This window comes from Furipterus horrens, unplaced genomic scaffold (assembly GCF_987537825.1).
Source record: "Furipterus horrens unplaced genomic scaffold, mFurHor1.1.pri manual_scaffold_8, whole genome shotgun sequence".
Taxonomy (NCBI): Eukaryota; Metazoa; Chordata; class Mammalia; order Chiroptera; family Furipteridae; genus Furipterus; species Furipterus horrens.
In genome coordinates this window covers 43,567,470-43,639,558 of record NW_028327178.1, presented here as the reverse complement: position 1 = coordinate 43,639,558, position 72,089 = coordinate 43,567,470, and the positions used below count along the sequence as shown (strand labels likewise).

Here is a 72,089-nt window from a genome sequence, read left to right as displayed (position 1 = left end):
TTTCGTATATTCTTCTTCTTTTTTTAAAAAATAATTAATTAATTAGTTAAATATTTTAACAATAAAAAATAACAATCCCTCCCTCTCAGACTTAAGACCCTTTACAATCTTATAAAGGACAATGGACGAAGGTCTCGAGCTCCTCTAGCTGCTTCAAGCTGGACATGGTCATCATCCTACCTACCCGCGGGTCAAGAAATCCCTAATAAGAGTGGGGGTGTGGAGGGGAGGGTGGCCTTCCCAGATGGGGAAGGATCGTGCAGACTCCAGGTTGGTTGGCTGTCTCTGGACAACGGCATGCTTGGTTTAACAGGCTGGCATCCTTGTTGTATTCTGGGGGCAACAGGGTTAAAGGACATCATTCAATCCGTAACCACTAGATGACAAAAGACAGGTATTAATTTTTCAATGTCCCACATTAGGGAAAAGAAGGGCTTCTTTGGAGGAAGGTATGCCAGGTACATCTCACCTGTCCAAAACCCTTTTGCCCATTATACTTATTTTGGGCTGAGGGAAATATTTTAGGTTTCCCCCCTCTCAGGCCTCTGGGCTCTTTCTGTCCAAGCCATCAGGATAGAAAAGAGAAACCAGTTTTAAAGTGAAGCCCACAGAACATCCCGTTCTTCACCAACCCAGCCACTTAGTTCAGCCAAACCATTGAGTCTCAGGAGGCAGCAATGCAGACAGGATTAAGTGAGGCCTATACGTACAGACAATCACTCAGTTAATGAGAGCGTAGGCTTATGCCCTTTGAAAACAGAAAACACATGTTAATTTATGTAACATAACCCACATACAAGTCTCTAAATGTGTAGGACTGTCTTATCGGAAAGACATCCAGTTGCAAGGCATTTGACATTCTTCTTGCCTGTAAATTAAACATCTTTGATAATGCCACAGACATAGTTTAACTTTCAAATGAAAACAAATTTTAAATGAAAAGAAACTTTGAAGATGGTTAGCTGCACTACTTTATATTCTACCACTGGGCATTGTGATCTTCCTTGAATCTTGATTTTTCTCCCTAAGATTACCCTCCTTGTCATTAAAGGGACTGCATTAAGTTCATTTTTAATTTATCCTGTTCATTTGCATAAACACAACAAGAGCAGCAAATGATCACTTATGATCTTTAGTTCTGCTTTGCTGGAACTTACGCAAGGAACATTTAGGGTGACCTTCAGTCTGCCCTTCAGGGCACAGAAGCTGAGCCACATACCTGGCATTCAGCCTTGCCTGTAAATACCTGTCTTTTCCAGGTCCTCTTGGTTTTCCATTGTGCCTTAAGGTCCCTTCTAGCCATCTTTCAGGAAAACAACCTTCATTCCTTCCCTGGAAAGATTGCTATGGACCGCTCATCCATCCAAGGTACCAGGCCTTTTATCTCGTGGACTTGTATTACCTTTGAAAGTCAGTCCCAGTTGCTCAGGGCTTTTTGGTAACAACCAAAGCCCAAGCATGTCTCCTTTAGGCATGACATTCCAGTCAAAGTGTTAGTTAAAAAAAAAAAACAACAAAAAAAAACCTCTATTAATAACTAGTCTTATTAGTTTTATGCAAAGAAACTTAGGTCATTACTTACTGCTTTAGAATGCCAAATTCTGGAGGGATCAGATAGGGAGAAAATATATACAGTGTGAAGGAAAATCCTTGTCCTTCTAATATTCACTGAACTTGCATTTCTATTCTTGTATTTTTATTTTTTCCCCCCACTAAAAATTTTTCTGTTTGTTTGTTTTTCCATTACAGTTGTCTCACTTTTTTCCCCCTCTTGCTTCCCTGCACCCTGCCCCCCCTTCTTCCACATTCAGTCTCCACCCAGTTGTCCATGTCCATGGGTCATTTATACATGTTCTTTGACTAGACCCTTCCCCTTCTTACCACTTCTCTCCCTCCCATCTCCGCCTTTGTTACTGTTAGTTTATTCCTTGTTTACATACCTCTGGTTCAATTTTGCTCATTTGTTTGTGTTGTTCATTAGTTTCCTGTAACAGGTGATAGCATAAGGTAATTTTCTTTTGTTGCCTGGCTTATTTCGCTAAGCATAATTCTCTCTAGTTCCAATCATGTTGTTGCAAATGGTAAAAGTTCCTTCTTTCTTTCAGTACTTATTCATTGTCATTTTCCCCCTTTGTACTCATGTTCCTCTCTGTCTCTCTCTGTTTCTTCATCTTAAAGCAGACCCTTTAGCATCTCTTGCAATGCTGGTTTGGTGGAGATGTATTCTTTTAGCCTTCTTTTGTCTTGGAAACTTCTTATTTCACCTTCCATTTTGAATGAGAGCCTTGCTGGGTAGAGTATTCTTGGTTGTAGACCTTTGTTTTTCATTGCTTGGAATATATTTTGCCATTCCCTTCTGGCTTGTAGTGTTTCTGCTGAGAAATCTGATGATAGCCTTATTGGAGCTCCCTTGTATGTTATTAGTTGTTTTTCTCTTGCTGTTTTTAGGATTCTCTCTTTGTCTTTGAATGTTGGCATTTTAATTATGATGTGTCTTGAAGTGGGCCTGTTGGGGTTCATCTTCATTGGGACCCTCTGTGCTTCCTGGACTTGCATGATTCTTTCTCTCTTCATGTTAGGGAAGTTTTCTGTCATTAGTTTTTCAAAGAGGTTTTCTATTCCTTGCTCTTCTTCTTCTCCTTCTGGAATTCCTATGATACGGGTATTATTACGTTTCATGTTGTCCTGCAGCTGTCTTAGAGCCTCTTCAGTCTTGTTCAGTCTTTTTTCATTTCGTTGCACTGTCTGTGAGTTTTTGTCTACATTGTCCTCCAGCTCGCTGATCCGATCTTCTGCTTCCTCTAGCCTGTTTTTAATTCCTTCTACTGTGTTCTTCAATTCAGAGATCGTATTCTTCATTTCCTCCTGGCTCTTATTGATAGCTTCCATGTCCTTTTTGATGCTGGTATAAGTCTCAGTAAGTTCCTTATAGTTCTTCTAGAGTTCACTGTAGTTTTTCTGGGGTTCTTTGTAGTTTCTGCTGAGTTCATTGAGCTTCTCCATAATCCATGCTTTCAATTCCATATCTGATAGTTGGCTCCCCTCTATTTCATTTAGCACTCTTTCTGGGAACTCTACCTTTCCTTTTGATGGGGGGTTGTTTCTCTGTCTCCCCATTTTTGTGACTCCTATTGTTTGTTGGTGCTTCTTAGAATGATCTGCGCTTCCTGGATCTGCCCCTGGTGGCGTCAGATCCTGTACCAGTCTGGGCCTAGGCAGCCTGTTGGAGTCTTCCAGGGATCTACTGCCTTTGTCTGACTCCTTTAGTTGTTAATCTATTCAATCTGTGATTACCTGTCAGGCTTAAGGACCGTGGGTGTGGCAGCTTAATTCCTGTAGGCAGGGCTTTTGCTTCCCCTCAGGCTGATGCCACTTGGCCGGGAATGGTCTGCCTGCAGCACTGGGGATGAGTCAGCACTGGGACCCAGCCGGCCGGTTCCCCAGCTCTCCCCTCAAAGCCACCACACCAAACTCTCCCCAAGCATTTGCTGTCCTCTCTGTCTTCCCTCTGCTTGTGCCCAGGGTAAGTGGGGGCAGAATATTTTCACATGTGATCCTCTTAAGAGCTCTTTTTCTCCAACTGTTTCTCTCCGGCTAGCAAGAAACCTTGTGGCTTTTTGCTTTTCTCAGCTGGATACTATTTTACTTTCCACTGTGTTGCTGTAGGCTGGGAAGCTCAGCTGGGGGTTTAGACCCTGCCCTTCTCAGGGGGAATCCCTGGCTGCTGAGCTGTTTCTCAGTCCCTTCAGCTGCTACCCGTGTGACGCCAGCCAGCCCCTTCCGCGTCTCCGCACTCCCTACCGGTCATGTTGTGATGTAGCGGCCTTTTCTGTCTCTCCGTGGTTATAAGACTTCTCTCCAGCTGGTGTTCGGTTGGTTATTCCAGATGATTTCTCCAAAATTACGTTGTAAATCCAGACTAGTTCTGGGAGGAAGTTAGTGTAGCTTCCACTTATTCCTCCGCCATCTTGTTTCTCCTGAAAAATAAATTTCTGTTGTTCATAAGCCACTTTGTAGTATTTTGTTATAGCAGCTCCAGGGCTAAGATACTAACATTTGAGAGTATTGTTCTCGAAATGACTAAAGACAAATTTTTCAACACTCTGGAGGAAAGATTCTTTCAGAAGGGGCAATGACACCAGAGATTCCTTGTTGCATCTTTGAGTTTTTGTCATCTCCTTGATGTTTCTTAAAGATATCCAATCCTAAAGTAGTGAATGAAGGAAACTCAGTAGAACGATGGAGTAAAATTTCCCACAAGAAAGCAGAAAATCTGGCCTTTAGCATAGTAGAGAAGAGTTTGGAAGCAGAGTTGTGCCTTTGTTAAATAAGTCAAGCTTATGACAGATATGTTTACAAATAAAAATTCATGTTCTTCAACTTATAAACATTCTTTTTTTTGCATTTATAGGGATGTCCTAATGAGAAAGCAGGTAGGAAATTATGTTCAAGGAAAGCTGCCTAGAGCTCCACCTTCAACTGTGTTTAGAAAAGTTTTGAGTGGTATAGAATTAAAAAGTGATATTCACCTTTATTGTTATTCCAAGTAGATGTGAATTTAATTTTGATTTCTGGTATTTTAGTGTTACATGGTCAACATAATTGGATAACAGATTACCTTCAGATGCCCTGGTGTTTCTTAGTAAGAAGTTTTGTATATAAGTGAGTGAATGAAGGGAAAAAAAGACTCAGAGAGGAGAAGTAAACAGATCTTTTTATAACTTATACAGAGCTAAAAATATAAATTATATATCAATTATACATATAGTGGAACACATTTATTTTTGAGAGGAAGAATCCCAAAGCCTTCTGAAAATGTAATTTTTAATTAACAGAATAAAACTTATTTTCCTCTGCTTTTAAAAAATAATTACAATAAAGGCATTGCTTCCAAATGTATTTTCTTTTGAGTATGTTGTTTTTACTTGGAAATATAGGTCTTTAAAGCATTTCTGTCCTAACTGTACTTATAACTAATGGTTGTAAGTGGCACTCATGGTACTCCACTCAGTGAATCAGTACAAGACACGATGAATGGGTGTACTGAGGGTTCCATTTTCCTACCTGATGAGTAAGAATGCTGCTAAACTACTAGGCTAATTTTACAGAGCAGTTTAATGGGATCTCTGAAAGGAAACTCACAAATAAATGGTCCCAAAATAAAGAAACAAATGAATAGTACACATTATAGATTGTTTCTTGTAATCCTCAAGCATAGCATTTTCATTATTCAAAACACTGGGGAACCAGACAATGAATTTTCCCCATTTGTTTTAGAGTCTATGCATTTGGGAAGAAGAACAAAACAGTATATTTTTGAGAGTTAGAACACTAATCCAATCCTGCTTTGTCTAACTCAGTAGGCACCTTCCTGAATAATAGTATCTAAGTCAAATCACATAAAATGTGCTAAATTTAGTTCTTTACAGGTGTTGAGTACATAAGTGTTTATTAGTTATTCTCTGTACTTTTCTGAATTTAAAATATTTCAAATTCAAAACAGGGGTAAATGCTCCAGAAAAGCTCATTATTTAATTACATCATAATTTATACTTTTTGTTAATTAGCCTGTTCATCCAAGTCCTTCCAGAAGCAGAAGCAGATGCCAAGATAGAATTAATTATGTAGAGATTTTATAGAATAGTGCCCATGTGAAAGGGAGTAGATAGGGAGCAGGGGAAGGTTGGAAGAGTAGTCAGACAATGCAAAAGTTTTAGAAAACCTGGCTACACGGAAGTGGCCCAGCACCAAGTCTCCAGACTTGTGAGTGGTATCATCTTGGATCTGGCAGGTGCTCCTGCTGCCATCTGACTACAGCTGCAAGAGTGACATAGGTTAGGCAAGGAGACCATCCAGTCAACCCATAAAATTGTGAGAAATAGTAAATCATTGTTCCCTTAAGCCATAAAGTTTTAGGTGGTTGTGTTGTTGTTGTGACGTGGTAGATAGAGTCAAGGTGAGATGGACAAGAGTTCTTGTTTTATTTGTTGTGAGCGCTCATTTTTCTAGTGCACCTCTCATCGAGGGTGTTGCTCTTTGTGCTAGAACCTTGTAGGAAATGCATATTTGTAAATGAATTAACTTGTATTTTTAGAAAGAGTAGCAAACTAATTTTGTTTAATAGTAGTGCAATTTTAAAATGGGGCATGTAAATTAAATAATTTAAAAATTCAAATAAGTTAGAATAATACATTTTTTACTTGAATCCTACAGTGAAGAGATTTGAAAAATAAATAAGATTTCCCTAATTTATAAATTTTGTAGTGTACTTTTTCCTTTTTTTAAATATAATTTATTGATTATGCTAGTACAGTTGTTCCAATTTTTTCTCTTTGCCCTTCTCCACCCAGCAACCACACTCCCTCAGGCAATCCATGGGTCATGCGTATAAGTTCTTTGGCTACCCCATTTCCTGTACTGTACTGTTTTAATGCCCTCAATAGTTAGCCTGAAATTGTTCAACAACAAATGTGAAGGGTTGGCATGTTTGACAGAGGAAGAAATCCTAAAGTGATTTTAATTATGAGTAATGAGAAATGTGTCCTTGAGGTCTCACTTTAGCTCAGAAATTGTTGATTCTTGTCAGGTGTGGTAGGAGTGGTGTTCCTTAAAATCATCTGCAGTAAGAGCAGTTTGGGGCTTGGGGAGGGGGGCCCATGTTGTTACGAGCAGTTGAATAAAGGCTGTAACGGTTGAAAAATTTATGAATCTGAACTTTGGGAAATTTCAGACAGGAAAAAATCAATCACTTTGATGAAAGGAAGTGAACAGTGTAGATAGAACATGGTTCTGTGTGCCTGAAAAAGAGGATATGTAAATTATATACATTGGATAAGGAAAGGAAGAAGGATTTGTACGAAGCCAGAACAGGCATGGTTCCCTCAGCTACTTTTGGCTAACACTTTTGAGGTACTGGTGGTGAACACTGGGATGACTTATATTAGTGGCATGATGTCTATGCATGCTGTGTCTTGTCTCTATAAATTCCTATATATATTTTTGTAATACACTCTATTAGGTGTGTTCACTCACTTTCAGCATTGTTTTTAGTTGTAGTTTTAAGTGCTGAGCCTACCAACTGATCAATTAACCAACCAACAATCAAAGATTTCAAGACCTTCTGATATTCAGGAGAGATATTAGAATTGCATCAACTCCTCTGGTTGACATTTGTGGTTCTCCAGGTAGTCAGACCAGGTATGCAGCCCCCTTCAGAGAGGTCTCTGCTTAGACTTATTTCCATCTTGTGTGCCATGTAGTTTTGCTTGAATCAGCAATACAGGTATTTCAATAACAACCACAATACAAGTGACTTGAATACAAAGCACTTTAACTGCTGATAGGGCTCTACTTTAGGCAGCCCATCTTCTGTTTAAAATCTGCTCTGGACAACTACCACTTGAATGCTTAGTAGGAAAAGAGTGACAGGCTTATCTCAAGCAATCATCCCCTTGGAAGGGATAAGAAAAGATGATCCTCAGTGTGGTTACTCCAGCTCAAAAAATACCTAAACTGTCTGTCTTTCTCTGCATTATACTTATTTCCTCTTTGGTCTCCCATGTTGTGTTATCCCCCTGGACAGATTGTAACAAGGCATGGAAAAGAGAGGCATTTCTGATAGGGAGGGTATAAAAGGCTTCATAGTCTCTTTCCTTTCTTCTCTCTCCCAGCAGTGGCCATCGTGCCTCCTATTCTAAGCAGTGAGATCTTTCTTGTCACCAACTACCCAGAAGTCAGTCATAGTTAACTCTTTCTTCTCTTCTCAGAAATTATTGATTGTGGTTGTGAAGTTGCTTCTTGACAGAAGTAAATGCCCTAGGACATGTAGCATGTTAGCTAGAAGTTGGAGGGTCACCTATTTTATATGACAGTTATTGTTACATGTAAATCTTACCATTTAAAGATGGATAGTGATGGTTTGACTTCCTTTACATATTTAGTGGTCCCAAACTGTGACTGATTCCTATTTTAAAGTCAAAATAAAAAGAAAAATGTGGAGTCAGTAACTTAGATAAAGCCTAAAGGGCTTGATTTCATATCATGTATATATGATAGAAATCTGCTACTAGAAAAAATAGTCATATTTCAATTTATAATTATTTGCAAAAAAAGACACAAAGTTCCTGCCCTTTTGTGTTTCATGTATCTGTTGTTAAAATTTTATTTGAACATTTGTGTATATTAATAATATAACAGAAAAATATGTTTGCATTCATATGTTATGACCAGATGGGATGAGAAAAAAATTAATGTGACAAATGGAGTGTTTTTCAATTTATTGTTTAATATATGAATGTGAAACTTTTGTCTATTGCCTCCTGCTTAGGTTCTCTTATTGAAAAAATAGAAAGCAGAAATGACATAATATTCTACTTGATGACTAAAGAGAAAATGAGTAGTATATGGTTTAAACTATTTTTTGCATTAAAAGTAATTCAATCTTTCACTTTGTAGCACTGAATGTTGTTTGACTATTACTCCTGAACCAGTTGTTATGAAGACCTAGACTCTTTAGTATTTTCCAAGTAAAGTTTGTAATGAACATTTACTATTTTTTTGATATGTATGTGTTAAAATTCCTCCTTCCATAGTCAACTTCTCTCCCCCTCTTCAAGACACACCTCCTTCAGCTTCAAACTTTACTACTCCCTACCATCTTTACATCTTCACACTAAGAAAATAAAACAATCAGAAGAGAACTTTGAAGCACTCCCCATCAAAACAGTCCACTTACCTTCAGATGTACCCATATATCCTATCTTCCTTTCTGTTATAGAGGATGAGATCTCCCATATGTCTAATTCCATCCTCTCTTCATTAGATTCCACCACCTCTTTCCTACTACAGAACATTGTTCTTGCAATTGCCCCACCCTGTCTTGATTCATCCGTTTTCCCTTTCTAAAAGAAATATATGTGCACTTGTTCATAATTCCTCAATTTAGGCTGGGCTCAGGTGGGCAGTCCTGAAGTGTCCACCTATGAGGTCACTCATGTGGCTACAGTCACCTCGCAGGTCAGCTAGAACTAGAGGTCTAGCATAATCTCACTCCTCTGTCTAGTGATTTGCTAGTGCTGTTGGCTGGGGTGTCTCAGTTCTCTTCCACATGGTCTTTCCAGCAGGGTGGCTGGTTTCTGGAATCATGATAGAGCATTCCAAGAGAAAATGAGCAGAAACTACAAGATATCTTAAGACCTTGCTGAGAAGTCACACATCACTTCCACTGTATAATATTGCCCCAGTCCTTGTCAGTAACAGGAAATAAGGCACTCAGAAGCTCTAGGCCCCACATCCCACAGCTTTCCCACTCCACTGAGACTATAGGGGATTTTATCACTGGCCCACATGGGTAAGATGTTCACCCCTAGACCAACTGTTGGAAGCCCAAAAGATGATAGCTTCCATTGTATGACAGTGGAGGTGCTGGCCTAAAAAAACAGGAAGGAGGAATTTTAACACATACACATAAAAAAACAAAACAAAACAAAACAAAAAAAAAAACCAGTAAATGTTCATTACAAACTTTACTTGGGAAATACTAAAGAGTCTAAGTTAGTGTATCTACACTTAACTGAGACCTGGTAACTGTGTGTTTTTTCTTCAGACATACTCAGATGCTTAAGTTCAGGTCTGGAATAGGTAGAAAGTTGCATTTAATTATGGTTGAGGGTTAGAGTATGACAGAGTGAGTGAGGGTCAAGATAATTGAGCATATGTGCAAGGGAGTGGTTATAATGATGCCTGTGTAATACAGCTAAAAAAGGAGAGAAGTGAGGGCATGAGATAGGTTAGAGTTTTGGAAAGGGGTAACTAAATGGACTGAATACAACCATATGAGGGCAGGGACCCACTGTGTTATCATCATTTAGCGCTTGATTCTAGTGTGCCTTATGATCTTGGAAAAATTATTTTATTTTACTGATTTCTACAGTCAGTGGTTGTACTAGAATAAATAAAGATTTCTTTGCAACTCTGTCTGTAGTTCTATGGTTACACATAAAAATATTATAATATAGACACTAGTCAGGAATAAATTCAGCTTTATAAAAAATAATGGACTTACAGCCAAGATGGAGGCTTAGACAGACATGCTCGGTCTCCCTCTACAACTAGAAAGGAATACACTACCTCAAAACAAAAGATAACCAGAAATTCCAGAAAATAAAACTACATGGAAGCCCAATGTATGAAGTTATAAAATACCAGTGCTTGTCTGGATGGGTAGGAGGGTCGAAATCGGAACCCGAATGGAAAGGTCGGGTGGCGCTGTTTGTGGTAGCAGCAGGGATAGTGGCAGGGGGAGCAACCCTGGCTGCAGTCGAGTCCCGGCAGCTCGCGATCCCAACGCTGGGGAAGGCAGCCCCTCTATTGCCTCGAACAGAGAGGCCCAGAGGGTGGAGGGATGGATCCCGGTCTCCCAGCGGAGAATAATGGCAGGAATTCATCTTGGACCCCCGCCCCCACAGAAAGTGCCACAGCGCAGCGAAAAAGGTTTCGGACCACCGCCAGTCACCGGGTAGTGATGAGTACACGCCCCCCCCCCCCCCCCAGCCTGTCCAGGAAGCAAAGCAAAACACAAATCTGTCAAGATGAAGCAGACAACTATTGAAATCCCGGTGACGCAGCTCACCAGGCAGCAGATGAGGAACCTGACAGACGAACAAATAGGGAACCTTTCTGAGGCTCAGTTCAGAGCTATAGTTATAAGGTGACTTACAGAATTAATGAAAGATTTGGAACAGGACAGGGAAGGAAAGAAAGCCACTCATACTGAAATGAACGAAAACACATACGAGACAAGTGGTGAGGAAATAAAATCCAGAGATCAAATCAACAAACTGGAACACAGGGAAGGAACAAACAGTCAACCAGTGCAGAAAGAGGAAACAAAGAGTAAGAAAAGTGAGGAGAGGATGAGAAACCTCTGGGACAGTATAAGAGACCAAACATTTGGATTATAGGATTGCCAGAGGGTGAAGAAGAAAAACTAGATATTGAAAAATTATGTGAAAAAATAATGAAGCAGAACTTCTTGAACTTGGGGAAGGAAATAGACTTACAGGTCCAGGAAGCACAGAGAGTTCCAGAAAATGTGGACCCAGGGAGAACAACTCCAAGACACATTATAATCAAATTGTCAAAAATTAAAGATAAAGAGAGAATCTTAAAAGTAGCAAGAGAGAAGAAAAGAATCATGTACAAAGGGGTCCCAGTTAGACTATCAGCTGATTTCTCAAGGGAGACCCTGCAGGCACGAAGAGACTGGCAAGAAATATTCAAAGTAATGAAAATCCAAAACCTACAGCCACTAATACTCTATCCAGCGAAACTGTCATTCAGAATAGAAGGGCAGAGAAAGTGCTTCCAGGACAAAATAGAACTGAAGGAGTTCATTAGATCCAAACCAGTATTATATTAGATGTTAAAGGAACTGGTTTGGAAGAGGGAGGATCAAAACTATGAACATTAAAATGAAAACTGCATCACAAGAACCAACAATAGAAGCTAGGGAATTGAAACAAAGGCAAACTAAATAGGCAACAAGAGTGGAAAAAGAACTATAGGTATGGGGAACACATTGGAGGGAGGTCAGCAGGGAGGGGGAAGGGGGAGATGGAGGAAGATGGTACAGGAAGTAAGCATAGTAGTAGGGAATGGAATAGACAGGAAGAGGTTGAGAAGAACTATATGCACAACCAATGGACATGGACTAAAAGGGGGGGACAACTGGAGGGATGGGGGCCACCGGGTGGAGGGGAGCAGAGGGAAGGGAAATTGGAACAACTGTAACAGCAAAATCAATAAAACGTATTTAAAAAAAATAATGGCAAACTTCTGCTAAAATGCCTCATGACACCTTAAGATTAATTAGCCACATCACACATTTGTTGTATTCTTTTTGGATGGCTGCTGCACAGATAAGGATTTTTGGAATAAAGATATAGCAGAACATCTGGAATCACTGGAAGTTTGGGCTAGAGGACAGAACTACACTTTGGGAAGTAGGAATGATGGGCTTCTGTCTTGGTTTTAGTTCTGTTTTGTTTTGTGTAAGTCATATTCATTGCTTTTACTATGGCTTATTAAAAGTTCTGAGAGACTGATTTGTGCTTTATTTTAGTACTTGACCAAATCTGAGCTGGACATAGAAGTCCTGGACTAGAAGAGGTATGATTGTGTTCTTTTCACTTGTCCATCAGAATCTGGACTAGATAATGGCAGTCATGATGACATTTGAGGAGATGTGAAAGTGAATAAAGCTTTTTAACAGCCCACTCAAAGGCTTTCATAAAAAAGAAGAAGAAGAAGAAGAAGAAGAAGAAGAAGAAGAAGAAGAAGAAGAAGAAGAAGAAGAAGAAGAAGAAGAAGAAGAAAATAAAGAAAAGAAGCTTTGACACCCATGCCATTGCTTTTGTGGCAATTATGACTGCTACTATATTTGACTTTGGCCATTACAACTCTGGCCATTGCAGTTTTCTTAAATTTGTCTATTTTCTTCCCTTGTATCATGCTATAGTATGTTCTCCATATAGAAGCCAGGAATGATCATTAAAAAAAATGTCAGGTAATTTTATTCTCCTCTTCGAAGCCTTCCATTGACTTTCCATTAAATTTAGAATAAAATATAGATTCCTTATTTCCATCTTCAAGATGTTATAGGAACTGGCCCATAATTTTCTCTCTGACCTTATCCTGAACCAATTTCCTCTTCATATACTGTGCTCTAGGTACACTGGCCTTTTACTGTTCCAAAAATGTGTAGAATTCTTCCTTATCTCAGGATTTGGCACTGGTGGGTCCATTTACTTGGCAAGTTCTCTTAGACCTTCAGGGCTGAATTTATCTTTGTTTACCTTTTGGTTTTCTGTCTCTCTTTGAACTAGATAGAAATATATGCTATGCACTTGTATATCTCATTGGCTGGTATAACTCTGGTGCCTAAAAGACTACTGGGTAAGTCTCAACAAACACTTTAATGAAAAAATAAAGACCTCAAAAGTAAATGGAGTAGAATATAGTTCGTCTAAGGCTAGTTGGGAGGGCATGAGGCTGGGCAAGTGTATTCCAAATTACTGACTATATTATCTTTTTCATGAATAAAGCTTTACTTCTTTGAATCTTGAAAGATTTGTAGCCTTCAAGATTTCCTTCTTAAAATGCAAATAGTCTTGTAAGTTCATTTAGCAAATCAACTCATATTTTGGTTCTTAGTGACCACCTAGGGAGAAATAGGATATAGGATGTGCAAGTGCCAGAGTTCCAGGAGTGAGGGTTAAAAAAACAAACAGAACCAAAAGGCAAAGGGCAACAGGGAGAAAAAATAAGGACAAAAAAGATGAAAAGGTGGTGGGAGGGGAATTACATTAGAATTTGGTCTAGAGTGGGAATACTTTTTTGTTTCTCAATCTACAGGACCAGTGACATTGTTGACAACTTGTACTTTATATTTCCAAATATCAGAACGTTTTTTAAAAGAAGATTCTTTTTTTTTTTTTTTTTTTAAAAAGAAGATTCTTTAAATGCATATTTTTTTATGGTTACAAATATATTAAGAAACAAGGGAAACCTATGCATTTTAAGTTAAGAAAATAAAAGGTGGAAGCAACGATTACATAAAACAATGCATGCTGCTCAGCATGAGTAGTAGAAGGAAAAATTTGGTGTCTTATAATGTTGCAGTTACTATGGTGACAATGCATTTTTAATGGCACCATTAAATGGTAGTATAGCTACTTGTAACTAAGGAGTTCTGAATAGTCACAGCTGTGTTGTTTGGAGCTTACATTTCTTTTCTTAAGGATGGTCTATAAAGACTTCAAAATAAAAGTGTTATATAACAGAACACCAATTTGCTATATAATATATGTGCTTTTTAGAAATAGAGAGGACTTTAGAGAATGTTAGTTCTCCCATTACACCTCACACAAACACACACAGTGAAAACCCATGTGTGTACATGCTCTGCAGATAAAAACCTGGAGAAAAAGATTAAGTAGCTTTTTCAGCTTGTTTAGCTAGTGACAGAATTAGGTTGAGAGCTTAGGTTTTCTGACTCCTAAAATAGTTTCTTCCTACCTTTTCACACTGCCTTTCCCCAACACAATAGTACACACAATATACTTAAAATTTTCACATATCAAAATTGATAAGAAATGGCAGTGAGTTTATATCATCCTATTGGGTTTATAAGGTAGTTAGGACCCATATGAAAGGGAAATGAATGAGTAATGTAATTTAAAGAGTCTAGATCAAATTCAAGAGGTCCATAAACCTTTTAAAATTGTTTGCAAATATGTCTTTGCGTATGTTCATTTTTCTAATGATAGTTTCATCACATTCTCAAGGAGTTTGTGACTTCTCCCCAAATAAGGTTTTTCCCCATTTAGGATATCAAAATATTGTAAAAAAAGAAAAGTGGATGACATACTGAGAGCAATATTTATGGGATAAAAGAACAATATCCTCAATTTATAAAAAGCACATATGCATCAAGCAAAACATCAAGACCCAGTTGAAATTAGAGTAAAAGAAGTGAATGGAAAATATGCACACACAAAGTACAAATAGCTAATAGAAATGAAATTTATCTATTTTCATTATTCAGCAATAAAATGCAGATTGAAACAATAAAATTTTTTATCATTTTCACCCAAGTTAGCACAGATTAAAAGCAACTATGATAATATCCTATGGGGTGAAGAGATGGTGAAATAAACAGGTTCTTCTACTAGTACTAGAATTATAAATTTGGGCAAAGGTTTTGTAAATCAAATTAGTAATTTGATTTAAGAGCCTTAAAAATGTTCATAACCACTAATTCAAATTCTAAGGACATAGTTCCATTCTAAGGCAATAATAAATGCTCACTAAAATTTGTGTATAAAAATTACTTCTAGTGTCATTCAAAAAGAAAAAACATATGGAAGAGCACATATACTGAACACAGGGTAAGAACCTAATAAATTGTCTTATAAATTTTAATAATGATATGAAAAAATCTCGTGATATATTTAAAACACTGAGACTTAAAATATGCTTGTACAATATAATTTTCACTATATAAAAAGTTAAAAAATATCCTAAAACCCTAATTCAAAGGAACTTATGCACCCCTATGTTCATAGCAGCACTGTTTACAATAGCTAAGTGCTGGAAACAGCCTAAGTGCCCATTTGTAGATGAGTGGATCAAAAAACTGTGGTGCATTTACACAATGGAACACTATGCAGCAGAGAGAAAGAAGGAACTCCTGCCACTTGCGACAACATGGATGGAACTAGAGAGAATTATGCTGAGTGAAATAAGCCAGGCAAAGAAAGAAAAATACCATATGATATCACCTAATACAGGAAACTAAAGAACAACATAAACAAATGAACTAAATAGGGCAAGGGGCAGAATAACAGTCAATAGGGAAAAAAAAGTTACAAAATAGTAGAAGGAGGCATACTAAAATGTAAAATGGTTATCATCTAGTTATGGAGTTATTTAGTTTTGTTTTCATTTTTGTATTAGTATGTTTTCTCAAATTTCTATAGTAAATTTATGTATTATCAGAAATCAAATGAAAGTTTTTTAAAGTTTTGCTGAACTTTGTTCTTATATTACCTCAGTTATTCTGACTTGGCAAAAAAAAGTGTTGTCCTAAAAAATGGTAGAAACTAGAAAGACATCTTTGAAAAAATTCTTAATAAAATGAAATAAAATTAGACTTTGTTTCTTTATTTAAAAATTATCTATGTATTCTATTATTTGGGCCAGATGCTTGGGAAACACAGATGAAAAACATTGTTCATGCCATCACAATTTATGGTCTTTCCAAGAAAGATAGATATGTATTAACCATACTAAAATAGCTCATGAGTACCTTGTAATATGGAAACATGAAGGAAGAAATGATGCAGTCTTACTGAGGAAGTAGAGGGAGTGGGTGATATTTGACTCCAGTCTTGAGTAATGGGTCATAATGTGGGCAGAAGTGAAAGAAACTTCCCCACAAAGGGAAGGGGATGTGTTAGCATGGAACATGAGAGGGCAGTAGTATTTAAAAAACAGGTCTCTTCAGTTTGGCTAGAAAGATAAAGGCCAGCTATTGAAGGGCTTTGGTAAGATATCTGGACCTTATTTTGTATGATAAGTATAATACAAAGGGGTCATGAAAGTCACTGAATGAGTCATTAAGTCAATGATCAAATTTCATCAGCTAATGAATGTGTAAAGGAATAATTTTGACCACACAATAGAAATAATGATTCAGGTACTCTGTCCCTTACTCGCCGTCAATGGCCTACCTCGCCACTCTCACGCCCCGCTGCCGCCTCGCAGAAATGCTTCGATTACACAAAGTCCTTCGAAAGATTCGGCCAGTGTCCAAGGCACTGGCTCCTCATCTCACTTGGGCTTATGCCAAAGATGTAAAATTTGGTGCAGATGCCCGAGCCTTAATGCTTCAAGGTGTAGACCTTTTAGCTGATGCTGTAGCCGTTACTATGGGGCCAAAGGGAAGAACAGTAATTATCGAACAGAGCTGGGGAAGTTCCAAAGTAACAAAAGATGGTGTGACTGTTGCAAAGTCCATTGACTTAAAAGATGGATATAAAAATATTGGCGTTAAACTTGTTCAGGATGTTGCCAATAATACAAATGAAGAGGCTGGTGATGGCACCACCACTGCTACTGTCCTGGCGCGCTCTATTGCCAAAGGAGGCTTTGAGAAGATTAGTAAAGGTGCTAATCCAGTGGAAATCAGGAGAGGTGTGATGTTAGCTGTCGATGCTGTAATTTCTGAACTTAAGAAGCAGTCTAAACCTGTGACAACCCCTGAAGAAATAGCTCAGGTTGCTACAATTTCTGCAAATGGAGACAAAGAAATGGCAACATAATTTCTGATGCAATGAAAAAGGTTGGAAGAAAGGGCGTCATCACAGTAAAGGATGGGAAAACACTGAATGATGAATTAGAAATTATTGAAGACATGAAATTTGACCAGGGTTATATTTCTCCATACTTTATTAATACAGCAAAAGGTCAGAAATGTGAATTCCAAGATGCCTATGTTCTATTAAGCGAAAAGAAAATTTCTAGTATTCAGTCCATTCTACCTGCTCTTGAAATTGCCAGTTCTCACCGCAAGCCCTTGGTCATAATTGCTGAAGATGTTGATGGAGAAGCTCTAAGTACACTTGTTTTGAATAGGCTAAAAGTTGGTCTTCAGGTTGTAGCTGTCAAAGCTCCAGGTTTTGGTGACAACAGAAAGAACCAGCTTAAAGACATGGCTATTGCTACTGGTGGTGCAGTGTTTGGAGAAGAAGGATTGACTAAATCTTGAAGATGTTCAGCCTCATGACTTAGGAAAAGTTGGAGAGGTCATTGTGACCAAAGATGATGCCATGCTCTTGAAAGGAAAAGGTGACAAGGCTCAAATTGAAAAACGTATTCAAGAAATCATTGAGCAGTTAGATATCACAACTAGTGAATATGAAAAGGAAAAACTAAACGAACGTCTAGCAAAACTCTCAGATGGAGTAGCTGTGCTGAAGTTTGGTGGGACAAGTGACGTTGAAGTGAATGAAAAGAAAGACAGAGTAACAGATGCCCTCAATGCTACACGAGCTGCTGTTGAGGAAGGCATTGTTCTGGGAGGGGGCTGTGCCCTGCTTTGGTTCATTCCAGCTTTGGACTCATTAAGTCCAGCTAATGAAGATCAAGAAATTGGTATAGAAATTATTAAGAAAGCACTCAGAATTCCTGCAGTGACTGTTGCTAAGAATGCAGGTGTTGAGGGATCGTTGATAGTTGAGAATATTATGCAAAGTTCCTCAGAAGTTGGTTATGATGCTATGCTTGGAGATTTTGTGAACATGGTAGAAAAGGAATCATTGATCCAACTAAGGTTGTAAGAACTGCATTATTGGATGCTGCTGGAGTGGCCTCTCTGTTAACAACTGCAGAAGTTGTAGTCACAGAAATTCCTGAAGAAGAGAAAGACCCTGGGATGGCTGGGATGGGTGGAATGGGAGGTGGTATGTTCTAATCCTGGAACAGTGCTTTACCATCATTAGTGAGAACTTTCAGAGGAAGTTCAAGGTGGTGCTCCTTACCTAGAACTTCAGAGAAGTCAGTTGAAGGACATGACTGAAGAAAAGGCTGGCTGGTGTTTAAGAAAATCACTATAACCATCAGTTACTGGTTTCAGTTGACAAACATAAAATGGTTTACTGCTGCCATTGTCCATGCCTACAGATAATTTATTTTTTTTTAAAGTATATTTTATTGATTATGCTGTTACAGTAGTTCCAATTTTTTCCCCTTTACTCCCCTCCACCCAGTATCTCCCTCCCCCAGCATCCCCCCCCAAGTCCATACCCATGGTTCGTAAAAAATAACTATCCCTCCCTCTCAGATATTAAGACCCTTTGTAATCTTGTAAAGGACAATGGGCGAAGGTCTCAAGCTCCTCTAGCTGCTTCAAGCTGGACATGGTCGTCGTCCTACCTACCCTTGGGTCCAGAAATCCCTAATAAGAGTGGGGGTGTGGAGGGGAGGGTGGCCTTCCCACATGGGGAAGGATCATGCAGACTCCAGGTCAGTTGGCTGTCTCCGGACAACGGCGTGCTTGGTTTAGCAGGCTGGCATCCTTGTTGTGTTCTGGGGGCAACAGATTTGGCAAAAAGGGTTAAAAAGCATCATTCAATCCATAACTACTAGGTGGCAAAAGGCAGGGATTAATTTTTCAATGTTCCACATTAGGAGAAAAAAAAAAAAAAAAAAAAAAGGGCTTCTTTGGAGGAAGGTGTGCTAGGCACATCTCTCCTGTCCAAAACCCTTTTGCCCATTTTATTTAGTTTGGGCTGAGGGAAATAGTTTATGTTTCCCCCCTCTCAGACCTCTGGGCCCTTTCTGTCCAAGCCATTAGGATAGAAAAGAGAATTCAGTTTTAAAGTGAAGCCCACAGACCACCCCATTCTTCACCAACTCAGCCATTTAGTTCAGCCAAACTGTTGAGTCTCCGGAGGCAGCGCTGCAGAGAGGATTAAGTGAGGCTTATGCGTACAGACAATCACTCAGGTAATGCGGTCATAGGCTTATGCCCTTTGAAAACAGAAAACACATGTTAATTTATGTAACATAACCAACAAAAAAGTCTCTAAATCTGTAAGACTGTCTTATTGGGAAGACATACAGTTGCAAGGCACTTGACATTCTACTTGCCTGCAACTTGAATCTCTTTGGTGATATCACAGATATGGTTTAATTTTCAAGTGAAACCATTTTTTAAATGAGAAGAAACTTTTAAGACGGTTAGCTGCCCTACTTTACAGTCTGCCACTGATCATTGTGATTTTCCCTGAATACTGATTTTTCTCCCTAAGATTACTCTCCTTGTCTTTAAAGGGACTACATTAAGTCCATTTTTAATTTATCCTGTTCATTTGCATAAGCATAACAAGAGCAGCAAATGATCACTTATGATCTTTAGTTCTGTTTTGCTGGAACTTACCCAAGGAACATTTAGGGTGGCCCTCAGTCTGCTCTTCAGTGCACAGAAGCTGGGCCACATACCTGGCATTCATCCTTGCCTGTACACACCTGTCCTTTCCAAGTCTTTCTGGTTTTCCATTGTGCCTTAAGGTCCCTTCTAGCCATCTTTCAGGAAAACAACCTTCGTTCCTTCCCTGGAGAGATTGCTGTGGACCGCACAACCAACCATGGCAGCAGGCCTTTTATCTCGCGGGCTTTTATTACCTTTGAAAGTCATTCCCAGTTCCTTAGGGCTTTTTGGTAACAACATGAGCCCAAGCATGTCTCCTTTAGGCTTGACATTCCAGTCAAAGGCTTGTTCAGAAAAAGGAACCTCTATTAACAACTGGTCTTATTAGGTCTATGCAAAGAAACTTAAGTCATTACTTACTTGTTTAGAATGCCAAACTCTGGAGAGATCAAATAGGGAGAAAAATATACAACGTGAAGGAAAATCTTTGTCCTAATATTCACTGAACTGGCATTTCCATTCTTCATATTTTCATTTTCCCCCACTAAAAAAATTTTTTTTTGTTTGTTTTTCCATTACAGTTGTCTCACTTTTTTTTTTTTTCCCCTCTTGCTTCCCTGTATCCTGCCCCTCCCTTCCCCCACATTCAGTCCCCACTCAGTTGCCCATGTCTGTGGGTCATTTATACATGTTCTTTGATTTTACACTTCCCCTTCTTACCCCCTTTTCTCCCTCCCCCCTCCCCCCTTGTTACTGTTAGTCTACTCCTTGTTTACATACCTCTGGTTCAATTTTGCTCGTTTGTTTGTGTTGTTCATTAGTTTCCTGTAATAGGTGACAGCATAACGTATTTTTCTTTCGTTGCCTGGCTTATTTCGCTAAGCATAATTCTCTCTAGTTCCATCCATGTTGTTGCAAATGGTAGAAGTTCCTTCTTTCTTTCTGCTACATAGAACTCCATTGTGTAAATGTACCACAGTTTTTTGATCCACTCATCTACAGATGGGCATTTAGGTTGTTTCCAGCACTTGGCTATTGTAAATAGTGCTGCTATGAACATTGGAGTGCATAGGTTCTTTTGAATTGGTGTTTCAGGATTTTTCGGATATAATCCCAGTAATGGAATTGCTGGTTCAAAAGGCAGTTCCATTTTTAGTTTTTTGAGGAAATTCCAAACTGTTTTCCATAGTGGCTGCACCAGTCTGCATTCCCACCAGCAATGCACCAGGGTTCCCGTTTCTCCGCATCCTCTCCAGCACAAGTTGTTTGTTGATTTGTTGATTATGGCCATTCTGACTGGTGTGAGGTGGTATCTCATTGTGGTTTTTATTTGCATCTCTCTGATGGCTAGTGATGTTGAGCATATTTTCATATGTCTATGGGCCCTCTGTATGTCTTCTTTGGAGAAGTGTTTGTTCAGGTCCTTTGCCCATTTTTTAATTGGGTTGTCTGTCTTCTTGGTGTTGAGTCGTATGAGTTCTTTATATATTTTGGAGATCAATCCCTTGTCTGAGATGTCATTGGCGAATATATTTTCCCATATGGTTGGTTTCCTTTTCATCTTGCTGATGTTTTCTTTAGCTGAGCAGAAACTTTTTAGTTTGATGTAGTCCCATTTGTTTATTCTTTCCTTTATTTCCCTTGCCTTAGGAGATATATCAGTGAAAATGTTGCTACGTGGGATATCTGAAATTTTCCTGCCTATTTTTTCCTCTAGGACTTTTATGGTGTCACGGCTTACATTTAAGTCTTTGATCCATTTTGAGTTTATTCTGGTGTATGGTGTGAGCTGGTGGTCTAGTTTCATTTTTTTGCATGTCCCTGTCCAGTTCTCCCAACACCATTTGTTGAAGAGGCTCTTTTCACTCCATTTGATGTTCTTTCCCCCTTTGTCAAATATTAGTTGACCATATGAACCTGGGTTTATTTCTGGGCTCTCTATTCTGTTCCATTGATCCATATGTCTGTTTTTATGCCAGTACCAGACTGTTTTGATTACCGTGGCCTTGTAGTATAGTTTGATATCAGGTATTGTGATTCCTCCTACTGTGTTCTTCTTCCTCAAAATTGCTGTGGCTATTCGGGCTCTTTTTTGGTTCCATATAAATTTTTGAAGTATTTGTTCTAGGTCTGTGAAATATGTTGCTGGTATTTTAATAGGGATTGCATTGAATCTATAAATTGCTTTGGGTAGTATGGACATTTTAATGATGTTGATTCTTCCCATCCATGAGCATGGTATATACTTCCATTTATTTGTATCTTCTTTAATTTCTTTCTTCAATGTTATGTAGTTTTCTGAGTACAGGTCTTTTACCTCCTTGGTTAAGTTTATTCCTAGGTATTTTATTTTTCTTGTTGCTATGGTAAATTGAATTTTTCTTTCAGTTTCTATCTCTGAGTTTTTATTGTTGGTGTATAAAAATGCCTTTGATTTCTTAATATTGACTTTGTATCCTGCTATTTTGCCGAATTCACTTATTAGGTCGAATAGTTTTTTTGTGGAGTCTCTAGGGTTTTCTATGTACACTATCATGTCATCTGCAAATAATGACAGTTTTACTTCCTCTTTTCCAATTTGGATGCCTTTTATTTCTCTTTCTTGTCTGATTGCGGTGGCTAGAACTTCCAAGACTATGTTGAATAGGAGTGGGGAGAGCGGACATCCTTGTCTTGTTCCTGATCTCAGGGGGAATGCTCTCAGTTTTTGCCCATTGAGTATGATGTTGGCTTCAGGTTTCTCATATATGGCCTTTATTATGTTGAGGTATGCTCCCTCTATTCCCATTTTGCTGAGAGTTTTTATCATAAATGGGTGTTGTACTTTATGAAATGCTTTTTCTGCATCTATTGATATTATCATGTGGTTTTTGTCTTTCATTTTGTTTATGTGGTGTATTACGTTTATTGATTTACGAATGTTAAACCATCCTTGCATCCCTGGGATGAATCCTACTTGATCGTGGTGTATGATCTTTCTAATGTGTTGCTGGATCCGGTTTGCCAATATTTTGTTGAGGATTTTAGCATCTATGTTCATCAGCGATATTGGCCTGTAGTTTTCTTTCTTTGTTGTGTCTTGACCTGGTTTTGGAATTAGGGTTATACTGGCTTCATAGAATGAGTTTGGCAGTCTTCCCTCTTCTTGTATCTTTTGGAATAGTCTGAGAAGGATAGGAGTTAGTTCTTTCCTAAATGTTTTGTAGAATTCACTTGTGAAGCCATCCGGTCCAGGGCTTTTGTGTGCTGGGAGTTTTTTGATTACTGCTTCAATTTCACTAGCTGTTATTGGTCTATTCAGACTTTCTGCTTCTTCTTGATTTAGTTTGGGAAGACTATAGGTTTCCAGGAATCTGTCCATTTCCTCTAGGTTGTCAAATTTCTTGCCATACAGTTGTTCATAATAATTTCTTATAATCCTTTGTATTTCTGTGGTATCAGTTGTGATTTCTCCTCTTTCATTTCTGATTTTATTTATTTGGGTCCTCTCTCTTTTTTTCTTGATGAGCCTGCTTAAAGGCTTGTCAATTTTGTTTATTTTTTCAAAGAACCAGCTCCTACTTTTGTTGATCTTTTGAATTGTTAGTTTAGACTCTATGTCATTTAATTCTGCTCTGATCTTGATGATTTCCTTCCTTCTACTTGATCTGGGCTTTGCTTGTTGTTCTTCCTCTAGATCTTGTAGCTGTAGGGTTAAATTTTTTATTAGATATTCTTCTAGCTTTTTTAGGTAGGCCTGTATTGCTATGAACTTTCCTCTTAGGACTGCTTTCGCTGTATCCCATAGGTTTTGGGTTGTTGTGTGTTCATTATCATTAGTTTCCAGAAACTTTTTGATTTCTTCCTTGATGTCATTGTTAACCCATTCATTATTTAATAGCATGTTATTCATTCTCCATGAGTTTGAATGTTTTTGAGTTTTTTCCTTGAGGTTGATTTCCAATTTTAAGCCATTGTGATCTGAGAAGATGCTTGATATAATTTCAATTTTCTTGAATTTGTTAAGGCTTGTTTTGTGTCCTACCATGTGGTCTATCTTTGAAAATGTTCCATGTGCACTTGAGAAGTATGTATATTTTGCTTCTTTGGGGTGAAAACTTCTATATATATCGACTAAGTCCATTTGATCTAGGGTGTTGTTCAGTGCCTCCATATCTTTGGTGTTTCTTTGCTTCGAAGATCTGTCCATTGTTGACAATGGGGTGTTAAAGTCCCCTACTATGAGTGTGTTGTTGTCTATATCTTTCTTGGAGTCTTTCAAAAGTTTCCTTACATATTTGGGTGCTCCTAAGTTTGGTGCATATATATTTATAAGGGTTATATCTTCTTGATGGATTTTTCCCTTAAGTATTATGAAATGCCCTTCTTTGTCTCTTTTTATGGACTTTGCTGTGAAATCTGTTTTGTCTGATATAAGTATTGCTACCCCGGCTTTTTTTTCATGTCCATTTGCTTGGAATACATTTTTCCATCCCTTTACTTTCAGTCTGTGTAGATCTTTTGTTCTAAGGTGGGTCTCTTGTAGACAGCATATATGTGGGTCATTCTTTCTAATCCATTCAGCTACCCTATGTCTTTTAATTGGAGCGTTTAATCCATTTACATTTAAGGTTATTACCGATAAGTACTTATTCATTGTCATTTTTCCCCTTTGTACTCGTGTTCTTCTCTGTCTCTCTCTGTTTCTTTATCTTCTTAGAGCAGACCTTTTAGCATCTCTTGCATTGCTGGTTTGGTGGAGATGTATTCTTTTAGCCTTCTTTTGTCTTGGAAGCTCCTTATTTCACCCTCCATTTTGAATGAGAGCTTTGCTGGGTATAGTATTCTAGGTTGTAGGCCTTTGTTTTTCATTGCTTGGAATACTTTTTGCCATTCCCTTCTGGCTTGTAGTGTTTCTGCTGAGAAATCTGATGATAGCCTTATTGGAGCTCCCTTGTATGTTATTAGTTGTTTTTCTCTTGCTGCTTTTAGGATCCTCTCTTTGTCTTTGAATGTTGCCATTTTAATTATGATGTGTCTTGAGGTGGGCCTGTTGGGGTTCATCTTCATTGGGACCCTCTGTGCTTCCTGGACTTGCGTGACTCTTTCTCTCGTCATGTTAGGAAAGTTTTCTGTCATTAGTTTTTCAAAGAGGTTTTCTATCCCTTGCTCTTCTTCTTCTCCTTCTGGAATTCCTATGATACGGATATTATTACGTTTCATGTTGTCCTGCAGCTGTCTTAGAACCTCTTCAGTCTTGTTCAGTCTTTTTTCATTTTGTTGCATTGTCTGGGAGTTTTTGTGTAGGTTGTCCTCCAGCTCGCTGATCCGATCTTCTGCTTCCTCTACCCTGCTTTTAATTCCTTCTACTGTGTTCTTCAATTCAGAGATCGTATTTTTCATTTCCTCCTGGCTCTTATTAATAGCTTCTATGTCCTTTTTCATGCTCATGTAATTTTCTGTGAGTTCCTTGTAGTTTTTCTGGAGTTCTTTGAAGTTTCCACTGAGCTCATTCAGCTTCTCCATAATCCATGTTTTGAATTCCATATCTGATAGTTCGCTCCCCTCTATTTCATTTAGCACTCTTTCTGGGGATTCTACCTTTCCTTTTGATGGGAGGTTGTTTCTCTGTCTCCCCATTTTTTTGACTCCTATTGTTTGTTGGTGCTTCTTGGAATGATCTGCACTTCCTGGATCTGCCTCTGGTGGCGTCAGATCATGTACCAGTCTGGCCCTAGGCAGCCTGTTGGAGACTTCCAGGGATCTACTGTTGTTGTCTGTCTTCTTTGATTGTTAATCTATTCAATCTGTGATTAGCTGTCAGGCTTAAGGACTGTGGGTGTGGCAGCCTAATTCCTGCAGGCAGGGCTTTTGCTTCCCCTCAGGCTGACGCCACTTGGAGGGGAATGGTCTACCCGCAGTACTGGGGATGAGTCAGCACTGGGACCCAGTCAGCTGCTCCTCCAGTTCTCCCCTCAAAGCCACCGTGCCAAATTCTCCCCAAGTGTCTCCAGTCCTCTCTGCCTTCCCTCCGCTTGAGCCCAGGGTAAGTGGTGGCCAAAATATTTTCGTATGTGATCCACTTAAGAGCTCTTTTTCTCCTGCTGTTTCTCTCTGGCTAGCAAGAAAGCCTGTGGCTTTTCGCTTTTCACAGCTGATACTATTTTACTTTCCACTCTGTCGCTGTAGGCTGGGAAGCCCAGCTGGGGGTTTAGACCCTGCCCTTCTCAGGGGGAATCCCCGGCTGCTGAGCTGTTTCTCAGTCCCTTCAGCAGCCACCCGTGTGAGCCCAGCCAGCCCTTCCGCGTCTCCGCACTCCCTACCGGTCACGTTGTGATGTAGCGGCCTTTTCTGTCTCTCCGTGGTTATAAGACTTCTTTCCAGCTAGTGTTCCGTTGGTTATTCCAGATGATTTCTCCAAAATTAAGTTGTAAATCCAGACTGGTCCTGGGAGGAGGTTAGTGTAGCTTCCACTTACTCCTCCGCCATCTTGGATCTCTCTTTATTTTGTATTTTTGAATAAAAATACATTTGTACATTCCTGATAACTAAGTGCAAGAGCCATGTACCAATATACTGCTTTCAACTTAAATCACTGAGGTATTTTTACTACTATTCTGTTAAAATCAGGATTTTAGTGCTTGCCACCACCTGATGAGAAGTTAAGCAGCCTTTCTGTGGAGAGTAAGAATAACTGTGTACAGAGCAGAGAAATATCCAATTATATGACCTTTGTGTAATAAAAATTTGTTTAAAGTTTAAAAAAATGGTTCAATAATGCTTTGGGTATTTTTATGGAAACAATAATCAAATGATAAAACAAAAAAAATTTCAAGTTCTGTCAAAGTGCTATTTTATTTTTTAAAATATGCTTTATTGTCTATGTTATTACAGTTGTCCCAATTTATTTTCCATTTGTTCCCCTCCACCCAGTGACCCTCCTCCCTCCAGTTGTCCCCCCCCCCAGTCCATGCCCATTGGTTGTACATGTAGTTCTTCTCAACATCTTCTTATCTACTCCACCCCCTCCTACTATGCTTTTTAACTCCTGTACCATCTCCCTCCCTTTCCCCTTTTCCCCTCCCTGCTGATCTCCCCCCATAATGTTCCCCATACCTATAATTCTTTTTTCACTCTTGTTGCCTACTTAGTCTGCCTTTGTTTCAGTTCCGTAGCTTCTGTTGTTAGTTGTTGCGATACAGTTTATATTTTACTGTTCATATATTTGATCTTCTTCTCCTAAGCAAGTCCCTTTAACATTTCATATAACAGTGGTTTGGATCTGATGAACTCCTTCAGTTTTACTTTGTCCTGGAAGCACTTTCTCTGCCCTTCTATTCTGAATGACAGCTTCACTTGATAGAGTAATGGTGGTTGTAGGTTTTTGCTTTTCATTACTTTGAGTATTTCTTGCCAGTCCCTTCTTGCCTCCAGAGTTTCTTTTGAGAATCAGCTGATGGTCTTATTGTGACCCCTTTGTATGTAATTCTATTCTCTCTTGCTGCTTTTAAAATTCTTTCTTTATCCTTAATTTTTGATATTTTGATCATAATGTGTCTTGGTGTGGTTCTCCCTGGGTCCAGTTTATTTGGAACTCTCTGTACTTCCTGGACCTGTAAGTCAATTTTCTTCCCCAAGTTAAGGAAGTCCTGCTTCACTATTTTTTCACATACTTTTTCAATGTCTAGTTCTTCTTCACCTTCTGGCAGCCCTATGATTTGGATGTTGGCCTGCTTATAGCTGTCCGATACCTTTTTGAGCCTCTCCTCATTTTCCTCACTTTTGATTTCCTCTTTCAGCACTGGTTGACTGTTTGTTCCTTCCCTATGTTCTGATTTGTAGATTTGATCCCTGGTTTCATTTCCCTCACCACTAGTTTTGTATGTGTTTTTGTTCATTTCAGCAGGACTAGCCTTCATTCCTTCCCCATCTTGTTTAAGATCTGCTGTTAGGTCTGTAAGAATTTTTATAACCAAAGCTCTGAAGTGTGCCTCAGAAAGATTTCCTATCTGCTGCTTCGTTAGGTTAGATATTTGCTGTCTGGTCAGCTGCGTCACTGGGATGTCTATCATGATCTGTGCCATCCTGACAGTTTTGTGTTTACCTTTGCTTTCTGGGCAGGGCTGTCACACCTCCTACACTATAGGGGGCAGAGCCCCGTGCATGCGTCACAACTGGGTGAGCCTTCTCACCACACTGTGGCATTTTCTGTGGAGGTGAGGGTCCAAGATGGATTCCTGCCCTTCATTCTCTGCTGAGAGACTGGGAGCCTCCTCCTCCATACCCACCCCCTCCGGGCCTCACAGTCCAAGGCAATGGGGGTCTGCTTTCTCTGGCTTTGGAATCACTAGCTGATGGTTCTGATCTCCAGCCGGGGGTGCTCCCCAGGTGCTTCTCACCTCCCCCTAAATACGGGTGTCTGTGCTTACCGCTGTCCTGCCTCCAATGCTGCTGCCACCATGGACAGCACAGCTTGGCCTCTCTGCCTCGGCTTCACCCCTCCTACCTGTTCGGATGAGCACCACTTCTTTATAACTTCATACATTGGACTTTCATTTATTTTCCGGAACTTTTGGTTATTTCTTGTTTTGAGGTAGTTGTATTCCTTCTTAGTTGTGGAGGGAGATGGAGCATGACAGTCTATGTCTCCATCTTGGCCGGAAGTCTCCTATGTTTGTTTGCTTCCATGTCCCAGGGCAGCTGTCGCTCCTACTAAGATGTAAGGGGTGGAGCATTAGGTATTCTTCAGTAATGCGCGACCTGTTTCACCAACTTGTGGCGCTGTATGTGGGGGAGGGGTCTGAGAAGGAACAATGTTGCCTGCTCAGCACTCACCCCTTTTCCAGGCACTTCTCCCACTTTCACACCAGACTGGTGCCCCTCTAGCTGTTGCACTGGCTGTCGTTCCCAGAGTGGGTGCGTCTGTGGATGTTCTAGGTCCATGGGGTCCCTTTAAACAAGCAGACTCCGTTGAGAGACTGGCAGTTTCTGCCTCTGTCCAAACCCCCACTGGTTTGTATAGTCAAAACAATGAGGCTTGATTTTCCCTGGTGCTGGGACAGTGAGCTGCGCGGTCTGGTGAGGAGCTGGGAATGCTTCCCAGGTCTCTCCTGACTTTTTAAAATGTGTAACTGCACTTTCCTCTGGCCTGCTGCTGTTGCTGCTGCTGCCACCACCACACCTTGTCCTCTCTGCTCTGGCCCTGCCCCTCCTACCTGTCTAGATGAGTATTTCTTCTTTATATCTTTGTTTGTGGACTTCCATGTAGTTTGATTTTTCTGGAACTTCTGGTTGTTTCTAGTTTTGAGGTAGTTGTATTCCTTCTTAATTGTGGAGGGAGACGCAGTATGTCTGTCTAGGCCTGCATCTTGGCTGGAAGTTTTAATTCATTCTTAAAACTCATCTTTTCTGCTACATGGGACACCTAAGTCACATCTAGCACTGATCTTTCCCCTGAGTTTTAGAACCATATTTAACTATCTGTTGGAGTTCTCCATTAGGAGTTCTTATGTTTCTTCAATAAGTACTTTAAACTTAATATGTTTGTATTAATTTTCTAGGGCTTCTGTAACTAAGTATCACCCACTGGGGGCTTATTTAATAGAAATGTATCGACTTATAGTCCTTGAGGCTAGAAGTCTAATATCAAGGTGTCAGTAGGGTCATAGTCCTTTTGAGACTCTGGATAGTTCTTTTCTTCTTCCTTGTTCTTTATAGTTTTGGTGGTGGATGACAATAATTGGCATTCCTTGGTATGTAGCTGTATCACTTCAATCTCTGCTTCCTTTGTCACATGATGTTCTTCTTGTGTCTCTTCATATCATTGTTCCTGTGTATGTGTGTTCAAATTTCCCATTTTATAAGGACATCTGTCATGTTGGATGTGAGTTCAGCCTTAAGATTTCATCTTAATCTGGTTAAGTCTGCAAAATCTATGCTTCCAAAAAGGTCACATTTTATGGTACTGGGACTTATGATTTCAACATATATTTTTTTTGGAGGGGGGAGACACAATTCACCCCATAAAAATGTCCCCAGAAAAACTATCTTCCCTTGTGATTTCTTTTGTTCCATATGCCTTTAGACATCTATCTAATGTAGTGGATAAGAAAGAATGCTCTGGTTTTAATTACTCTAAATCTCAGTTCATATAAATTGAGAAAATAATAGTTTAAAAATTTAAAAACTTTATTTTCAATAATTAATTTAACTAATTAAAACATACTAATTGACATATGACATCATATTAATTTTATGTGTATAGCCTAATAATTTGATATTTGTATATATTGTGAAATTATCACCACAGTAAGTTTAGTCAACATCCATTACCATACATATTATAAATTTTTTTCTTGTTATGAGATTTATTTTAATTAAAAATAATTTTTTAAAAATTATTGATTATGCTGTTACAGTTGTCCCAATTTCTTTCCCCTCTGCTCCCCCTCCCTCCAGTTGCTGCCCCAAGTTCATGCCCATTGGTTGTGCATATAGTTCTTGTTATGAGATTTTTAAGATCTGTTTTCTTAGCAACCTTCAAATAAGTAATACAGTATTAACTATAGTAACCATGCTGTACATCACATCCCCATAACTTATTTATTTTATACTATAAGTTTGTACCTTTTGACCACCTTCATCCATTTTCCCCCTCCCCCAAACTCTGCCTTTGGCAATCAGCATTTTGTTTTCTGTATCTATGAGCTTTTTAATTAATTTTTAAAATTCAACATATAAGTGAGATTATTTGGTATTTCCCTTTCTCTGTTTGGTTTATTGCTTTATTTCACTTAGCATAGTAACCTTAAGATTAATCTATATTGTCCAAATTTCTAGATTTCCTTTTTTATGGCTGAATAGTATTTCATATATTTATACATATATGTATATATATATATATATAAATATTATATATATCACATTTTCTTTATCTCTCTATCTGTCAATGGACAGTTAGGTTGTTTCCATGTCTTGGATTTTGTAACCAATGCTGCAAAAAAACATGGGGGGCACAATATATATTTTCAAGTTAGAGTTTTTATTTTGTTTGAATAAATACCTAGAAGTAGAACTGATGGACATTTGGTAATCTATATTTAATTTTTTGAGGACCCTGCACACTGTTTTCCACAGTGGCTGCATCAATTTACATTCCTGTCAGCAGTGCACAAGGGTACCCTTTTCCCCACATTCTTACCATTTGTTATTTCTTGTCTCTTTCATAATAAGTATTCTAACAGATGTGAGGTGATATTTCATGTGGTTTTGGTTTTGTGATTAGTGATGCTGAGCACCTTTTCATGTACCTGTTGCCCATCTATATGCATCTGTATTTCTTCTTTGCAAAAATATATTATCAGATCCTCTGCTTATCTTTTAATCAGATTGTTTTTGTTGTTGGGTTTTTTTGCTTTTGAGTTGTATGATTTTTTTTGTATATTTTAGATATTAACGCCTTATCAAATATATAATTGGCAAGTATTTTTTCCCATTTGATATGTTTCCTTTTCAATTTGTTTATTGTTTTCCTTGCCATGCAGAAACATTTTAGTTTGATGTAGTCCCACTTATTTATTTTAGTTTTTGTCACCTTTGCTTTAGTATTAAATCCACAAAATCATCACCAAGAACAATGCCAAGGATCTCAGCACCTGTATTTTCTTCTATCTAGGAGTTTTATGGTTTCAGATTTTACATTGAAGTTGTTAATTCATTTTGAGTTAATTTTGTGTATAGTGTAAGATATTGGTCCAATTTTATTCTTTTTTATGTGGCTGTCCAGTTTTCTCAACCTCATTTATTAACTAGTCTGTTCTTTCCTTATTGTATATTTTTAACTCCTTTATTGTAAATTAATTGACCATATATGTGCATGTTTATTTCAGGGCTCCATATTCTGTTCCATTGATCTATGTGTCTATTTTATATGCCAGTACTAAACTGTTTTGACCATGGTAGTTTTGTAGTATAGTTTAAATCAGGGAGTATGATGCCTCCAGCTTCTTTCTCAAGATTTATTTGGCTATTCAGGGTCAAAGTTTAGGGTCATTTGCTCTATTTCTGTGGAAAATGCCATTGGCATTTTGATAGGGATTGCATTGAATCTTTAGGTTACTTTGGGTAATAAGGAGATTTTAACAATATTAATTATTCCAATTCATGGTCAAAGAATATCTTTCCATTTATTTATGTCTTCTTTATTTATTTCACAAATTTCTTATAGTTTTTAGGTCTTTCACCTACTAGGTATTTTGTTTGTTTGTTTTGGTGAAAATTAAATGAGATATCTGTGCTTTGTTTACTGTGTTTATAGTTGCTTTTATAATTACTATTACTCTTTCAGTTAGTGGCACTATAATCTAGGGTTTATAATTACATCTATAATTTGATTACATTTTGATCTGACAACAATCTGAAAGGAAGATAGAGTAGGTTAAGATCTCTGTCTTATGAGGTGAGAATAGAGGGTCACAATAATTAAAGTTATATAAGTCACTGAGAGGGTTACCTTTAGAACCAGTCTAGAAAAACAGTCTATATTAAGTCCAATATTCTTTATACCACATAAACCTACCAGGACATATTCTTATAAGACAACTGACAAAGGAACTGAACACTATTTTTACAGGCATTGATTAAGATATTCTTTTTGAAATATCTGTTTCTTGTATAGTCAACATTTTCCCCTCCTTTACATAACCGATAATATTCTTCAAGTTATATCTCAAATCATTAGTATTGACTCTAATATCCTGACTATTCCATTTTCTTTCTATTTTTTTTCTTTTTTCTACTTTTTCAAAGCCAAAGGTGCTGACATAGAGGAAAGTTGATAAGTGTTAGTGAAGAGGGACTATAAAATTTTTATCTTTTTGTCACACATATTTGTTTTTGAAGGGACTTGTACAATTAAAGAAATACATGAGATGAATTATTGTTGAGGTCAGTTTATTTTCTAGGTAATAATAACAGCAAATGACAATAGAGATGGTTCACTTTTGTTGAGTGCTTGATGATGTGTCAAGTACTATGAACAACAGATGTCAGAGATCTTGTCCTTATTTTAATAGTTTTTAGTTTGGTCAAAGCCTTTATTTCCAAACAACAGGGCCTAACAGATTTTAACATAAAAATTATTTGGTGACTCACAAAATCACTAGGATGACTGGGAAAATGACTTGGGATCTATTCCACAGAATGGTTCAGCAAAGACACCTTTGCCTTGTCCCTCCCCCATTCTTCCATTCCCCACCCACATGCACTTGCACATCCAACACTGATGACTCAGAAATGTGAATGCCATCAGTACCACCACTGTCCATGTACCCTTGGGAACTTGGACCTGCCACAGACCCCCTCTGTCACTAGAGATAATTTTTTTTTAGTCTCTACTTTGCATTAATAGTACCCAGCTCAAAGCCTGAGGTGGGTTCATCAGATTAGAGGAAGCTGTAAGTTTACTCGAAAATATAGTCCAAATACTAGCAGCACTGGCATCAGCTGAGAGCTTTCTAGAACTGCAGGTTATGTGCCTGCACTATCCTACTTAGTCAGAATCTCCTAGGGTATTTTAAAAAGCAGCCTTGGTTTGGGAAGTCCTCAAACATAGTACAGCATGCACACCAAAGTCTAAAAAATATTTGTGTGGGCAACATATTCACACCTGCCAAGGAAGCTGGGAAACAAAATTGCAGATATTTTCAGCTTTTATGGCAGAGGTTAAGTTTTCACTCAAAAATTGACAAGGTGGAGGAGTCCCAAGTCATAAGAAGTGCAGCTATTCAGTACAGCTGTTGTTGATGGAATGTTGTGGATAGACTTCCTACAGTCTGTAAAGATTAACCAGTGGAATTTAATCTGATTTATAAAGGGGTATCTCAAAGTTAGCTCTCCCCCTTAACCCAAACATGAGTGTAGTGTCTGACTCTCTTCTTCAGTGACTTGTATCGTGCTTGCCCTCCCTTTACCTCCCCCACTATTTTCTTTTCTTCTCTTCCCTTCTCTCTCTCTGCCTCTCTTCTGTTCCTCCCCATTTCTTCTTCCTCCAGTCATTTCTGAAGTTTATTTGAGTGTCTTCCCTTAAGGTTTCAGTAAAAAAGGAAGTCATTTTTCCTCTATTAAAAGCTGCTGTAATCACTGGCTTATGAAGTTAATGAAGCTTTTAGGGGAAGTTCTTTTTCATTTTTTAGGCAGGCCAAGAAATCATCTACCCAGGGCTTGTTCTAGGCAAAGCATTGAAGCTAAGTTGATTTTTAGTGCCTCCAGGCTGTCTTTCTGTTTCATTGCTCCCTCATAGCTTCCTTTCCTATTTCCCTTTCACCTCAGTCACCTGCTGCCCTTCCTCCAAGCCCCTACCTACAATCAAAACTTGTTCTGAGGAAAGAATGATATCCTTGAGGACTCTATCAGTCAGTAACACACAGAATGACTTCTCTGAGAGTATTTACACTGAAAGATTTTTTTTTCTCCTTAGTGAGGGAATCTAAGGTATTGTTCTCACTAAAAACAAATTTTAAAAACAGTAAATTGGAGAAGTTATGATTTGTGTCCATTCACTTGCTTAGTTAATGGGTCCTGCTCATAACTTTCTCTCACTGTTTTCTTTACTGATTTTAATTTTCTACTGGCTTCTGTTATAGTTGGAGAATGTATCAAAGCTTTCCCCACTGTGTCTATCCCTCTTGATAGGTGAAAGACCCCGGAATCTAATGGGTTTGCAGGAATGCTCTGGCCCCTAAGAACCTACACAGGAATGATGTCTCTCTGCCCCATCTCTCTCATTCAGAGACTTCTTTTTTACGAATCAGGAAGAGCCCTTGTCAGAATTCCAGCTGTTGTATGCAGTCTTTGCAAGAGCCAGTCCTTTCCATGGTCTTGATTTCCTGACTATAGATCATTCAGGATCAAGGTCCCAAATAAGTCATTACTTTATAGCACATTTTTAAAATATTGAAGAAAAAAAAGAGAAAATACTGCCTTTTACTTATATAGCCAATAACTGAAGGGACTGGTATCTAGGTTGATTGAACTGCCTTAGCCTGGTAGAAAAGACACTTTCTTAGGAGATAAATGAGGACAGCGAGCTCTATTCTACAATAGTGATCTTTAGTTTGGCTTTAACCACTTTGGTATAGGATAAACTGCAAACTAATATAAAAGATAAAAGCAGAAATTAGATGGAGAAAAAGGAACCATATCTCACAGTGTCATAAATGTTATAATGCTAGTGGTTTTCTATTGGTTGGTACAAACAATGATGTTTATGTGGTATAGGTACTAGGGGTGAATAATGACAAAAATTAAACTCATTTGTATGTGCCCTGGCCAGTGTGGCTCAGTTGGTTAGAGCGTTATCCTATAAACTGAAAGTTTGCAAGTTTGATGCCTAGGTTGTGGGTCTGGTCCCCAGCTGGGACATGTGGGAGAGGTAAATGATTGATGTTTTTCTTTTACATCAATGTCTCTCTCTCTCTCTCTCTCTCTCTCTCTCTCTCTCTCTCCCTCCCTTCCCTTCTCTCTAAAATCAATAGTGAGGATTAAAAAAGAACAAAAACAAAAACATTTATATGAAAAAAGATAAACTGGGAAAAATAGAACTATATCACAAAAGGTTAATATATCTAGTATACAAGAGCTTTTAAGGATAAAGAAGAAAAATCTTGAAACTCTATAGAAAAATTGGCACAGGATTTGAACATGCAATTAGCAGGAAAAGAAGTAAAGTTACTCTACAACATATAAACAGATATTCAACCTTGCTCACATTGAGGGATATAAATTAAAATTGTGATAATACCTTACTTTACCTGTCAAAAGTGTCATAACTGCCCTTGGCTTTTAGCCAAGATGGAAGCCTAGGAAGACACACTGCATCTCCCTCCACAACTGAGAAGGAATACAACTACCTCAAAACTAGAGACAACCAGAAGTTCCAGAAAATCGAGCTGCAGGAAAGTCCAACAAACAAAGATATAAAGAAGAAATACTCATCCGGACAGGTAGGAGGGGTGGAGCCAGGTTGGAGAGGATGGGGTGTGGTGGCAGCAGCAGCAGTGGCAGCAGAAGCAGAAAGTGCAGTCACATGTTTTAAAAAGTTGGGAGTGACACCTGGGAAGCCCTCGCAGCACCAGACCAGACCAAGCAGCTCATGGTCCCAAAACTGGGGAAAATTAAACCTCATTGCCTTTGACTGTAAACCAGTGTTGGTTGGGGCAGAGGAAGAGACTGCCAGTCTCTCAGCAGAGTCTGCTTGTTTAAAGGGCCCCCAAGGTCCTAGAACATCCACAGACCCACCTACCCTGGGAATGACAGCCAGGGCAACAGCTACAGAGGCTCCAGTCCCATACGGAAGTGGGAGAAGTGCCTGGAAAAGGGGCGAGTGCTGAGCAGGCAACATTGTTCTCTCTTGGAACCTACCTTCCCCCCATAGCACCACAATTCGGTGAAACGGGTCACCCTCCACTGATTAATACCTAAGGCTCCGTCCCTCACAATGTAACAGGTGTGACTGCTCTACCTAAGACACAAAGGCAAACAAACACAGGATCCTTTCAAGATGAGGAGACAGAGAAGTATGTCCCAAAAGGGGGAACGGATCAAGGTTCCAGTGGGAGAACTAAGCAATGAGGAGATAGCCAACATAACAAATGAGGAGATAGACAGCCTAACAGACACAGAGTTCAAAACACTGGTGATAAAGGTGCTCACAGACTTGACAGATATGCTTAAGTATGGCAGATGCATAAAGGAAGAAGTGAAGGCTATGCTAAATGCAATGAAGGAAAATCCACACGAAACCAATAATAAAGGGAAGGAAACCTGGGTTCAAATAAATGATTTGGATCATAAGGAAGAAAAAAGCAGTCAACCAGTACAGAATGAGGAAATGAGAATTGAAAAAAATGAGGAGAGGCTTAGGTACCTCTGGGACAACTTTAAACGTGCCAAATCCAAACCATAAGGGTGCCAGAAGGAGAAGAAAAAGAGCAAGAAACTGAAAATTTATATGAGAAAATAATGAAGGAAAACTTCCCAAATTTGGTTAAGGAAATAGACATACAAGCCCAGGAAGCACAGAGAGTCCCAAACAAGCTAGACCCAGGAGGACCACACCAAGACACATTATAATTAAAACGCCAAAGATTCAAGATAAAGAGAGAATCTTAAAAGCAGCAAGAGAAAAGCAGAGAGTTACCTACAAAGGGGTGCCTATAAGACTATCAGCTGATTTCTTAAAAGAAACTTTGCAGGCAAGAAGGGACTGGCAAGAAGTATTTAAGGTGATGAAAAGCAAGGTCTTACAACCAAGATTACTCTACCCATCAAAGCTATCATTTAGAATGGAAGGGCAGAGAAAGTGCTTCCCAAACATGGTAAAGCTAAAGGAGCTCATCATCACCAAGCTATTATTATATGAAATGTCAAAAGGACTTGCTTAAGAAAAAGAGGATCAAAACTATGAACATTAAGATGACAACAAACACAACTATCATCAACGGAGTCTAAAAAATAACAAAAACAAACTAAGCAAACAACCAAAATAGGAACAGAATCATAGGTATGGGGATCATTTGGAGGGTTATCAGTCGGGAGGGGGAAGGGGGAGAAATGGGGAAGTGGTGCAGTGATTAAGAAGCATAATTGGTTAGTACAAAATAGACAGGGGGAAGTTAAGAATAACATAGGAAAGGGTAAAGTCAAAGAACTTATATGCATGACCCATGGACATGAACTAAGGGGGGGGGTACTGGGCAGAGGTGAGCAAAGGGGAAAATAATTGGATGACTATAACAACATAATCAATAAAATACACTTAAAAAAAGTAACTGCCCTTAGAAATATCATTATTTGATACTCACAGTCTATTGTGGAGGCTGGATCGAAATAGGTACTCTCCTAAATTGCTGGTAGAATGAAAAGTTCTTTAACTCCAGTGGGGGTGGATATGGTAATATATAGGAAAATTACATATGCACTTGACTTTTGACCCAGCAATGCTACTTTTAGGTATCTATTAAGATTCAATGGCAAAAACATAAAATGACTGATGCACAAGGTAATTTATTGTGGCAACATTTGTAATTAAAAAATAGGAATCAGCCCAATTGATTATCACTATAAGGCTGGTGAATAAATGGCATAGTTACATAATGGACTACTTGATGTAGACAGAAATGAGGAAGATCTGTATACACTGCTGTGGAAAGATCTCTAGAATACAGTAAGGTACAGGCAATGTGCATAGTATGCTACCTGTTATTTAAGAAATGATGGGGAATACATATGTAATATATATATAATAGTCACATATTATATACAACATATAGTATGAAACATTTAATGTATAATGTATAATACATAATAATGAATACTACTGTATTAGGGTTTCCAGAAATATAGAACCAATAGGATATGTGGAAAGAGATTTATTTTAAGGAATTAACTCAAGAAATTATAGAGATTGGCAAGTTCAAAATCTGCAGAGGGACCAGAAGATTGGGGACCCAGAAAGAGTCATTTATGGAGTTCAAGTCTCAGTCTTCTAGCAGAATTCCTTCTTGCTTGGGCAGGATCAGTCTTTTGTTCTATTCAGTCCTTCAGCTAATTAGATGAAACCCACCCACATTATGGAAGGCAATCTGCTGTACTCAAAGTCTATCAATTTAAATGTAAGTCTCATCCAAAAACACTGTCACAGAAACACCCAGAAAATGCTTGCTCAAATATCTGGGCACTGTGGCCCAACCAAATTGATATACTAAAGTATAGTTGACAACAATAAACAATATGAGATAGAATATATTTGCTTATATTAAAAAAATGAATGAAAGGTTTCCGGAAGCTGGCTGTGGCCCAGCCATCAGACTGGTGGTGAGTGGGGGAATTGTAAATGCACTGTCTTGCGGTCCTGGTGTTTGGGCCTGACCTGTACTGGTGGGGAAATACATGGCCCTGCTGTCCTACAACCGGGGCTGCGGTCAGTGCTTAGATCCCGAGACCAATTCCAATGATGCTTGCACATACCATCCAGGTGTTCCAGTCTTTCATGATGCATTAAAGGGTTGGTCTTGCTGTAAAAGAACAACTGATTTTTATTTTTTATTTTTTAAGCATTGTAGGTTGTACATCAAGAAGACACAATAGTGAAAAGTCACCTGAGCCACTCAAACCTGAAGTCAAGACTACTGAGAAGAAAGAACTATCTGAATTGAAACCCAAATTTTAGGAGCACATCATTCAAGCCCCTAAACCAGTTGAAGCAATAAAGAGGCCAAGCCCAGATGAGTCAATGACAAATTTGGAATTAAAAGTATCTGCCTTTCTTAAACAAGCTCTTAATAAACTTAAACTATCATCAGGGAATGAAAGAAATAAAGATGAAGACTGATGAAATTAAGATTGGGACCTCATGTAAAAATGGCAGGTATTCAAAGACATACCAGGGCCTACAGAGTCTAGAAGAAGTCTGTGTATATCATTCTGGAGTACCTATTTTCCATGAAGAGATGAAATACTGGAGCTGTTGTAGAAGAAAAACTTCTGATTTTAATACATTTTTAGCCCAAGAGGGCTGTACAATAGGAAAATACATGTGGACTGCAAAGGATGCTGGGAAAAAAGTTGTTCCATGTAGACATGACTGGCATCAAACTAGGGGTGAAGTCACCATTTCAGTGTATGCTAAAAATTCACTTCCAGAACTTAGTCAGGTGGCAGCAAATAGTACATTGTTAAATGTGCACATTGTATTAGAAGGAGAGAAGGCATTTCATCAAAATGTGAAATTATGGGGTGTGATTGATGTAAAGTGAAGTTATGTTACTATGACTGCAACAAAGATTGAGATCACCATGAGAAAAGCTGAACCTAGACAGTGGGCAAGCCTTGAACTGTCTGCAACAACAACAACAATAGCAACAACAAAGGAAACAAAACAAGGAAAACAAAAATAAGATAAAACAGAATGAATTGAGAGGGAATAAAAAGTTATTGCCTCTTTCAAAATTCTTAATATATGGTGAAATGGTGGCTTGCTGCTGTAATCTTTTGTTGTTATTGTTGAATCTGGCATTTCAGGGTAAACAGTGTAGAATCTTAAAAGCCAAAGGCAAGTTTATCTTGTTATGCTTCCCATTTTTCTTTTGAGTTACCTAAAATTGAGTATTCGTTTCTCCTCACTAATAGAATTGTAGTTGTGTCCCATACTTGAAAAAGCTAGAAAATAGCTCATTAATAGAATAGTTCTTAGTATTCTTAGTACAGTGATACCTCAGCTAACAAAAATAATTTGTTCTGGAATCACATTTCTATGTCACACACATACAGATGGAAAAGATAAGCTCCTGGAATGGCCCAACTGTTCATGTTTGCTACTTTATGTTAGTGTGCACATCCACACTAAAACATTCATTATCTGAGTCCGAAAAACAGTGAAAAAAAATCGTTGTTAGCCAAAAAATTCATCAGCCAGATCACTCATTAGCTGAGGCATCACTGTATAATATTATGTTAAGCAGAGAAATATAAAGTAACATTTGTTCACATTTCTTTCTATTTCATAATTTGTAAAGATGAATTGTCAAATTTTTCATTAGTTTTTTCATGAATTTGTGTTCCTATAATACTTGAAAATCTTTATGGAAAAGATAAAGCTCTGCAATGTTTTTTTCCACTTGGGACGGTTACTTTCCATAGGAGGATTAATTCTAAAGTAGTGTAGTAAGTAGTTAAACAGAAATATATGCATTGATTAACAAATTAGAATGTTTGTAACTAATTGAAAAAAATTATATCAGTACCTGTTTTACTTGCCAAGCAGTACCATTTAAGAGTATAGGAAACATTATAAATAGAAGTCTACACTTTTATTTGGTATCAATTAGGTTAAAATACACCATTTCATAAGACTAAGCAATAATGTTTTAAATATCTCTTTCCTTATTATTTACAAGATCTTGATATGGTGTTATGGCTAAATTGCATCTGAATTATAGCTTACATGCTCTTAAAATTTTTAATTAAATGTAAAGAGAAGCTAAATATGTATCTGGCTTCCCTTAGTAAACTATATCTATTAAATTATAGATTAAAAGGCTTATGGAAATATATTAGTTCCAGAAAACTAAATATTTAAGCTTTGCTTTATGAGGACTACCTATTACATGTTTAAAATAGCTTAATTGTTTTATAGTTTTTTTAGGCTTTCATGAACAGTTTGACAATTCTAGGTGATACAGTGTTGATTATATATTGTACTGTATTAAATAAGTATCACAATTAGATTGTATATGCTAATTGAACTCATTAAATGATAAGTCACTTTTTGAGGTAGTACAGAGTTCATGAAAAAAATAAAAAATGTCATGACAGCAAAAACTGGCAGAATTTAATACATTTGGGAATGAATTATGCTTACATAGATTAAAATTATTATTTCCAAAAAAAAAAATTAATGAAAGAAAAAAACTCAAACTGATTTTTTAAAAAAGTCATTCCCTATATGGGAATGGAGGGAACAGATATGGAAACTTGAATTTTATTAGTATAGCTTGATTCAGTTTTGATTTTGGAATTATATATATAACTTTTTCTTAACTATGAGACATTATTAAATCAACATTAAAAAACAATTCTAAGAAATTGAGAGAAAAATGAAACAAGTTGAGTATGAAGTTGGTAGTTTACCCATACTGAAACAAAATAGTTCAAGTGAATTTAAGGCACATCAACTTAGCACTGTATATCTATCCTAGGTAGGACATATCTAAAAGACAAAAAGGAATCTTAATATTTTTCAGGATTCATACTATTTGTATTCTTATGTTGAAAATATATCATACATATAGTTGGCTAAAATGATTAATTTTGATCATGTCATGAAGAACCTTGTTGTTTTTTTTCAGCATAAGGGAAAAAAGATACTAATATAAAATCCAATAAATAGATGAACCTCCTAAATTACTAAATTTGAATTGAAAATTTAGTGTGGATTCATGATACATTTCTACACCTTACTCACAAAAAGCTATTAAGAATGATGAACTCAGTAGCTAAGATTACTCTTGATGCTTGATTGTGTACTATGAATACCATGTCTTCTAAAAGGAACCAATAGTCATTGGCTAAATAGCTAATATCAGGTCTTAGGGAGAAAATGTTCAAGATGACTTAGAAACATCTTTTATCCAAAAGCAAGGAAGTAAGCAAAGACAACTGGTATCATGTCAAAAGGACTCAAGAGTTCATTTGAAGGGCTCCCAACTAACCAATGATGCGATAATTTGAGTATCAAAAAAAAAATTACTACAATGGATTTTAACATAAATATGTTCACAAAAGGAAAATTATTTTTTTCAGTTTTTAAAAATTGTTTTTCTATTACAGTTGTCCCACTTTCCCCCCCATTACTTCCCCCCAACCTGCATACCAATTCTCCCACAGTCAATGCTCATCCTGTTGTCCATGTCCATGGGTCATTTGTACTAGTTCCTTGACTAGACCCTTCCCCTTCTTACCCCACGTCTTTCCCTCCCCCTACTCCCCTGGTCACTGTTGGTCTGCTCCTTGTTTACATACTCTGATTCAATATATTGCTCATTTGTTTGTGTTGTTCATTAGTTTCCTTGTATTAGATGATATATCGTATTTATCTTTTGTTGCCTGGCTTCTTTCACTAAGCATAATTCTCTCTAGTTCCATCTATGTTGTTGCAAATGGTAGGAGTTAGTTCATTTTTTCTGTTGTATAGTATTCTACTGTGTAAATGTACCATAGTTTTTTGATCTACTCGTCTACAGATGGGCACTTAAGCTGTTTCCAGCACTTAGCTATTGTAAACAGTGCTGCAATGAACATAGGGGTGCATAAGTTCTTTTGAATTAGGGTTTTAGGATTTTTCAGGTATAATCCTAGCAGTAGAATCGCTGGTTCAAAAGGTAGTTCCATTTTTAGTTGTTTGAGGTAATTCCATACTGTTTTCCATAGTGGTTGCACCAGTCTGCATTCCCACCAACAGTGCAGTAGGGTTCCCGTTTCTCCACATCCTCACCAGCACTTGTTGTTTGTTGATTTGTTGATGATGGCCATTCTGACTGGCATAAAGTGGTATCTCCTTGTGGTTTTATTTGCATCTCCCTGATGGCTAATGATGCTGAGCATTTTTTCATGTGTCTGTGGACCTTCTATATGTCCTCTTCGGAGAAGTGTTTATTCAGGTCCTTTGCCCATTTTTAAATTGGGTTGTTTGTTTTCTTGATATTGAGTCGTATAAGCTCTTTATATATTTTGGAGATCAGTCCCCTGTCTGTGATATCATTGGCAAATATGTTTTCCCATATGATTGGTTACCTTTTCATCTTGCTAATGTTTTCTTTTGCTGAGCAGAAACTCTTTAGTTTGATGCATTCCCATTTGTTTATTTTTTCCTTTATTTCTCTTGCCTTAGGAGATGTATCCATGAAGATATTATTACGTGTGATATCTGAAATTTTCCTGCCTATGTTTTCCTCTAGGACTTTTAGGGTATCATGGCTTACATTTAAGTCTTTAATCCATCTTGAGTTTATTCTCGTGTGTGGTGTAAGTTGGTGGTCTAGTTTCATTTTTTTGCACGTCCCTGTCCAGTTCTCCCAGCACCATTTGTTAAAGAGGCTCTTCTCACTTCATTTTATGTTCCTTCCTTCTTTATCAAATATTAGTTGACCATAAAGGCCTGGGTTTATTTCAGGGCTCTCTATTCTGTTCCACTGATCTATATGTCTGTTCTTATGCCAGTACCAGACTGTTTTGATCACAGTGGCTTTGTAGTAGTCTTTGATGTCTGGTATTGTGATTCCTCCTGCTGTGTTCTTCTGTCTCAAGATTGCTTTGGCTATTTGGGGTCTTTTTTGGTTCCATGTGAATGTTTGGAGTAGTTGTTCTAGGTCTGTGAACTATGCCATTGGTATTTTAATAGGGATTGCATTGAATCTGTAAATTGCTTTGGGTAGTATGGCCATTTTGATGATGTTGATTATTCTAAAGCAGATTGTACCCTTTCTTTTTAATTTAGTTTGTTGAGCTAAATTTGACCTTTTCTTAATGACTCAGACCCTTACGGTGCGTGTATGTAAAGGATGCAAAGTTCCATGGGCTTTTAGTCATTTATTTCTAACTTTATTTTTCCACAAGCCCATTTTTAATACGTGGTTTTTTGTTTGTTTGTTTTTTTACAGAATATAAGGTTTTTCAGGAATGCATGTTGTGAAAACACCTGTATTTAAGTCTGTGAATCCCAATCAAAAAGGCTTGAGCCCTGGCTGTTGTGGCTCAGTGGACTGAGCACCGGCCTGCAAACCAAAGTGTTGCTGGTTCAATTCCCAGTCAGGGCACATGTTTGGGTTGCAGGCATGCGAGAGGCAACCACACATCATGCAAGAGGCAACCACACATCGGTGTTTCTCTCCCTCTCTTTCTCCCTCCCTTCCCATTTCTCTAAAAAAAAAAATTAATTTTTTTTTTGGTTATTCAATTAAAGTTGTCCCATTTTCCCCCATTTCTCTCCCCCACCCAGCCCACCCCCTCTCCCACAATCATATCCCTCCCTGTTGTCCGTATCCATGGTTCCATATAAATTTTTGAAGTATTTGTTCTTGGTCTATAAAATATGTCACTGGAATTTTAATAGGGATTGCCTTGAATCTATAAATTGCTTTGGGTAGTATGGACATTTTAATGATGTTGATTCTTCCCATCCTTAATAAACATGGTATATGCTTCCGTTTATTTATATCTTACTTAATTTCATTCTTCAACGTTATGTAGTTTTCCAAGTACAGGTCTTTTACCTCCTTGGTTAAGTTTATTCCTAGGAACTTTATTATTCTTGTTGCTATAGTAAATAGAAATTTTTTTCTAGTTTTTACCTCTGATATTTTATTGTTGGTGTACAGAAATGCTTTTGACTTCTGCATATTGACTTTGTACCCTGCTATTTTGTAAAATTCACTTATTAGTTCGAGTAGTTTTTTCGTGGAGTCTATAGGGTTTTCTATGTACACTCTCATGTCATCTGCAAATAATGACAGTTTTACTTCTCTTTTCCAACTTGATGCTTTTTATTTTTTTTCTTGTCTGATTACTGTGGCTAGAACTTCGAACAATATATTGAATAGGAGTGGAGAGAGTCGACATCCTTGTCTTGTTCCTGATCTTAGGGGGAATGCTTTCAGTTTGTGCCCATTGAGTATGATGTTGCGTCAGGTTTCTTGTATATGGCCTTTATGATGTTGAGGTATGCTCCCTCTATTCCCATTTTGCTGAGTATTTTCATCATATATGGGTGTCAGACCTTATCAAATGCTTTTTCAGCATCTATTGATATGATCATGTAATTTTTGTCTGTTGTTAATGTGGTGTATTATTTTTATTGATCTGCAAATATTAAACCATCCTTGCATCCCTGGGATGAATCCCACTTGATCATGGTGTACAATCCTTTTAATGTGTTGCTGGATCTGGTTTGCCAATATTTTGTTGAGGATTTTAGCATCTATGTTCATCAGTGATATAGGCCTATAGTTTTCTTTCATCGTTTTGTCTTGACCTGGTTGTGGAATTAGGGTAATACTGGCTTCATAGAAAGAGTTTGGGAGTCTTCCCTCTTCTTGGATTTATTTTGGAATAGTTTGAGAAGGGTAGAAGTTAGTTATTTCTAAATGTTTTGTAAAACTCACCTGTGAAGCCATCCAGTCTAGGGCTTTTGTGTGCCAGTAGTTTTTTGATTACTGCTTCAATTTCACTAGTTGTTATCAGTCTTCTCAGGCTTTTTACTTCTTCTTGATTCAGTTTTGGAAGATTATATGTTTCTAAAAATTTGTCCATTTCATCTAGGTTGTCAAATTTCTTGTGATATGGTTGTTCATAGTAATTTTTTATAATCCTTTGTATTTCTGTGATATCAGTTGAGATTTCTCCACTTTTGTTTCTGATTTTGTTTATTTGGGTCCTATCTCTTTTTTTCTTGATGAATCTGATTAAAGGCTTGTTGATTTTATTTATCTTCTCAGAGAACCAGCTCCTGGTTTTATTGATATTTTGAATTGTTTGTTTAGTCTCTATGTCATTTAGTTCTGCTCTACTCTTGATGATTTTCTTCCTTCTACTTACTCTGGGCTTTGTTGTTGTTCCTCTTGTTCTTGTAGCTGTAGGGTTAGAATTTTTATGTGGATACCTCTATCCTTTTTAGGTAGGCCTGTATTGCTATGAACTTTTCTCTCAGGACTGCCTTCACTGTGTTCCATAGGTTTTGGGCTGTTGCATGTCAATTATCATTTGTTTCCAGAAACTTTTTGATTTCTTCCTTGATGTTATTGTTAACCCATTAATTATTTAATAGTATGTTATTCATTCTCCATGAATTTTAATGTTTTTGAGGTTTTTCCTTGAGGTTGATTTCCAGTTTCAAGCCATTGTGATCTGAGAAGATGCTTGGTATAATTTCAATTTTTTGAGGGTGGTTTTGTGTCCTACCATATGGTCTACCTTTGAAAATGTTCCATGTACAATTGAAAAGAATGCTTCTTTGGGGTGAAAAGTTCTATATATATCAATTAAGTCTATTTGATCTAGAGTGTTGTTCAATGCCTCAATATCCTTGGTGTTTCTTTGCTTTGAAGATCTTTCCATTGTTGACAGTGGGGTGTTAAAATCCCCTACTATGAGTGTATTGCTGTCAATATCCTTTTTAAAGTACTTCAAGATTTTCCTTATATATTTGGATGCTCCTATGTTAGGTGCATATATGTTTACCAGGGTTATATCTTTTTGAAGGATTGTTCCCTTAAGTATTATGAAATGTCCTTCTCTTTTTTTATGACCTTTGCTATGAAATCTGTTTTGTCTAAGTATTGCTACCCCAGCTCCTTTATTCTTGTCTATTTGTTTGAAATATTTTTTTCTATCCCTTCACTTTCAGTGTGTGTAGATCTTTTGTTCTGAGGTGGGTCTCTTGTAGACAGCGTATATGTGTATCATGCTTTCTAATCCACTCAGCTACCCTATATTTTTTGACTGGTGCATTTAATCAATTTACATTAAAGACTATTATTGATAGGTATTTACTCATTGGCATTTTCCCCTTTCTTACCTGTGTTTCTCTCTGTCTCTCTCTGTTTTTCCATCTTCTTAAAGCAGACCCTTTAGCATCTCTTGCAATGCTGGTTCAATGGAGATGTATTCTTTTGGCCTTCTTTTTGTGTGGGAAACTCCTTATTTCATCTTTCATTTTGGCTGAGATCCTTGCTGGGTAGAGTAGTCTTGGTTGTCGGTCTTTGTTTTTCATTGCTTGGAATATTTTTTGTCATTCTCTTCTGGCTTGTAGTGTTTCTGTTGAGAAATCTGATAATAGCCGTATCAGAGCTCCCTTGTGTGCTATTATCTGTTTCTCTCCTTTTGTTTTAGGATTCTCTCTCTGTCTTTGAGTTTTGCCATTTTAATTATGATGTGTCTTGGAGTGGGCCTGTTTGGGTTCATCTTCATTGGGACGCTCTGTGCTTCCTGGACTTACATGACTTTTTCTCTCATCAGATTAAGGAAGTTTTCTGTCATTACTTTTTCAAACAGGTTTCCTATCCCTTGCTCCTTTTCTTCTCCTCTTCTTCCTATGATATGGATATTATTATGTCTCATGTTGTCCTGCAGCTCTCCTAAAACCTCTTCATTTTTTTTATTTTTATTTTTATTGTTGTTGTTGCACTGTCTGGTAATTTTTTTCTACGTTGTTCTCCAGTTCTTTGATTTAATCTTCTTCCTGTAGCCTGGTTATGATTCCTTCTACTGCATTTTTCAATTCAGAAATTGTATTCTTCCTTTCCTCCTGGCTCTTATTTATATCTTCTATGTCCTTTTTCATGCTAGTGTAATTCTCAGTAAGTTCCTTGTTATAATAGTTTCCCAGGAGTTTTTTGTAGTTTTTTTTTTTTTTTGAGCTCATTGAGCTTCCCTGTAAGCCATGTTTTGAATTTCATGTCTGATAGTTTTCGTACCTCTATTTCATTTAGCACACATATTGGGGATTCCCTTTTTCGTTTTGCTAGGGGGTTGTTTCTCTGTCTCCTCTTTTTTTGTGACTCTTCTTGTTTGTTTCTGCTTCCTTGATTTATCTGCACTTCCTGGATATACCCCTGGTGGCGCCAGATCATGTCCCAGTCTGGGCATAGGCAGTTTATTGGAGACTATCAGAGATCTGCTGCCTTTCTCTGTCTCCTTTAGTTGTTAATCTTTTCAATCTGTGATAAGCAGTCAGGTTTAAGCACCGAGGGTGGGGCAGATTAATTCCCATGGGCAGGACTATTGCTTCCCCTTAGGCTGATGCCACTTGAATGGGAGTGGTCTGCCTGCAGTATCGGGAATGAGTCAACAGTGGGACCTGGTCGGATTCTCTCTCAGTTCTCTCCTCAAAGCCACTGCTTTAAACTTTCCTTAGTGTCTCTAGTCCTCTCTGCGCCTCTCTCTGGAGCCCAGGATAAGTGGTTGCCAATATATTTTTGAATGTGATCCCTCTAGGAGCTCTTCATCTCCAGCTGTTTCTTTCAGGGCAGCAAACAAACAACAAACAAAAAAATCTCTGGCTTTTTACTTTTTAAAGCTATGGATGTTTTCTTACTTTCTTCTCTGTTGCTGTAGGCTGGGAAGCCCAGTTGGGGGTTTAGACCCCGCCATTCTCAGGGGGAACCCTTGGCTGCTGAGCTGTTTCTCAGTCCCTTGAGCTGCCACTTGTGGGAGTCCAGCAAGCCCTTTCATGTCTCAGTACTTTACTAGTCAGGTTGTGACAAAGTGGTCTTTTATGTCTGTCTGTGGCTATAAGGCTTCTGTCTAGCTAGTGTTCAGTTGGTTATTCCAGATGACTTCTTCACAATTAAGTTGTAATTTCAGATTGGTCCTGGGAGGAGGTTAGTGTAGCTTCCACTTACTCCTCCATCATCTTGGATTGCCTCCAAACATTCTTTGAGTAATCTTTTTGATGACTATTGAGAGCTGAAAGTGATGTTTTGATGAAGTATTTGCACATGCTCAATACATGATAATAAAACTACAGATTCACTCTCCCAGATGATCTCTATTTTAATGATATCTAGAAACATGTACTCTCTGAAGCAAGAAATTTACTTTATTTACTGTGGTGCTTCCTTATATCTGATGGTGTGAACTGAATGTTTCGGGTGTCTTCTCACCCTATAAGAGAAGGTTAATGGTGTCCTTTGCTGGACTGTGAAGTGAATCCTGGATATTCTGGATATTCTGGTTGAGCTTGTTACCTTGCAGGGCAGTAAGAATGGAGTGTTGTGTAGTCTCTAACTCTGGAGAAAGCCCACACATGGCACTATACTGTGTGCTTTGTGTACATGCCATGATCTTTTTTATTTTTCTTTCATTGGAGTTGGAATGTTCCAGATAGCCCACTTGCTCCTGGGAATCTACCTCTTCATCCTCTCTTCTGGATGTGATTTCATATGTCTCTGTATTAGTTTGCTGGGCTGTCATAACAAAGTACCACAGCCTGGGTGGCTTAAGCAATAGAAATTTATTGTTTGGAGGCTGGAAGTTGGCAGATTGTTTCTGAGAGCTATGAGAGGAAATCTGTTCCAGCCTCTGTCCTTGGCATATAGATGAATGTTTTCTCCCTGTGCCTCTTCACACTTTCCTTCTATGCACATTTTTAAAAGGACACATTATATTGGATTAGGACTTCATAACCTCCTTTTAATTTGATTATCTCTGTAAAGAACCTGTCTTTGAATGTAACCATATTCTGAAGTATGAGGGTTAGGACTTCAGCTAATCAATTTTTGGGGGGATGGGGGATAAAATTTAACTCATAAGTTTTCAAAAGGAAAACTGCTTTATGCTTTTAGAATAGTGTATGACTTTTCTGAAGATTTGATTTGTTTCTTGCTCCAAAGTGGGCACCAGCAAGGAAATTTAAGGGATGAAAAAGGGTGAGAATGTTGGTGTTGCTGTTCTTAGAATTTTTAGACACAGACAAGCATGAGGCTGCCTGCAAACTAGGAAGAACATCATGCTCAACGTGAATTACCATGCTTTATGTCCAGCTACTGGGTTAATAGTTCACAAGTAATCTGAGTTTCTGAGTAGGTTTTCATTAGCTTTATCTCTGGTTCTAATTTTTCAGCAACAGACCCCCCCCCCCCTAAAAAAAATGTTTAAAGAGTTGGAGAGTCTACTGATGTCAGAAATCTGGGACTTGTTGAGAAGGATGTGGTAAGTAGAAAGGAGGCAAAGTCCTGTTGATATGTTTATTCTGGTCATAAGAGTATACTCTCTTTCATAAACAAAAACCTAGCTGTGAAGAGAAAAGGAGAAATAATTTCTTTAAGAAAAAAAAATAGAACCAGAAAGGAGATAGCAGAGAGGGTAGAAGTAGAGATGTTTCTGTTTGAAAATCTCAGTGAAGTAATATGAAAATGGTGAGTAGAAAATGTGAGGGATTACTACTGCACTGTTGGTGGGAATGCAGACTAGTGCAGCCACTATGGAAAACAGTTTGGAATTACCTCAAAAAACTAAAAATGGAACTGCCTTTTGAACCAGCGATTCCACTGCTAGGATTATACCTGAAAAATCCTAAAACCCTAATTCAAAAAAACTTATGCACCCCTATGTTCATATCAGCCCTGTTTACAATAGCTAAGTGCTGGAAACAGCCTAAGTGCCCATCTGTAGATGAGTGGATCAAAAACTGTGGTGCATTTACACAATGGAATACTATGTAGCAGAAAGAAAGAAGGAATTCCTGCCATTTGTGACAACATGGGTGGAACTAGAGGGAATTATGCTTAGTGAAATAAGTCAGGGAAAGAAAGAAAAATACCATATGATATCACCTAATACAGGAAACTAAAGAACAACACAAACAAATGAACTAAATAGGACAAAGAATAAAATAGTACTCAATGGGGGGGGGGAGAAGGAGAATAAGTAAGGGAAGGGTCTAGTCAAGGAACGTGTATAAATGACTCATGGACATGGACAACGGGGAGGGATATGATTGCGGGAGAAGGGGTGGGTTGGGTGGGGGGGAGCAATGGGGGAAAAATGGGACAACTGTAATTGAAAAACCCCCCAAAAAAAGTAAACAAACAAACAAACAAAAACAATATTCAGTATGAAATGATCCTCTTCTTCAATAGATGTTGTTGTCTGTGATGCTAGAACTAGCAGCCTCTTGGGACGCTGAGGGGAGGCCATATTAACATACCAGAGTAGAAGTGTGAAAGAACTTGAGTCTTGGTGACTGTCCTACTACTGGTTTGTCTTTATATTTGTTGTTTGTTTTGTCATGCCTCTTATTGGTCAAGCTTGATTTGAGAAGTCGATATATGCTTTATTAATATAATTGTTTTAAGTACATATTGGAGATATATTAGGTAAGGCTATAGACATAGACTGAAATATGAGCAGCTACAAATAAGAAATGTGATGAGGTAGTTAAGAACACATACTATGCAATCAGATGTCTTAGTGTGCCTGTAGGTTCCCTCTCTTAATATCTAAATGAAGCTGGGAAAATTATTTAGTCTTTTTGGCTGTCAGTTGCCTGATATACAAAATAGGGATAGTAATAGGACTTGCTTGGGGTTAAATGAGTAATGGAGACAAAGCATTGAGCACAAATGTTTGCAAAGATTACATACCCAATAAATATTAGCTATTATAGTTGCTATATTTGAGACTACCAACAAGAACTTCAGAAAAAGTATAAAAATTGTCAGGTTTTGGTAAAAAAAAGAAAACTTTCCAGAAGATAAAAAGTGTTATGAGTGTTTGTGATTTTCACTCTTAAGTTACAAAAAAAAAAAATCTAGTAATAAAGATACATAGAATATAGAATAGTCTCAAAATTTAATACATAGAATGTTTTGTTTTAACAAAAAATTTTAAGTTAACTAGTGTAAAAATTCAAAGAATCATAGTAGCACTATGATCCACTAAACAAATTTAATATAAGTTGAAAGAAATTGAATAAAACATCACTCACAAAAAAGAGTGAATTATGATTTGACAGCTACTCTGAGTGAAAGAAAATAAAAGAAAGGTTTAATGGAGAAATTATCTAATATGTGTTTACCCCAAAGGCAATGTTTCCTTTAAGTAGCAATGGATGGTTGAGATTTAAGTATTGGCTAATATAATTTATCTGTGAATCCTAGTTATTCATGTCCAATCATCAGTGATATTTGGGAGTTAGCTGCACTGCAGGATAGAATAACATGACTGGTTTAGACTGTTCTCAACTGAAACAGACTGGTTTCAACTAAAACAAATCTCCAAGCTGCATAGTTAACTATTATCTCTTCAAACACACAATGGCATATTTATGTCTGATACGTGCTTGTGTTGACCTTATTATATAGGTGTGTTTAGTTGTAAATTGTTTTTTCCAGAAGTAAATATTATTAAAGAAATCAGTTTATTTAAGAATGTGAAGCTGACTTTTAGCTGTAGCTACTTATCAGAAAACTTTGGCAATATCCTAACCTTCTCTCTAGAGTTCTGTAATAGTTTAAGTGTCATGCAAAACATTTTAAAATTTATCATTATAGTGTAATAGAGAGGTATCTTATGGGGATGAGGCTAAAAAAGGATTTATATGATTACATCATATGATGATAGGTGCTAACAATTTGTGTTTACTGTGAGAGCAGTTTTCTGAAGAGAGTTCTTGATAAATTTTGCAATGGCTCTTACTAGATGTATATAGATATAGCTTATATTATATCATAAATACATACACATAATAAAGTTAAAAACAGGCAAGTGGGATTAAAATTTGTCTGGATAGAACAAATTAGAATTTGTGCATGTTTGTTCAGGTTTTGTTTTATCTAACTATTTTTAAATTAATTTATTAGGATGCTATTGGTTAGTAAAATTATATAGGTTTTAGGTATATAGTTCTATAATATATCATCTGCATATTGCATTGTGTGTTCACCACCCATATTCATGTCTCCTTCCATCAACATTTATCCCCACTTTACCTTCTTCTACCTCTCCCTGCCCCCTTTCTGAGTGGAATACTACAGAGCTCCCATTTTAATTAAAAGAGGACTGGAAAGAATGAAAAAAATAATTCTAAAAAAGTACTTACTAGAATTATAATCCATGCTTTTTCCAGTCCATGACCTCTGGTGTAAATTATTGAATGGCACACAGCAGAGGTCATAAAGAAATTTCCTTAGATATCTGAGTTGGAACAATACATAGACTGAGAATCATTAGATATTTAGAGCTAACTATAGCTATTCTTAACACTAAGATCACAAGATAAACAACAGGCTGTATACTACCCCTAGAGGTCATTTTGAAGCCATTGAGCTGAGAATATGTATACTTCAGAAATGAAGGTATAAATTTCTTTCTGACTCCAGTCACTTAATGGGTAGCCTTAACTAGGAAGAGCTCAAAGGCTCTGCTAGAACCTGTTACTGTACAGCTGGAGGGAGATAAATAAAATGTATGTGCACAAGTGTGTATTTTACTTTAACAGAAATTTAATGAGTGTTTAGTATATACTTAACATTGTGAAATATTACAATAAGACATCAAGAAGGCATAATACATGGCTTCTACTCACTATATGTATAATCAGGATTCACAAGCAGGCTTTTTTGACTCCAGCTTCTATATATGTTATGATACTATACCATTGGCTAAACATTTTTTATTTTATTTTGTTTAATATTTACTGTAGTCTTGCAAAGAGATTATTATTATTCATAATCTGTATGGAAACTTCAACCATTTAAGCAGAAGGAACCCAGTTAATGATATAAGAAATGGAAAGGCATTTTTTTCAAAATGAAAAGAACTAAGCCAATTACACTCTAATACAGACTCTTGCTTATACAGTTGTTACCAGGGCTCACTAGTGCTCACCAGATAGGCTTTTATGAGCCAGTAATGTTGTTTTCTTTTTTTACATAGCTTACCTACATTTTTTTTTTGCTTGTAATTCAACCCTGAAGCACTAGGAAATTGCACTGCTTGCCATAATCATTAGTTTGAAAAGCTTAAATATCACCCATTTTATATATGTTGTATTACAAGATTTTTATAAAAGATCATCTAAAGGTGAAAAAGAGTAGCAACAGCAGTCTTTTCTAAGAAATATCAGGTTATCTATCATTAGTTAGTTAATACAGTACTTGTAAAGTGCTTAGAAGATGAAAAGCAGTGTACAATTAAGTGTTGCCTTTGTTACCAGCACCAATGGATGTTAATCACATAATGTCATAGTCTATCGATTTTGCTACACTGGAGAAAGAGTTTTGCTTTTCCTCTTACATTGTAGATATTTCTTTAGAGAAAATATGAGAAGAAATTACTTTCCTTGAATTTCTCTTAGTGTTGCCTGCCCTTAAACCATCTAATATTCTTGTAATTTCTGTGGATTTTGTAATCCAGTCATAGGTTCACAATGCTTGGACTTGGGAGTGCAGGGACTGTTATGACAATGATATGTAAATGTGCCTCTCTAATCCTGATCCCCACATCATCTTCTAAGTATTCCACTTGCTGTCTATAGGATAGTTGTCCTCAGATTTCTACTGACCCCTCAGAAACAAAACATGATTTGAATCATGCTTTCCACCCAGATTGTTGCCCCTTATTTTATTCTGATCTAAGTACTGCCATCCTTTTTACTCTCAAGATTGTAAACTTTTAGTTTCCATTTATCTCTCCTCTCTTCAATCTTAGTTGGCTAGCCAGTTATTAAGTCCTAGACTTATTGGATTTGCCTCCTCCTTCAGAAGACCCCAGTGACAGTTTTGGTTCAGGTCTTCTGGCCACCTATCTATCACTTACACTTCCCTTTGTTTATATGAGCACATTCTTACATTCTGAAAGTGTCCTAGATGCAAGTTTTCTTCTATTTAAACAAGGAATTCCATTTTAAATCATGAACAAAAGCCTCATACACTGTGAATAGCATTTGTTATCATTATCTTGTGTTGGTAATGTTTTAATGTTCTACCATAACCGGAAGCCCTGCCTAAGAAAATCCTAATAGTTTTAGGAGATAACTAAGGAGAATTTTTTATTAGTGAATTATTTATTTTATAATTAATCAAGGTTGGCATTCTCTTTAAACTTTCATATTGAAGCCTCATAATTAAAGAAAACAATAACACTCTGAACAATTATTTATTTATAATACCAACACCCAAGAACATAGAGGAAACAGGAGTAATGAGTTTGTATTTACAAAGACTTACTTATATAGGGGAGAAAAAATTCCCTTTTACCCACTTGGGGATTCTGGCTGGGCTTAAGAATTAAACTGACATAATAAAGATTAATAGGAGAAAAACATATGTATTTTATTGAATTTTTACGTGTACATGGAACCTTCCCAAGAAATGCAGACCTGAAGAAATGACCATAACAAGAAATTTTTATATCTTTTAGAAAAAGAAACAATAAATCTGTGGAGAATTGACAAGAAAGGGAGTTTGGGTTATGGGTAATAAATAATGAAGAAGTAACTAGGAAAAGAAGGGTTACCTTAACAAAGTTTGTTATACAGCCTTCTTGGCCATAAATTCCCTGTCTCTGGGGATAAGGATGTCCTTTATCCTCCTGTACAGGGAAGGTACATTTTCACATGTAGCTATAATTCCTGTGGTTATTTAAAATTTGGTCTATATTTAGTTAAATAACCTCAAAGCTTCCCACTAATTATTTTATCATAACTTCTTCACTTTGGGATTCTTTATTTTAATTCACCTTGTCTTTGATTAAAATTACATTTAGTAGTTTTAGAAGGACAGTATTCATGTACTTTTGTTTAGGTAATGTTTTATTTACTCTCTTTTCTGAGATCATTAAACATAATTTTAAAATCTTCTGTTGAGTTATTGTTTCTTTGTTGTATCTGTGTTTTGGAAAGAAATTATGTTTCACAAATTTGTCATTCTTTCTCAAGGCCTATGCTTCATACAACCTCAATCTTTAAGATTATAGAACATGTACTGCCACTTACTTGCTATATAATATTATTATCATTTAACTCATCAGCATAGTCATGTTTTGGGTAAAGCTGATGTAAACCTATTCAGCAAAATCTCAATGTTTTTCCTTTGATAATTTTCACATTTTAAAATTTCTTGTGCTTTACCATAAGCACAGATCACAGACCCTTAAATGTTGGAAATTCCTTAGAGATCCTCTAGTCAAACTTGAAGCCCATAAATTTTATTTCTTCTTACAATCTCAATGAAAGAGCACCCAACTTCTGCTTGAACTCTTCCACTGATTTGGAACTCACTATTTTGGCTGGACTTCTTTTCATTTTGTAAAAATTATTGTTAATTGAACAGATAAATCTGTCATTGTTATTTCTGATCATTAGTTGATACTTTAAAATAAACCCAATTCTTTTTAAAATCACTTTGCTTCTTCTTTGAGAATGCTGTGAAAATATAGTTTATGAGTATGGACTTCTGTGTTAGTAAAATTCTGAATTAAAAAGTCATTTCTATTAAGAATATACATGAAATCTGTGTAATGCTTGTTAAATAAAAATATTACACACATGTTGAGGACTGAAACATTGTGTGTCAAAAACAAAGAAAATCTTTGATATCACATAAAAACCATCCATTTTGGCAGGGGTTCCAGATCACAAAGACAAACAGGGACTATATATCCCCTCCACAATGGTTGAGGGGAAGACAGCACAAGTGGCTCACTCCATCTAATGTAGATAAACCCCCCTAAAGAGCTATTCCAGGATACAGCAGCTTTGAAGATGATTTTCATTTCTAATTTTTGTGGATATCTCTAACCTTTAATATTGCTCAGTAAGTTCAAAAAAGAGGAACTATCAATGCTCTTTCTCTCCCCCCATCCCATTTTTTCCTTTTTGTTTTTCAGAATAAATCGAAGATGGAGGAGAAATAGACTGCAGTTGTTGTTGGTTTCTAAGCAGCACTAGGGAAAATAACTGTCTAGAGCAGAGTAGGTAATAAAGAGCCTTAGAACTGTTTTGAAATGCAAATCTAAATACTCTTCTTTTATTTAAAAATTTTATTTTGTATTTGTTTCAGATATACTCTTGGTAGCCTGTATTTCTTTTTGTGATCTATGTTAATTATACAAATGGAACCCAAACTACAACACCATGAGCACACAATGTTCTCAAATTCTTGAGCTGAGCCACATTTTTTTGACAAATGAAGCTCAAGTTTTCATTATCCTCTTTAGGCTAATTTACACTGGTTTGATTCTAAACAAATTAGCACATAATTTTCACAAGAAATGTAGTTAAAGTGGATCTCATGGTATATTTGTGCAATTTTAAAAAATCCCAAAATTTAAATGCAGAATTTTGCATTTATTCTTGACTAATTTTTTGATGTTGTTGTTTCAAACTACCAAGATAATTTTGAGTATCAGATCCATTAATCATTATACCAGCACTTTATTTGGTTTTCTATGAAAATCTAATAAAGATATCTTTGTGTGTTTTCATTTGGGTAAAAAATTACAAATATTTGAATGAGACAGAACCCTGTGGCACGGCACAAAGCCTTTTCTTTAGGTGGCTATTTAGCTATTGGTTAACATTATGGGTTCTTTATGCAGATCAACCAGTTATGAATCCATGCAACTCTCCTTTCCTTCAGCCCAAATCTGTGTTTTAGCTACATGAACCAAATAAGCTCACACATTAGTGGAGAAGATATCTAAAATCAAGATGACTGATACATACAGCATTCTCCCAGTATAATGCTCCATTTCAAATTATTAGAGGATTTTTTCCAATTCCTTCTCTATTTTTATGTTTAATTAAGCTACTTTGCCATTTCCCCTCAAACTTCTTTATCCATTCTTATTACTCTCTGCTCTATTATGACTTTGAGGCATTCAGAATGGAACACATATTGCAGATGTGCTGACACATAGACATATACCCAAAGGAAATTACTTATTATTTGTATGAAGATTAAGAACCATGCCTCTTTGACATTAAGTTTGAATGGTTCTTAACATTTGAATGTTATATTTCTAAATAAACCAAAACAAACCATTATCTCTATCTTCAAAATATTGATCTACAGAAATGGAGAAATTGATTTAATTTTGTCCCATCCAGATGTAACTTGTGGGATTCTAGCCTATGGGTGAAATAATAAGTAAAGGTTAGAAACAAAGAGATGGCAGAATGGTAGAAATTCTAAATTGTAAAGCTCTATTCCACTTTAACAGGTGACCTGAGATCTGTGTATGTCCTTAAGGTTTGTCTATCTCAGCTCTATGGTTCTGAGAAAGAGCCTGCCTGGGATGTACGGTAGAGATTACTTCTTCATACACTGAATAACAACACTGAAAAAAAAACAACAACTCTGAATTATTACATTAGAAATTTTACATGATCACCTGCAATGAGTTGTCAGCATCAGAGAAATTAGAGAAATTAAGGGATATATAAGTTTGTCAAACCAGCTGGACTACATAAAACTCTTTCAGATGCCAAGAGGCCAATTATGTAATTACAATAGTTCTGAGTTGGAAGAAACTTTTAGATTCCCTTATTTTTGGAGCTTGATAATATACTTACTTTCTGGGACAAATTTTCAACTTTAAGGATAATTTGGATAAATTAAAGCTCTTTGTATAAAGATAAAACAATAAATGTTTACTAGTTCAATATAACCAATAACAATAAAAGTGAACATTTGTTGAGTCCCAGCTACTGTTCTAAACACTTTGCATGTATTAGCACATTTAATCCTTGCAGTCACCATTAGAGACGGATGTAATTTTTATATCTCATTTTTCTGATGGAGAAGCTGAGGCACATGGAGGTAAAGTAATTTGCTTAATAATTAAGATGTGGTGTAGCACTGGATTTGAACCCAAGAAATCAGTTCTAGAACTTATAGCATTTAACCACAATGCTGGACTGCCTAACAGGATGATAGAGGAACTGGGTAACTACAAATTTGGAGTATAAACTTTGCTGGAAGTCAGTTAATCAGTGGAGTAGATGGTCTAAGGATGCTATCTATGTTGGTGGTAGTTCTAGGTTGATAACATAAAAACGCTGAATTGTCAAATTTAAGTACTGTCCCAATAGATTTGGTGTTGTGTAATAATTTGTCTGGTTTTTGTCCCAGTTTCCTGGCATAGAACAACTAAAAACCTTGGAACTTCTCAAGTAATAGAAGTGTCTTTGTTATTCATCCATGAGCCACCATGGATCATGTCTGAATTTAGGTTAATAAGGGGGCATGTCGTGGGTCCCTAGATAGCTTCAGGAAGGTTACCAGAAAGACTAAGCATGTCATTAGAGATGCGGCTTTGAGTTAAATCATGTGGCCAATGATTTAATCAATAGTACTTAAATAATGAAACCCAATAAAAACCCTGGACAGTGAAGCTTAGTGATACTTCCTGGTTGATGAACACATTGATGTGACTGGAGGGTGGTGTGCCTTGATTCTATGAAGACAGAACAAAGAAGCTCTGTGTTTGAGACCCTTCCAGACCTCATCCTTTGTGTTTCTCTGTTTGGATGTTTCTGAGTTGTATCCTTTATAATAAAACTATAGTCATCAGAATAGTGCTTTCCTGAGTACTGTGTGCCATTTTACTGAATTATCAAACATTATGGGGCTTGTGGGAACGCCCAAGTCTGTACCAGTTGGTCTGAAGAGAAGCAACTTTTGTTGCAGACCTCTCTTTTAACTTGTGGAGTCTGTGTTAACTGATGTAGCTCATACCAGAAATACATCAGTTGGGGTTGAAACAGAATATGGGTGAATAAAGATAAACATTAATCATTACTTCTTCACATCTGATAATGAAACTAATACTATTTTTTAAATACGGCAGTCAAGAATGTAGCAGGTGCAGAAGGTGGCCCGGGTCTTGAGCTCCTCATGAATAATATATATGTTTGTCTGTATAAATGCATGATGTGAATATCGTCGTTCGTTGGCAGCCGTCCGTCTCGAGAGATGATGGTGTAGCTTCTTAAGAGTCTATCTGCACCGCCGAGAATGGCTGTGCAGTCCGACTCGGGAGTGACACGGTATCTGTCTCCTCCCGTGTTGAATCGACATCTTGCGATGACGCTGGAGTGTCCTCTCCAGTGAAGCTGAAGCGTCAGAGCCTGGGCAGGGTGATATGGAGGGTCTGCTGTTGCCCATGCAGCAGACCCCCCTCTCTTCGCAGCTGAAGGGTCCAAGGGAAAGACGGAGTCAATACAGCTTGGCTTCAGGTGCGCCGCAGGAGTTGCCGGTGTTGACTACAACGTCAAACCGCCTTAGGGACTCCGGCTCCGGATTTTCTGTCGGGGTTTACTCCCCTAGCCTTTCCCCTGAAGAGGTATGCCGCAAGGCAGCGGAGGTTTTTTGGAGTCAGAGTTTTCCTTCTCTGATGTGCATATCAGAGTAATAAACAGGAAACAACTATAAAACTACATGGCAGGGGAGTTCCATGTTTTCATGGGTATTTAAAAAGATAATCCTAACTAAGACTTCTGTTAGGAACACCAGGCAGCAAACTGTTAATATGGGCATCAGCTGAGCATTTAGATGGTAACTAAGCCCATAAAATTTTAATTGGCAGTTTCTTCAGTATTTAAGGATATACTGCTATCAACATATTTTTCATAACAAAAGTCATGCACCACTGTCACTTGTATTTATTACACAGAGGAACATTTTAATATAAAAATGCAGATGTCTTCATTCTATAAACCCCAGTGGTACTTAAAGCTGGGACTTTATTGCCTGTGCCGAGGGCCAAACAAAACTATAACCCCACTCAGTTCTAACCCGGCTGTGCTGTTGAGCTGTGCGCATCTGAGTTGTAAATTACAATATAAAGTAATCAAGTATGTATAAAACTGGTCGTCTTGGAAGCCGTATCCCAGTTTCATAAGATTTCATAAGAAATCGAGGAAATAATTTATAAACATCGACCCTCTGCTCAGGGTTTATGAATGTCTTTTCCCAAAATATAATGCTGTCCTAATAACTGAAGAAATGGTCTGTCAATCACCGCTCCCTACCTTCTCTTTTTATCTCCTTTATTCATAGCTTGTTTCCAAAACAAGGATCTCAGCCAGTCTGCTGATCTCCGTCATTATACGAGGGTGACCGGGTGTCCCTGCCGGTTATTAGGATTCGAAGCCAATACAAGGCATCTATCTCTCTAATGATCCTTTGTGACACGCAGAGCATTTAGAAACATTATTTGCAAAATCACAGATTTAAAGGATGGGAAAGTCATCTTCTTCTTCTATCTGCAACAAAACAGTGAAACAACCAAAAAAGAAAAGAAAATCCCACACTGAAACATGGAATTTTATAGACGTGAGTGTATGGAGGTGCTGATCAACTTGAGAATAGACGGGCTGAATTCCACCTAACATACTGCTGGCCTTTATATAATCTCAGGACGAACTCTTCCATAAGAAAGAATGAATTATTTTGAGCATGGCATATATTGTGAACATTAAAACAACATTCACTTTTCTCAATATTCTTGGAAACTGCAGTACAGACTCTGTCATTTCTGAAGAGGCTCATTTAGGATTGGGTGGACCAAAATTCCATTTAGTTTTTTTCCATAAAATAAATGACACATTTTTTTATTTTCACCAATAACTTTATTGATTTGGATATTTTGAGTATGTCAGCTGTCTCCTGTTCTTGGCTTCTAGTGGGCAGAGGCCAGGGGTGCTGCTAAGCATCTTTCAGTGCATGAGGCAGCCCCACGGCAGAGAGTTGTTTGGTCAGAATGTCAGTACTACCAAGAAACTCGCAAACTGTTTGACACGTTCGATCAGTCACAGCGCCTTCTCGGTACACCGCACACATCTTCCTACCTTTCTTGAAGTAATAAAGCATAATATGCCAAAAATGCTGCATATGTTCTTTCATCTTCAACATTAAAAATGGCTACCAAAGAGGTCACTAATGATGATGCTTGTTTGAGTGCATGCCAACAGGACAGCGGTCACAACACAGTCTCTAACAAGATCGTTTTGAAGGAAGTCAAAGATAACTAAGCACCGCTAGAGCCATCGTATGGAAAAAAACACTAAAAGAATGTTTTGGCCAACCCAATAAAACATAGTCTCCCACGTTACTAAAGGAAACAAGATTTGAAGAATGGGACACATATCTTAATGCTATAAACTGCCTCCAATAATCCTTTTTAAAATTTAGATTTGCTAGAGTTTACACAGTTGGAGGAAATCGATATCAGTTCAGCGTTGTAAAAACATTTTCTTTAATATGCAAGGAGTTTGGAGTCCATTCTTAGCTTGAATCCCAGTTTGGTCACATATTGAATGGGAGAGACTGGCCAAGTTATCAAACTTCCTGAGCGTAAGTTTCTTTATTTATAAAATACACAGAATTCTAACAAGCTAATTGGGTTGCTAGAATAAAAACATGAGCTGATTACATATATAAAATATAGCACCACAGGTTGAACATAAATAGTATCTAATAATTGGTAATATTGTGTTATTGGTGTTTCATTATGATCATTTCATCAGATTATTTTCATTGTTATGGAATTATACTGGAAAAGACATTTACTAAATTTTTAACAAAGCTGTGTGTAGAGATTATAGGTGATTATATATTTAAGAACTTATCTTTATGAATTTTCTATAAAAACGTACAATTTATCATCTGACATCGATATTTCTCTCTCAGTCTCTCCCTCTCTCTCTAAAAGCAATACATGCACATACTAGATTTTTTTAATTAAAAATCATGGTATACGAATTATGTTATTTTTATTTTTTGTCGTCTGGAGTTTCATACATCTTTGCTCTCTCCTCAAGTTTTTAAAACGGGCATACTTACTTTAAGAAAGTTCCCCCTAACAAATATTCGGGGATTATACGAAGATAAACGGAAGGTGGGTTTCCGGGACAGGATGGCTTGGGCTCAGCTCCCAGCCACCGCCCTTTGCCCCGCCCCCCTGCCCTCTGTCCAGGAGGCCCTGAGTCCGGGGTGGGGGGGTGGAGGGGGAACTTGGCCGAGTGCCCCAGTTGGAAGCCTCCCTGAGCAGTGAATGAACTGAGGCCCCGCTTCCCTCCAGCTGCTTCTCTGCCTGACACGCTTTGGTTGGCATTGTTTGCTCTGCTTCCCACTTCGCTGGCCCTCTTTCTCTGAAGGTCTTTGGGGCTTTACGCTCAGACCCTACTGGAAAGGCTCACTGTCTTTCCCCTAAGGGGAGGAGAATAAGACAAGGTGGTGTGAACAAGGCAAATTGTAATATTTTAAAGTTGTTGTTTCAAGCTTAGCCTTATTTTTCTCTTTTTTGTCTCTCCTAAAAGTGATCTTTTTACCTGGGGCACAAGGACAGAAGAGCCCAGTTTTGATGAACCCCTCCAGGTCAGGCAGCCTGGCCTCTTCGGGGCCGCGGGCAGGCACGAACGGTGCTCCTCCGCTCCGTCATGCACTGGAGCGGATGTGAATATATATGTATAAAATTGGAACATTTTGAACTATATAAGTGATTCTTAACTTTGATTAGGGAGAGAAAAAACTCACCAAGTTACCAGAAAATGAAATCGTTTATTGACTTAGACTCTTCCTTCTTGTAAATTTATAAACAGGCAAAAAGTAGCTTATGATATCACTGAATTTAATACCCTTATTTTACTGATGAGGATATTGAAGTCAACAGTTGAGAGTGATAACCTGTCTAAGGTTACATGTCTAATAAGGGTAGAATTTGGACTGGATTCCAAAGAACATGAAGGCTGGATTGGAATATAAACTTCTTGTTGTTTTTTGAATCTATATCTCTATCTGCTAAACCAGCATCTGTGTATATATATATTCAACATTATATATTTGTACTCTCTATGTAAACTGGCAAGTAACATATAAATGTATTCTCAATGAAAATTTCAACATAGAATACCTAGAATAAAAGCCAAAGTTCCTTTTTCCCCCCACACTAATCATAATTGTCTCTGAGAGGAAGTCATTTTTACAGTTTGATATGCATTCTTCCCCATGTATTTATTTACATACACATAATGATATATTGGTTTGGTTAAGAGTTCATGAATACATATTGCTCTTTAGTTTTTTTCACACTTAATGGTAGATATTAGGTATATGTGAATATTATATCTAATTCATTCTTCTAACTCCTATATGAATTGTACATATTTAATTGTGTGTAAAAAGTAAAAAGGAAGACAACATTCACATCATCTTACTGAAAAAAACTAAAGGAGTTTCACTTTCATTTTGTGTACTTCCAGGGCTTTATTTTTATTATTGTTTTCTTCCTGTCTTATAATTGTTCCCTGAAATGAAACTGTTTTCTCTAAATGTCTTTCATCTCTTTCTTTTTCCAAAATGCAATTCTGAGGTCTGTCCAGAAGGTATCCAGCCATGTAATATGAAAAATAGAGACCTTTACTGAAGGAGATACAAGTTACAAGAAGCATTATACATAGGACAAGGATGCCTCAGTCCTCTTCAAAGCAGGTACCCTGGAACCTCATACAGTTCTCCCAGTTGCCATAAGCTGCCCTGTCATATTTTTCCAAATCTCATCAAAAGTCTGAAATCTCTTCCCTTTCAAAGGTGATTTTAGTTTTGGAAAAAGCCAGATGAAATAGGGATTCAATCTGGGCTGTAGAGGGGCAAACTCTGCATGAGATGTAATGCATGAGTGGGCACACTGTTGTGATGAACCTGCCAATCATCAGTTGCCCATAGCTGTGGCCTTCTGAATCATCAAAATAGATTCCACAGAGGAATGTTGGAGCTTAATACAGATTTGATGCAGATTTCTTGCCCTACTTGCTCAGTCATTTTGAATGCAATGGCCACACAGTACACATACTCACTCAATGGTATCTACTGCCCACACTGACTAGTACAGTGAAGTCATCATTGTTCATGCATGTGCATTCCTGTCCTTTCTCCTTGGTTGTCAGGTTACATTGAAGTTGCACAAACTGTTCTTGTATTAACAATGGTTGGACTTTTTTGGACAGACCTAGAATATATATAAAGAATTTATGATCAAGACCTGCTCATCAGAAAGATGGTGGAGGAGAGAGTGGAAGCTGCACTAACCTCCTTCCAGGACCAATTGGGAATTACAACTAAATTATAGAGAAATAATCCTGAATAACCAACTGAACACTAGATGGAGAGAAGCCTTATAACTATGGACAGACAAAAAGAATCACTTGACCATAATGAGACTGGTAGGGAGTGTGGAGGAGGTGTGAGAGGGCTGGCTGGCTGGCTCCCACAGGTAGCAGCTGAAGTTCTGGAGGGATATTTCAGTGGCCAAGGGTTCCCCTTAGAAGTATAGGGTCTAAAGTCTAAGCGGGAATCCCCAGCCTACTTCATCAGAGCTGGAAAGGAACCCAGATAATATCCAGCTGTGAAAAGCAGCAAGGTTTCTGTATGAAAGGGAGAGATGGCTGGAGACTCAGAGAGCCTATTAAAAGACCAAAGCACAAAATTTCATTTGCAGCCACTTATTCTGGGCTCCAACAAGGAAGGACAGAGTAGACTAGAGATACATGAGGAGGGTTGGGTTGGTGGCGCTGGGGAAAGAACTGAAGGAAGGGCCATCAGAAACCCTGTATCGAGTCATTCCCCATACTACAGAAGCCATCTTTTTCAGGCAGAGCAGTCCTCTACAAATGGCATCAGCCTGAGGAGAAGCAATAGCCCCACACTTAGGAATTACTCTGCCCTGTGCTATGGAGCTTAAGCTGGACTGCTGATTAGAGCTTGAGGCTATATCATTGATTAGTTTAACAGCTAGGTGACCTCTGGTATCTCTATGAGACTTCTGCTGATCCTCCCCTGGCCCAGTGCTGACAAAGGTCAATCTTGGTGCACAGCCTGACTCTTTCTGTACACAAACATGACCAGCAGAGGGAGCCACATGCTGTGGATTGCTGATTGCTCCAAATAGGTTGACCAGAGCCAGTCACAAAGTGTCTGACAGATCTACTACACAATAGATAGAAAAAAAAACAAAAAAACACACACACACACACACATACAAAAAAAAAAAAAAGCAGCCAAAATGGGAAGACAGAAATAGATTCCAAATGAAATAACAGAATTCTCCAGAAGAAGAGCTAGATGAAATGGAGGCAAGCAATTTATCACATAGAATAATGATTATAAGGGTACACAACAACATGAAAAAAAGACATAGAAACCATAAAAAAGACCAGTCAGAAATAAAGAATACAATATCTGAAATCAAAAATCCACTAGAAGGAATAAATAGTAGGTTAGATGAAGCAGATAATCAAATCAGAGATTTAGAAGACAAGGTAGAAAAAAAACCCAGGTAGGGCAGCAAACAGGAAAAAGAATTGAAAAAAATGAGAAGTGCTTACAACACATTTTGGACAACATGAAGTGTAACAACATCTGCATCATGAGAATACCAGAAGAAGAAGAGAGCAAACAAGAGATCTAGAACCTATTTGAAGAAATAATGACAAAAACTTCTCTAATCTGGTGATTCAGAAAGGCACACAAGCCCTGGAACTCAGAGAGTGCCAAATGAATGGGCCCAAAGAAGCTTACACCAAAACACATCATAATTAAAATGACAAAGCTTGAAGACAGGTAGTTACATAAAAGGGGGCATCAATTAGACTGTCATCTGCTATTTCAACAGAAACATTTCAGGCCAGAAGGGAGTGGTGTGAAATATGCAAAGTGATGAAAAGCAAGGACTTAAACCAAAGCTACTTTACCCATCAAGGCTATCATTTAAAATCAAAGGAGAAGTAAGGAACTTCCCAGACAAGAAGAGCTAAAGGAGTTTGTTAACACCAAACCAGTGCGGCAAAAAAAAAAAAAAAAAAAAAAAAAAAAAAAAATGCTAAAGGGCTTGCTTTAAGAAAAAGAATAAAAAGAGAAAGAAAAAAAAATAACAGAAGAAAGTAGTCTAACAATAAAATAGCACTAAATATATATCTCTCAATAATCACCTTAAATGTAAATGGCTTAAAGGCTCTAATTAAAAGACATTGGGTAGCTAAATGGATAAGAAAATAAGACCAATATATACACTGCCTCCAAGAGACCTATCTCAGATTGAAAGATACAAAAAGACTAAGAGTAAAGGATGGAAAAAGATATTTCATGCAAAGAAAAAATACTGGGGTAGCAGTACTTATATCAACAAAATAGACTTTAAAACCAAGGCTATAGTAAGAGACAAAGAAGGACACTACATAATGATAAAGGGAACAATCTAACAAGAGGATATAACCCTAGTAAACAATTATACGCCCAACACAGGAGCACCTAAATATGTAAAGCAAATCTTGATGAACATAAAGGGAGAGATTGACAGAAATACAGCCATAGTCAGGGATTTTAACATCCTATTGGCTTCAATGGACAGATCTTTTAGACAGAAAGTCAACAAGGAGAGAGACCTTAAATGGGACACTAGATCAAATGGATTTAATTGATATCTTCAGAGCTTTTCATCCCAAAGCAGAATAATATACATACTTTTCAAGTGCATATTGAACATTTTCCAGGATAGACCACATGTTAGGACACAAAACAAGTCTAAATAAATTTAAGAAGATTGAAATCCTGTCAAGCATCTTCTTGACCACAGTGCTATGAAACTAGAAATCAATCACAAGACATGGAAGCTAAATAACATATTATTAAACAATGAATGAGTCAACAACGAGATCAAGGAAGAACTCAAAAGATACCTTGAAACAAATAAAAATGAGGACACAACAATCCCAAATCAGTTAGACACAGGGAAAGCAATCCTAAGAGAGAAATTCATAGCACTACAGGCCTATCTCAAAAAATAAGAAAAAGCTTGAATAAACAATCTAACTTTACATTTAAAGAAACTTGAAAAAGAACAACAAACAAAGCCTAAGGAGAGTAGGAGGAAAGAAATAATAAAGGTTTAGAGCAGAAGTAAGTGAAACGGAGTCTAAAAAAATACAAAAGATTAATGAATCCAAGAGCTGGTTCTTTGAAAAGAAAAGTAAGATTGACAAATCTTTATCCAGACTCATCAAGAATAAAGATAGAGGACCCAAATAAGTAAAATTAGACATGAAGGAGAAGAAATGATAACTGACACCAAAAAAATACAAATCATTGTAAGAAAATATGGCCCAGGAGAGAAGATGGCGGCAGAGTAAGTAGCAGTGTTGTCTGCCTGCTTCTATCGTGGAAAGCTTGGGATACTGGACAGGGAGATGAGTGAGTGAGTACAAACTATGGACAGCTCGAGTGGGGAAGGGAGAGCGAGAGTAGAGTGGAAAAGGGCAGAAGGCCTGCCAGCGCTCTCGGGAGGAGTCACTGGACCCACCAAACCCTGCACTCCTCAGAGGGACAGCTGCAGACCAGCTCACAGCCAGGAATCTGCTTGGAGATTGCTGCCTACTGTGGGTGCAGAGAACAGCAGAGTCCCATAGGGAAACAATAGAAAGGTTTCTGTGAACTGGGCCAGCGGCGTGGAAGGACGGCGAGTGGCCCAGACTGTGGGAAACTGTATGATCTTAATCCAGGTGGAGATCCCCAGGACAGGCAGGTCTGGGCTGGTAACCCCACGCCCTGGGGTGCACGCATCATGGCGCCACTTAAAAGAGACAAGCTGAACTGGGCCGGGAGAGCTGCATTAGAAACAGGGTCTTGATCAGAGCTCCAGACCTATGGGCAGGGCGCTCAGTGGAACAGGGAGATGACGAGCGACCCAGACTTTGGGAAGCTGTGTGAACTGAGACTGGTGCTGGCGGCACCACATACTGGGCGCGTGCATCCATCGTGGTGCCACTGATCAGAAAAAAAAAGTGGAATTGGGCCGGGAAAGCTGCGTTAGAAACATGGTCTCGGTCAGGGCCCAAAGTAGGTGGGCAGAGCAGGCAGAGCACAAAGGCGAACAGAGAGGCGCTGCCCACCAGGGACAGACAGCTTGGTGCTGCAGCTCAGAACACAGAGACTTCTTGGGAGGAGGAGTGAAGGCAGGATCCAAAGCACGGTGGGGACCAGGAACATGCACACTGGCACGCCAACAGAACAGCGTTACTAGAGAAGCTTGAGGACTGCTGGAGGGTGCCACAGGACAAGTGGGTAGAGACCCAACTCTGCGGCTCACAGCAGATAGTTACAACAGGTCCCTGAGTGAGAGAAAAGCAGCCACAGAAACCAGCCAGAGCTCCTCATAGCCAGCCAACCAGGAAAAAATTTGAAACTCATGGAATTTTGACCAGGTGTGGATCCAGAAAAAGAAGACTGCACACAAAGGCTGAACTGAGTAAAGACTTTCTTTTTAACTTTAATTTTAATTGAAAGAAGGAAGGAAAAATAGTTTGTTTTTTTTTTTAAAGGAGAAGAAAGAAATGAGGGAAAGGAAAAAATTATATTTTTCTCTTTAAACTATCTCTTTAACCTGTTTCATACCATCTCTCCCTCCCATCCTTCATCTTTAATTGTTGTTTGCTTGTTAGTTTTGTTTGACCTCCCTTTCACACTAAATATATAGCATATGACTACTATTTAAATCTAGTACTATACACTACCACTTTCTTACTTTATCCTGCATTCTTCCCTCTCTCTCTTTTTTAAAAATTTTTTTATTTATTTTTATTTTATTTTTTAATTAACATACAATGTAAATATTACTTATTGTCTTGCATACTCTTGACACTACCTGCTACTATTACTACTCTATCATCCCCCCTCTGAAAAATCATCTTTTTCTTCATTTAAAACAACTCTTACCTATTTCTCCTATAATATAATAGTCCTAACCTCTCTACATTTATAGTAATACTGCCTCATTTGCTACCGATAGTGGGATAGAGGGTGGGGAATATTTCTGAGGGTGTAGGTTTCTTGCCTGGGCTGTGTGTTTATGTTTTTAACAGCATCTCCACACAAGAACTCAAGACAAAGTGGGCAGAGTGACTCTCAATCAATTAGCCAGACGGAAGGTCTCACTAAAGAGTAACAGAAATATAACCAGACAGCATAAACAAAAGACATAAAGGGTAACCCAAGAACATCAGGTTCAGGAGATCAAAGAGACTGCACCACTGAAACTCCCAGATCTCCTATAAAGAATCTCCTACCACAAAGGCGGGAAATCAAAGCAGACAAATCCAAAAAACAAAAACAAACAAGAAGAAATCAACATGGTAAGATGCAGAAACAACCTCCCAATGAAAAGAAAAGAAGAATCCTCAGAAAGAGAGGTAGATGGAATAGACATAACCCAAATGTTAGACATGAAATTCAAAACAATGGTGGTGAAGAAGCTCAATATACTCGACAACCTCAAAAACAACTACGACACCCTCCAATGAAGTTACCAACAGCTCTAAGAAAATTACAGGGAACTTATGGAGAACTACACCAGCATTAAAAAGGACATAGAAACTATTAATAAGAACCAGGAGGAAATGAAGAATATACTCTCTGAATGGAAAAACACAGTAGAATCAATCAAAGGCAGGCTAAACAAAGCAGAGGATCGGATCTGTGAATTAGAAGACAATGTAGAAAAAAATTCCCAGACAATACAACAAAATAAAAAAAGATTGAAAAAGTATGAAGAAGGTCTAAAGGAATTACAGGACAACACGAGACAAAATAATATCTGGATCATAAAAATACAAGAGGAGGAAAAGGAACAACAAGGAAGAGAGGGCCTGATAAGAAGAATAGTGACAGAAAATTTTCCTACCCTGATGAGAGGAAGGGTCATATAGGACCAGGAAGCACAGAGATTCCCAATGAAGAGGAACCCCAAAAGACCCACCACAAGGCACATCATAATTAAGATAGCAACATTCAAAGACAAAGAGAGAATCCTAAAAGCAGCAAGAGAAAAACAGTAAATAACATACAAGAAAGCTCCAATAAGGCTATTGACTGATTTCTCAGCAGAAACACTACAAGCCAGAAGGGAATGGTCAAAAATATATCAAGCAATGAAAAACAAAGGCCCACAACCAAGACTACTCTACCTAGCAAGGGTCTCCTTCAAAATGGAAGGTAAAATAAGCAGTTTCTCAGGCAAAGGAAGACTAAAAGAATACATATTCACCAAACCAGCATTGCAAGAGATACTAAAAGGAATAATCTAAGAAGGAGAAGAAAAAAAAAAAAAAAAAAAAGGGAAAGGAACACAGGTACAAAGGGAAATGAATAAATACATGTCAATAATAACCTTAAATGTGAATGTATTAAATGATCCAATTAAAAGACATAGGGTAGCGAAATGGATGGGAAAACAGGACCCACATATTTTCTGTCTACAAGAAACACATCTCAAAACAAAAGAATTACACAGACTGAGAGTGAAGAGATGGAAAAAAATATTTCAAGCAAACGGGCATGAAAAAAAGCTGGGGTAGCAATACTCATATCAGACAAAATGAATTTCAAAGCAAGGGCCATAAAAAGAGACAAAGAAGGACGTTTCATAATATTTAAGGGAACAACCCATCAAGAAGATATAACACTGATAAACATATATGCACCCAACATAGGAGCACCCAAATATATAAAGGAAATACTAGAAGATCACAAGAAGGATATTAAGAGCAACACATTCATAGTTGGGGACCTTAACACTCCATTATCAACAATAGACAGACTTTCGAAGGAAAGAAACACCACGGATATACAGGCATGGAACAACACACTAAACCAAATGGACTTAACTGATATATATATATATAACTTTTCACCCCAATGAAGCAAAATATACATTCTTTTCAAATGCACATGGGACATTTTGAAAGATAGACCACATGATAGGACACAAAACAAGCCTCAACAAATTTAAGAAAATTGAAATTATATCAAGCATCTTTTCAGACCACAATGCCTTGAAACTAAAAATCAACCTCAAGGAAAAAACTCAAAAACATTCAAACTCATGGAGAATGAATAACATGATATTAAATAATGAATGGATTAAAAATGACATCAAGGAAGAAATCAAGAAGTTTCTGGAAACTAATGATAATGAACACACAACAGTCCCAAACCTATGGGACACAGGAAAAGCAATCTTAAGAGGGAAGTTCATAGCAATACAGGCATATCTCAAAAGGATAGAAGAATCTCAAATAAAAAATCTAACCCTAAAGTTACAAGAACTGGAACAACAACAACAAAGCCCAGGGCGAGTAGAAGGAAGGAAATCATCAAGATCAGAGCAGAATTAAATGACATAGAGGCTAAACAAACAATTCAAAAGATCAACAAAAGTAGAAGCTGAATCTTTGAAAAGATAAACAAAATAGACAAGCCTTTAGCCAGGCTCATCAAGAAAAAAAGAGAGAAGACCCAAATAAACAAAATTAGAAATGAAAGAGGAGAAGTCATGACTAATACCACAGAAATGCAAAGGATTTTAAGAAATTACTACAAACAACTGTATGGCAAGAACTTTGAAATCCTAGACGAAATGGACAAATTTCTAGAAACATAGAACCTTCCAAAACTGAATCAAGAAGTAGAAAGTTTCAACTGACCAATAACAAAGGAGGAAATTGAAACAGTAATCA

The 72,089-nt window shown here is 37.6% G+C and overlaps 2 pseudogenes; both read left to right on the top strand.

Annotated features, from left to right (window-relative positions):
* Positions 1 to 16,325: 16,325 nt before the first annotated feature.
* Positions 16,326 to 18,034, top strand: LOC150002817 (60 kDa heat shock protein, mitochondrial pseudogene; annotated as a pseudogene).
* A 20,385-nt stretch (positions 18,035 to 38,419) lies between these two features.
* LOC150002816 (cysteine and histidine-rich domain-containing protein 1-like) lies at positions 38,420 to 39,426 on the top strand (annotated as a pseudogene).
* The last annotated feature ends 32,663 nt before the right edge of the window (positions 39,427 to 72,089 follow it).